This window comes from Balaenoptera musculus, chromosome 4 (genome assembly GCF_009873245.2).
Source record: "Balaenoptera musculus isolate JJ_BM4_2016_0621 chromosome 4, mBalMus1.pri.v3, whole genome shotgun sequence".
Taxonomy (NCBI): domain Eukaryota; kingdom Metazoa; phylum Chordata; class Mammalia; order Artiodactyla; family Balaenopteridae; genus Balaenoptera; species Balaenoptera musculus.
The window spans coordinates 15,131,676-15,203,764 of record NC_045788.1 but is presented as its reverse complement, the minus strand read 5'-3'; the positions used below and the strand labels follow the sequence as shown (position 1 = coordinate 15,203,764).

General features: G+C 41.2%; 2 protein-coding genes across 2 annotated transcripts in view; both read right to left on the bottom strand.

Moving 5' to 3' along the window:
• SRPRB (SRP receptor subunit beta) overlaps positions 1-29,319 on the bottom strand; it is a 31,355-nt gene extending 2,036 nt beyond the window's left edge. The window contains exons 1-6 of the mRNA XM_036849468.1: positions 29,120-29,319; positions 28,458-28,552; positions 27,535-27,612; positions 24,608-24,690; positions 15,531-15,667; positions 7,862-7,916 (exon numbers count right to left, since the gene is read on the bottom strand). Of these exons, the coding sequence (XP_036705363.1) occupies positions 7,862-7,916; positions 15,531-15,667; positions 24,608-24,690; positions 27,535-27,612; positions 28,458-28,552; positions 29,120-29,273 (602 nt within the window). The 5' untranslated portion in view covers positions 29,274-29,319. The remainder of the gene's footprint in view (positions 1-7,861; positions 7,917-15,530; positions 15,668-24,607; positions 24,691-27,534; positions 27,613-28,457; positions 28,553-29,119) is intronic.
• A 4,503-nt stretch (positions 29,320-33,822) lies between these two features.
• LOC118893859 (serotransferrin-like) lies at positions 33,823-65,208 on the bottom strand. The gene is made up of 17 exons (XM_036849466.1): positions 65,102-65,208; positions 62,967-63,136; positions 57,016-57,124; positions 56,061-56,237; positions 55,174-55,321; positions 54,320-54,375; positions 53,615-53,793; positions 52,709-52,886; positions 51,341-51,495; positions 49,291-49,381; positions 48,653-48,691; positions 47,174-47,332; positions 44,379-44,523; positions 42,806-42,870; positions 39,074-39,258; positions 37,682-37,871; positions 33,823-34,012 (listed from the first exon to the last, which is right to left on the bottom strand). The coding sequence occupies exons 1-17, from the start codon at positions 65,142-65,144 to the stop codon at positions 33,978-33,980; spliced, it is 2,124 nt and encodes a 707-aa protein (XP_036705361.1). The 5' UTR covers positions 65,145-65,208; the 3' UTR covers positions 33,823-33,977.
• Positions 65,209-72,089: the final 6,881 nt, after the last annotated feature.

Here is a 72,089-nt window from a genome sequence, read left to right as displayed (position 1 = left end):
GCCTTTAGGAAGTCATATTAATTCCTAAATATTTCAACACTCATTTAAGTACTTCATCATAAAACTGTCAATTATGCTATTAGGATTGTTGAATATTTGCATTTATAGGTCACTCTCTTGGACAGACAGGATACGGATCCAACCTAACATGGCCAGATGACAGGAGGTCAGTAATGAACCAAGGTCACACCAACCTTCTTCCAGTTCAGTGCCCCCTTCTCCTAGGATTTCCTGCATGATGCCATTTTAAGATATAGGTTTAAATTACCCGCTATAAGTATTCTAAAACCTTTCTGAAAAGTTTCTGAAAGTGAAGTGTGGGTAGATAGGGTATTTATATTTACCTTGAGTCTATCTGGATACAGAGCTTAGAAATCCACAAACTGCAGACTCTCATATCCAGTTTGGGTACAATTACTATTCTCCAATCTCTTTAACCACTAACACTTTCCCAATTTAAGTCACTTAACTGCCACCTGCTGGCCCTAATAAGAATTGCAAAAGCAAGGCTCATTTGTCTACTTCTCTCCCCCTTTCTGCTGTCCAGAAGCAGAGGAATACAGGCTGACAATCTGCTTTCTTACAGAATAAAGCATTTCTTGGTGCTGTAAGATTTCATGAAAACTAGTGAAGAATCCACAGGAAAACTAAATACCTTGTTTAGAAAGACACACATATATGGAAAATGTATTTTAAAAACAAATAATTAATACAGGGAAAAGCATTTGGGGAGGAGCACATAGGGCCTTCTAAGCAAAGTGGTGGGTCCATGGGTATTCACTTTACTATTCTTTAAACTCAATATATGTGTCACATATACTCTTTTACATGTAATATATTTTACAATTAAAAAAACAACTCAAAAGGAAAAAAAGACAAACATCATATTCAGCTCTTGCCATAAGGCCATGTAAATATAGTAAATCTTGTGATTCAGAAGACTATGAAATGCTTCAAAGCTGATAAGGCCTAATTCTCATAAACACAGGATTAAACTAAATTTAGACTCCTAATTTAACTGATATTAACCTTCATAACTTTTTTTTTTTAATGGCTGTGTTGGGTTCGTTGCTGCACATGGGCTTTCTTTAGTTGCGGTGAGTGGGGACTGCTCTTCGTTGTGGTGCACAGGCTTCTCATTGCGGTGGCTTCTTTTGTCGCGGAGCATGGGCTCTAGGTGCACGGGCTCAGTAGTTGTGGCTCGCGAGCTCTAGAGCGCAGGCTCAGTAGTTGTGGCACAGGGGCTTAGTTGCTCTGCAGCATGTTGGATCTTCCCGGACCGGGGCTCGAACCCGTGTTCCCTGCATTGGCAGGGGGATTCTTAACCACTGCGCCACCAGGGAAGCCCCCTTTATAACTTTTTAACATTTTATTTTACTGCCGTATAATACAGCATTTCTTTCTGTATTGTTTTTCTATGGCCCTTTAGAGTGAAAAACAAATGGACTAAGGAAAACGTGTTTTAAACATGGGAAGACTTGGACTATTGCTGTTTAAAAAATGGATATACAAATATTATGACTGTTTTTGTCCAAAAGATAATTCTCAACAATTGCAACAGAAATTTTAGAAAAACAAATCAGCTAATTCCAATTTTTTTAGCTTAATGACAAGCAATATGCAGTCTCAAAAGAGTGAACATCAAGAATAGGAGAAGAGGTGATGAACATGCAATTTCAGAAAGGACAGAAACCACTGAGAGTGACACCAGCAAGATGGCAGAATGGGAGTTTTCAGCTCAAGTCCTCTCACAGAAACATCAATTTGAATAACCATCCACACAGAAGAATACCTTCATGAAAGGTAAGAAATCCAGGTTAGAGATTACAGCACCTGGGTATAACACAGAAATAAGAAAAGATGCATTGAAGAGGGTAGAAAGGACAGTCCCACATTACCCATGTTACTGCTCCTGCAAGCCTGAACAATGCAGCATGGAGAGATATGATTCACACGGAGGAAGGAGAGTGAAGTGAGCGCCTACTGTGTCATGGAACCTAGCTCCTGGCCAGCCCCAGTAGACACAGGTACCTGGCCAGCCATGACAGATTCAGTTTCCAGGCCAGCTTCCATGGACCCAGGCAGTAGGCCCACGCACCCACAAACCCAGAAGTAAGGCCAACCTGCCTAGGGACTCCAGCAGCAAGCCCACCCAGAATCTCTGGCTGGACTGACTAGAAAAGTGCTTTCTCTGACAAAGTTAGTCTATAAAGACTAGAAGGAGTGATTACTTTTTCAAATGTGCAGACACCAAAATAAGGACACAGGATCATGAAAAATCAGGGACACATGACACCACCCAAAGGAACAAGATAAGCAGCAATAACTGACCCTAAGAAATGGAGATCTACAAAGTACCTGGCAAAGAATTCAAAATAATCATCTGAAAGTCCCATAAGCTACAAAAGAACACAGACAACTCAACAAAATGAGGGAAAGAATAAGTGAACAAAATCAGAAAGTCAACAAAGATATAGAAACCATGAAAAACAAAAATTCTGGAGCTGAAGAACACAATGAATGGATGTGAAAATTCAACAGCAGACTCAATCAAGCAGAACAAAGAATCAGAGAGCTTGAACACAGGTAATTTGAAATTACTCTGTGTGAAAAACAAAAAGAAAAAGCGAAAAAGAGTGAAGAAAGTCTTATGGGACATCATAAAAGGAACCGATATATGCATTATGGAAGTCTCAGAAAGAGCAGATAAAGACAAAGAATCAGAAAGCTTATTAAAAAAAATAATGATAGAAAACCCCCAAATCTGGGGAGGGGAAATGAACATCCAGATCCACTAAGCCCTAAACCCCAAATGGATTAAACATAAAGAGAGCTTTAATGAGACACATTATAATCAAACTGACAAAAGTCAAAAGACAGAGAGAATGTTGAAAGCATTAAGAGAAAGGCCAACTGTCACAAACAAGGGAAAATCCATAAGACTAAAAGTGGATCTCATAGCAGAAACCTTGCAGGCCAGTGGAGAGTGGGATGATATATTCAAAATGCTGAAAGAAAAATAACTGCCATCCAAGAATACTATACCCAGCAAAACTGTCCTTCAGATAAAAGCTTTCCCAAACACACAAAAGCTGCAGTTCATCACTACTAGTCCTGCCTTATAAGAAATGTTAAAAGGAGTTCTTCAAGGTGAAATAAAACTAATCAAGAACATGAAAACATATGAAAGTATAAAACTCACTCTAACAGTAAGAACATACTAAAATTTAGAATAGTCTAGTATTGTAATGGTGATACATAAATCATTTTTAACTCTAGCATAAAAGCTAAAGACAAAAGTAATAAAAATAATTATGACTACAATAATTTATTAATGGATACACAATATAAAAAGATGTAAATTGTGACATCAGTAACATAAAATGTGGGGGAAGGAGAAGTTAATGTATACAAATTTTTGTATACAAAGTTGTTATCAGCTTAAATTAGACTGTCAGTATTATAAGATGTTTTATATAAGCCATGACAGTCACAAAGAAAACACCTGTAGTAGACACACAAAATAAGGAGGAAAAAGTCAAAGCATAACAATACAAAAGAAATCATCAAATTACAAAGGAAGAGAGGAGACAAAGGAACTATGAAACAGTCAGAAAACAATCGACAAAACAGAGTAAGTTCTTACCTATCAATAATTACTTTAAATGTAAATGGTTTAAATTACCAATCAAAACAGAGTGGATGAATGGATAAAAAAACAAGCTTGAACTACATGCTATCTCTAAGAGATGCACTCTCGATTTAAGGTTCAAAGTAAAGGGACAGAAAAACATATTCTATACAAATGATAAACAAAAGAGAGTAGGGCTGAATACATAAATATCAACAAAATAGACCAAGTCAAAAATTGTCACAAGAGACAAAGAAGGTTATCATATAATAATAAAGGGGCCAATTCATCAAGAGGATAAAATAATTGTGTATATATACATATATATATGCACCCAACATCAGAGAACCTAAATAAATAAAGGGGATACATCACATTAACAGGATGAAGGATAAAAATCTTATGATCATCTCAATAGATTCAGAAAAAGCATATGACAAAATTCAACATCCTTTCATGATAAAAACTCAACAAAATAGTTGTATGTACCTCAAAATAACAAGTGTCATATATGACAAGCCCACAGATAACATCATACTCAATGGTGAAAGCTAAAAGCTTTTCCTCTAAGATTAGGAACAAGATAAGGATGCCTACTCTTGCCAATTCTATTCAACATAGTACTGGAAGTCCTAGACAGAGCAATTAGGCAAAAAAGAAACAAAAGGCATCAAAATCAGAAAGGAAGAAGTAAAATTATCTCTGATTTCAGATCATTTGATCTTAAATATAGAAAACCATAAAAGACCCCCCAAAAACCAGAACTAATAGACTCAGTAAAATTGCAGGATACAAAATCAACACACAAAAACAAGTTCTGTTTCTATGCACTACTAATGAACTATCAGGAAAATAAATTAACAAAACAATTCCATTTATAATAGCATCAAAAACAATAAATTACTTAGGCATAAATTTAACAAAGTAGGTGAAAGATCTGTACACTGAAAACTATAAAACAGTGATGAAAGAAACTGAAGACACAAACAAATGGAAAAATACCCCTTGTTCATATATTGGAATAATTTACATTGTTAAAATGTCCATCTATAGGGGACTTCCCTGCTGTTCTAGTGGTTAAGAATCCGCCTTCCAATGCAGGGGATGTGGATTCAATCTCTGGTCAGGGAACTAAGATCCTACATGCCGCGGGGCAACTAAGCCCGCACACCACAACTACTGAGCCCACGTGCTGCAAACTACAGAGCCCACACTCTCTGCAGCCTGCGCGCCACAACTAGAGAGAAGCCCGCAGGCTGCAACAAAAGATCCCACATGCCGCAACAAAGATCCCACCTGCCGCAACTAAGACCCGATGCAAACAAAAAAATGTCCATCTATAAATTTAATGGAATCTCAATCAATATTCCAATGGAATTTTTCACAGAAATAGAAGAAACAATGCTAGAATTCATATGGAACCACAAAAGAACTATAATACTCAAAGTAATCCTGAGTAAGAACAATAGCATCACACTTCCAGATTTCAAATTATATTGCAAACCTATAGTAATCAAAACAATATGGTACTATAAAGACATATAGATCAATGGAATAGAATAGAGAGCCCAGCACAAACCCATGCATATACAGTCAACTAATCTTCAACAAGGATGACAAGAGTATACAATAGGAAAAGGATAGTCTCTTCAATAAACGGTGCTGGGAAAACTGGATATCTACGTGCAAAAGAATGAAACTGTGTATGTTATACTGTACACAAAATCAACTCAAAGTGGATTAAAGACTTAAATATAAGACATGAAACCATAAAAATCCAAGAAGAAAATGCTCACTGACATTGGTGTTGTGGAAATTAGTTTTAAGATATGAGACCAAAAGCAAGTAACAAAGCAAACATAAACAAGTGTGATTATATCAAACTAAAAAGCTTGTGCACGGCAAAGGAAAGAATCAACAAAATGAAAAGATAACCTATGGAATGGGGGAAAATATTTGCAAACCATATATCTGATAAGGGTTACTATCCAAAATATGGGATTTAGCAATATGTTTTTGGATCTGTCCACAAACATACAACCCAGTAACAAAAAACCCAAATAATCCAATTTAAAAAATGGGCAAAGGACCTGAACAGACATAGAGGACATACAAATAGTCAACAAGTACATGAAAAGATGCTAAACATCACTATTCATCAGGGAAATGCAAATCAAAACCACAATGAGATGTCACTTCACACCTGACAGAATTACTAACATTAGAAAAAAAAAGGTAAGTGTTGGTAAAGATATGGAGAAAAGGGAACCTTGGTACATTGTTGGTGGGTATGTAAATTGGTATAGCTATTACAGAAAACAGCACTGAGATTCCTCAAAAAATTACAAACAGAACTACTACCATATGAATCAGCAATTCCACTTCTGGGTAGTTATCCGAAGGAATTGAAATCAGGATCTCGGAGAGGTACATGCCTTCCATGTTCATTGCAGCATTATTAACAATAGCCAATACATGGAAGCAACCTAAATGTCCCTCGAAGGATGAACAGATAAAGAAAATGTGGAACGTATATACAATGGAATATTATTTAGCCCTGCAGAAGAAATTCCTACCATTTGCAACAACATGGATGGACCTAGAGAACATTATGCTAAGTGAAATAACATAAACAGACAGAGTTAAGACAACTACCATTATGATTAATTACACTTATATGTGGAATCTAAAACAGTCAAACATATGGAAGCAAAGAGTAGAATGCTGGTCTCCAAGGTGGGGGGCAGGGGGAAATGGAGAGATGATGGTCAAAGGGTATAAAGTTTCAGTTATGCAAATAAGTAAGTGCTAGAGATCTACTATATAGCATAGTATTCACTGTACACTTAAAATTTGCTAATAGGGTAGATCTTATGTTAAGTGTTCTCATGAAATACATACACACACAAATAATAAAGTACGTAGGAAGAAACTCTGGGAAGTAATGGATATTTTTATGGCCTGGATGGTGATGATGGTTTCACAGGTGTATGCTTATCCCCAAATTGAGTTGTATACATTAAATATGCACAGCTTTTTACATATCAATTATACCTCAATAAAGGGGTTAAAATTTTCTTTTGATATTCAATTTGAACGCATGATGTCTTTGATAAATCTGACTGAATGGCTAACTTTTCTTCTATTATACATTAAAAAGTTTAAAGCACATGGGATTGAATATATCATTCTCAATTGAAAAAAAATAAACAAAAAAACAAAGAAATCACAGAAAATGACAGACCAGGGCTGGTAAAATTTTTCTGTAAAGAGCCATAAATTAGATATTTTGGGCTTGTGGGTGATATTTAGTCTCTGCCACATATTTTTCTACTTTTCTTACCTGTCCTATAAAAATGCAAAACCACTCTTTGCTCTCCTTTGCTGGCAGGAGTTTGTCAACCCCTGAAGCAAACCATATTCTACTAGACTCTAAGCTCCTGAGTACAGGAACAACATCATACTTCTTATAGCCACATCCTAGAGCAGGTCATGGCATATGTTAGACAAATTATAGGTGCTTGTTAAATGAGCAAAGGAGTATGTAAATGGTAATGGGAAAACATTTACTAAAAGTTGAATTTGTACAATTTTTCCTCATCAGATTCTTTTATTAAAAATATCCTTACATAACAGCAATATGAAAACATAACTTGCTCTATTATAATGTTGATTGTATCTCTTATGTAAGCAACCTGTTAGCTAACTCTTACAAATCAGCAGAACACAGAGACATGCTAGATTCCTTAAAATTCAAAAGCTTATAGCTCAATTCACAAATTTTTAAACACTAAAATCAAGCTAAATGATATCGCCACATAGCTTGAAAACAAAAAACAAACTACAAAATAGTATCATAGATTTTTATATTCTTCTGAAGTGTTCCTTTCTTGTTCTGTCAACAAAAATTTCCATGGCTTTCAAATTTAGTTTTTAAATCCTTTCATATCTACTATAAACTAGGTCTAGAAACAGTGGGAAAACAAATTGAGCTGTAGTCTCAATAAACCTGAGATTTTCTTTCCACGAAAATTTTAAATATCTAAAAACATCCCATTAATACTTTTTACAGTTCCATTAATTCTGTTGTCAATTATTTAACAAGTATATTTCACACCAATCTTCAGGCTAATTGTGATAACCATACAAAACCAAAGACCTTAAGCAATATATACATATTTCCTAAGTGTTAAGAAATACAGTTAACCAATACGACTTATTCTTACTTACATTTCTTTTTCAAGCTGCTGCTGAATTAACTTTGCTGATTTTGCCATTGTAATGTCTGTAAAGAAATAAAGACACCGCTGTTGTTTAAAGCAGAAGGGGTCTTTTCCCAAGACTTCTTGCACATATGGAAAATTCCTATTTAAACCAGTACGTTTCTTTGCCCCACCATTTTAAAAAAATTTTTATGTTACATTGGATTATAGTTGATTTACAATGTTGTGTTAGTTTCAGGTGTACAGCAAAGTAATCCAGTTACACATACACATATACCTATTCTTTTTCAAATTCTTTTCCCATTTAGGTTATTCCAGAATATTGAGCAGAGTTCCCTGTGCGATACAGTAGGTCCTTGTTGGTTATCTATTTTAAATATAGTAATGAGTATATGTCAGTCCCAAACTCCCAATTTATCCCTCCCACCAACCCCACCATTTTTTTAAAGAGTTTTTTTTTTAAATTTATTTTTATTCGTATTTTATTTATTTATTTTTGGCTGTGTTGGGTTTTGTTGCTGCACGCGGGCTTTCTCTACCTGCAGCGAGCAGGGGCTACTCTTTGTTGCAGGGTGTGGGCTTCTCATTGCGGTGGCTTCTCTTTGTTGCGGGGCATGGCCTTCTCATTGTGGTGGCTTCTCTTGTTGCAGAGCACAGGCTCTAGGCCGCGGGCTTCAGTAGTTGTGGCACACAGGCTCAGCAGTTGTGGCTTGCAGGCTCTAGAGCGCAGGCTCAGTAGTTGTGGCACACGGGCTTCGTTGCTCCGCAGCATGTGGGACCTTCCTGAACCAGGGATCAAACCTGTGTCCCCTGCATTGGCAGGCAGATTCGTATCCACTCCGCCGCCAGGGAAGCCCGCTTAAAGAGGTTTTTATCACTAGTAGTTCTATTATCAAAGTAAGCTTTATATTTGCACGAATATTTATATTACAATAATGCTTACAATTAAGCTGGTGACCCTAAAATTGAGAAGCTCTTTCACAAAAGTTTTCCACATCTTACAGACATTTGAAATCAACACATATATTGTATACATAAGTCCAGCCAATGTAACAAGAAGAGAAGCTACCAGCTTTGTGATTTTAACAAGACCCTTCACTCCAATAGAAGTACCCTACCTGTCATATAAAACTAAACCAAGAACATTTCCAGCTGATACTAAGATGGTATGTTATGGCATCAAGTGCACTTTGGTAATAAAAAAGCACTGGTTTGGCACCAGCAGAAGCCAAATAAATATAGAAGAAATAAAGATGTCAGGTAATGACCCTAAGACTGATTCCCGATAAGGCATTATTAGGGTTACTACTAGCTCACCTTTGAGAAATGCACTAAGCTTTTCATAGAATGAGAATATTAGGTCTGAAAGAGAACTAAAGATCAACTAGTCTATCTTATGTTTAGTTTTTTAGAAAAGAGAGATTATTTTATTATTGAGGTAACACTGGTTTATAACATATGTTTCATGTGTACAACATTATGATTCAATTTGTGTATACACTACACCGTGCTTACTACCAAAAATTTAGTTTCCATCCATCACCATACAGTAGTGGGTGCAAATATCTTTCTGAGTTAGTGTTTCCGTTATCTTTGGATAAATACCCAGAAGTGGAATAGCTGGATCCCATGGTAGTTCTATTCTCAATTTTTTGAGGACTATCCGTACTGTTTCCCACAGTGGCTGCATTTACATTCCCATCAACAGTGCACAAGGGTTCCATTTTCTCCACATCCTCGCCCACACGTTATTTCTTCTCTTTTTGACAAGTCACTCTAATGGGTGTGAGGTAATGTCTAATTGTGGCTTTGATTTGCATTTCCCTAATAATTAATGATGTTCATCTTCACTAGTGATGAACATCTTCATATGTGCCCGCTGACCATTTGTATATCTTTTCTGGAAAAACATCTATTCAGGTTATCTGCCCATTTTTAAATCAGGTTTTTGGTTGTTGTTGAGTTGTATGGGTTCTTTATATATTTTGGATATTAACCCCTTATCAGATAATATGATTTGACAATATCTTCTCCCAGTCAGTAGGATGTCTTTTCATTTTGTTGATGGTTTCCTTTGCTGTGCAGAGCTTTTTAGTTTGATGTAGTACCACCTGTTTATTTTTGTTTTTGTTTGCCTTGCCTGAGGAGACAGATCCAAAAACATATTGCTAAATCCCATGTCAAGTCCGAACTCCCTGTTTTCTTCTAGGAGTTTTATGGTTTCAGGTCTTCTGCTCAAGTCTTTAATCTACTTTTGAGTTCATTTTTTGTGTATGGTATAAGAATATAGTCTACTTTCATTCTTTTGCATGTGGCTGTACAGTTTTCCCAACACTATTTACTGAAGAGACTGTTCTTTCTCCATTGCATGTTCTTTGCACCTTTGTTGTAAATTAACTGTCCATATGTTTATTTCTGGGCTCTCAGTTCTGTTTCATTGACCTGTATGTCTGTTTTTCTGCCAAATACCATGCTGCTTTGATTACTGTAGCTTTGTAATAATATTTTGAAAGCAGGGCATGTGATACCTCCAGCTTTGTTCCTTTTTCTCAGAATTGCTTTGGCTATTCATAGTCTTTTATGGTTCCATACCAATATAAGGAATTTTTGTTCTGTTTCTGCAAAAAATGTCATTAGGATTTTGACAGGGATTGTTGCAATGAATCTGCACATTGCTTTAGATAAAATGGACATTTTAACAATGTTAATTCTTACAGTCTATGAGCATGAAATATCTTGCCATTTCTTTGTGTCTTCCATTTCTCTCAACAATGTTTTATAGTTTTTAATGTATTGTGGGATCTTAGTTCCCTGACCAGGGATTGAACCCACGCCCTCAGCAGTGAAAGTGTGGAGTCCTAACCACTGGACCGCCAGGGAATTCCCATCCTTGGTTAAATTTATTCCTGGGTATTTTATTGTTTTTGCTGCAATTTTAAATGGGACTGTTTTCTTAATTTCTCATTCTGCTTGTTTGTTGTTGGTGTACAGAAACACAACAGATTTTTGTATATTGATTTTGCACCCTGCAACTTTACTGTATTCATTTATTATTTCTAATAGGTTTTTGGTGGAGTCTTTAGGTATGTTGAATGAGAGTGGCAAGAGTGGGCATCCTTGTCTTGTTCCTGATCTTAGAGGGATAGCTTTCAGTTTTTCACAGTTGAGTATGATGTCAGCTGTGGGTTTGACATGCATAGCCTTTATTATGTTGAGGTACATTCTTTCTATACCCATCTTATTGAGTCTTTATCATAAGTGGATGTTGAACTCTGTCAAATGTTTTTTCTGCATTTATTGAGATGATCATGACTTTTAAAATGTTTTATCATGTTGATTGACTTGTAGATGTTGAATCATCCTTGCAACCCTGAAACAAATCCCCCTTGATCACAGTGTATGATCCTTTTAATGTATTGTTCTATTTGGTTTGCTAATATTTTGTTGAAGATTTCTGTATCTATGTTCATCAGAAATACTGGCTTGTAATTTTCTTTGTGTTACTCTTGTCTGGCTTTGATATCAGGGTAATGTTGACCTCATAAAATGAGTTAGGAAGTGTTCCCTCCTCTTCAACTTTTTTGGAAGAGTTTAAGAAGAATGGGTATTAAATCTTCTTTGAACATTTGGTAGAATTTACCAGTGAAGCTGTCTGGTCCTGGACTTTTGGTTTTTTTGGAAGGTTTTTGATTACTGTTTTAATCTCCTTACTAGTGATCAGTCTATTCAGATTTTCTATTTCTTCAAGATTCAGTCTTGGAAGGTTGTTTGATTGTTAAGAATGTATTCATTTCTTCTAGGCTGTCCAATTTGTTGGTGTAGTTATTCACAGTATTCTCTTATAACCCTTTGTATTTCTGTGGGATCTGTTGTAATTTCTCCTCTTTCGTTTCTGATTTTATTTATCTGAGCCTTCTCTCTTTTTTCTTAGTGAGTCTAGCTAAGGTTTGTCAATTTTGTTTATCTTGTCAAAGAACAAGCTCTTAGTTTCATTGATCTCTTCTGTTATCTTTTAGTCTCTATTTCATTTATTTCTGCTGCCTTTAGTAGTTTCATTCCTTCTACTGACTTTGGGCTTAGTTTATTCTTTTTCTAGTTCCTTTAGGTGTAAGGACTGTTGGAGATTTTTCTTGTTTCTTGAGGTAGGCAAGTACTGCTATTATAAACCTATACTGCTTTGATGCATCCTATTGATCTGGTATGCCATGTTTTCATTTATCTTCAGGTATTTTTATTTCCTCCTTTCCTCCTCATTGACCTAATAGTTGTTCAGGAGCATGTTGTTTAGTCTCCACATATTTGGTGATTTTTTCAGCTTTCTTCTTGCAGTTGATTTCTAGTTTCAAATCTTTGTGGTAGGAAAAGATGCTCGATATGATTCAGTCTTAAATTATTGAAACTTGTTTTGTGTCCCAGCATATGGCCTATCCTTGAGAATGTTCCATTGTGCACTTGAGAGAATGTGTATTCTGCTGCTTTGGGATGGAATGTTTTATTTATATATATGTATATGATGTGATGTATGTATGTATATGTGTGTGTGTGTGTGTTTGTGTGTGTGTGTATATATATATATTCCACCAGATGTAATGCTTCATTTAAGGCCAATGGTTCCTTGTTAACTTTCTGTCTAGATAATCAATTCATTAATGTAAGCGGGATGTTAATTCCCCTACTATTATTGCTGTCAATTTTTTCATTTAGGTCTGTTAATAATTCCTTTCATGTTTTAGTGCTCCTATGTTAGATGCTTATATATTAATAAATGTTACATCTTCTTGATGGATTGTCCCCTTTATCATTATATAAGTCCATCTTGTTCTCTTGTTTGGCTTGAAGTCTATTTGATCTGATCTGCGATGGCTACACCTGCTTTCTTTTGGCTGCCAGCTGCTTGGAGTATCATTTTCCATCCCTTCACTTTGAGCCTATGTTTGTCTTTAGAGCTGAGATGAGTCTCTGGGAGGCAGGACATAGTTGGTCTTGTTTTTTAATACATCCAGCCACTCTGTCTTTTGATTGGTGAATTCAATCCACTTATATTTAGGGTGATTATTGATAAATGAGGACTAGTACTGCCATTTTATCTTTTGTTTTCTGGTTGCTCTATATCTCCATTGTTTCTGCCTGACATCTTAGTTGGTGGTTTACTAGTTTCCTCCTAGTTTCATGTCTCTGCTCTAGACTTATATTTTGTGGTTACCATCAGGTTTGTATAAGACATCTCATAGATAAAATAGTCCTTTTTCCGCTGATAAGATCTTATCTTCAATTGCCATTATATGGGTTCTGTTCTTTTCCTCTTCCCCTTTTACATTTTTGTCATCTCAAATTATCCCTTTTTACATTGTGAGTTCATTACCAAACTGCAGTAGCTATAATTATTTTACTGCTTTTTCCCCTTTAACCTTATGGTGCAATTGTTTAACAACCTATTCTGATGTAAGTTGCATTTTCTGATTCTATCTATTTATCACCTTACTCAAAGTTTTGTGTATTTTTGCCTCTTCATTTCAGGTAGGAGAGCTCCTTCCAACATTTCTTGTAAGGCAGGTCTACTGGTAATGAACTCCCTCAGCTTTTGTCTGGGAAAGTCTTTATTTCTCCTTTGTATCTCAAGGATAACTTTGCTGGAAGGATTCTTGGCAGAGTTTTTGTCTTATAATATTTTGAGTAGGCCATCCCATCCTCTCCTGGCCTATAGAGTTTCTGCTGAGAAATCTGCTGATAGCTTAATAGGGGTTCCTTTGTAGGCTACTGTCTTTTTTCCTCCGGATGCCTTTAAAATTCTTTATCATTGAATTTTGACAATTTTAACATAATGTGTCCTGGAAAACGTCTTTTAGCATTGAGATAATTAAATGTTCTCTTAGCTTTATGGACTTGTACATCCAGTTCCTTCCCTGGGTTTGTGAAATTCTCAGCTATTATTTCTTTAAATAAACTCTCTGCTCCCTTCTCCCTCTCTTCTTCCTCTGGGATAAACATCTTTATGAAGGATAATGAAGTTGGATAGTTCTCATAAAATTTTATTTTTTTAAAAAATCTTAGTTCTCTCTCCACTCCTACTTGAATCATTTCTAGATCTCTATTTCCAAGCTCACTAATTCTCTCTTCCATATGGTCTGCTCTATTTCCACTGCTTTCTAATGCATTCTTCACCTCATTTATTGACATCTTCAGCTCCAGAACTTCTGTTTGGTTCTCTTTTAGACTTTTAATATCTTTGGTAAAGTATTTCTTCTGTTCATTAATTTTATTCCTGAGCTCACTGAACTGCCCTCCTGAGTTCTCATGTAGCTTGTTTAGTTTCTTCATAACAGCTATTTTGAATTCTCTATCAGTTAGATTGCAATCTTCCATGACTTAAGTTTGGTTGCTGGAGAACTCTCATTTTCTTTTTGTGACACCGTGTACTGTGGTTTTACATGGTACTTGACAAACTGTTCCTCTGCCAGTGCATATGAAGTAGCAAATACCTTTCTTATGTAGGTAAAGCTTTTTTTTTCTCCTTGCTTCTTCCAGTTCAACAAGTTGGAAAATAAAGGCCTTTCTTTTCTTTTTCTTGCTATAGCACAAGTTTTTGGTTTTTCTTACCTGAACTGCCTCTGACTATATTTGAGAATTGGCACTTTCCACCCTCTACTACCTCTGCCAGATGTGTCACTGGTACCCTCACTGTCACTGCTTGAGCTCCACGGTGGCCTGGGTGGCCACTGCTGCTGGAGGGGGGTGTGGGGAGAAGTGAAGGAGACAGAGTCATGGGCACCTTCGCCACATCTGGGGTTGTCGGGTTTGCGTGCAGCACTGCCGTGAGCCAGGGGACTGGGGTCACAGGCCCCACCACCGTTGCTGCTGCGGGGTTCCCTGTGGCCAAAGGAGCTACTGCAGCCAGGAGGCTGGAGCCATGTGTGCTGTCTTCCCTGCTGCTACAGGGTTCTCTGGGGCTTCAGGCTCAGCCACTGTGGCCAGAGGCTAAGACTGCAGACATTCTTCCACTGTCCCCCAGTTCTACCTCCTCTATGTGTTCCAGTCCACCCACCTTCAGAAGTAGACTTGTGGATCTCTCCAGCATCCTAGTGTGTTGGGCAGAGGAACCTTTGTTGAGTTTTGGATGTTTTACTAGTTGTAGAATGAAGGGGAGAGACAAAGAAGGTGTCTTACGCCTCATGATGCTGACATCACTCCTAATCTAATTTTAAAGGTAATAAAACTGAAGCCTAGTTTTACTGGCTGAGACTAAAATGTTTTTCATTCTTATGAAGTTAAAGAAAAACACTTCAGCAAACTCTCCTTGATGAAATGTGCTAGATGGCAAACTTGTTTAAAAGGAGAGACTCCATCCTGTCCTTCCTCAACTGTGTATCTGATATGACATACTGCCGATCTGATGAACGTACTGGTAAATTAAAATGATTTTACGATTAAAAGTAAAACACTCTATCAAAGAATAAATGATAATAATCACTCCTTTGTCACTCCTTAGAACAGCCTGGTAAGGGAGACTAATGAAAATGCTGGAGTATAAATAAATTTTAAGATTTAAAATCCTTAATTTATAGTTCATTAGCAATTGTCTCTCATCCTCAGTAATAACAATTGCAGATAACTGTATTAATTCTTAGTAGCAATCCCAGAAAAATCTCAACTATTATTGCCAGAAAACATGATAGTACCTTGCTTATTGCAAGCGATTAAGAATGACGGTGTGTTCTTCAGACCAATACTGTCAAGGAGGACTTGATACAGAAACTCTGCCACATCTTTCACCTCTCGCTGGAAGGCTGCACTATCCACAACAAACACAATAGCCCTGGAGGGGGAAAAAAAGAAAAACTGCCATGTGAGCGTGCAATAGTGCAGCATTATATTAAAAAACGATATCCTTAATTTTGCCCAATTCAATCCTAATGAATAAAACAAAACAAACTCACATACAGGTGTCTGCCCAAGTAATCATACAACACAAATACTTAACAAAGGACTACTTAGTGCTACTATGTTTCAATGACTGTATCTAAAAAGACAATAGAAAATGATGCCTCCCCTCAAGTCCAGGAAATTGTCATATACAAAACCATGTGATAAAACACTATGACAGACCTTGTACCTGCTATAATAGAAATAAAGAGGAAGATAATTTACATGAAACCAGGTCAAGAAGACTTAAAGGAGGATGTAATAGTTGAGTGAATTTTAGCCAGACAAAATACTACTGTGGCAAAGACTGTCTGGAAAGTAGTATGTGCAGGGCACAAAGTGGTGGAACAACATGCCTTGGAGAACTCAAGGTAAGCTAATACACAGGTAGGTGGGGAAATGAAGGAAAACCAGGTCAGATGGCAAAGGGGTGCAACACACTGACCTAAAGAGTTTATGCTTTTCTGTCTTACAAAGAATATTAGTGCCTAAATGAAAGACAGATACAACTAAGAGGATAATCAAACTAGAAGCACAGTGACCAGGTAGGGCCCAACCTAAGGCAGCACCAGTGAGAATCCTCATGTGCCAGAAATAAAGAGATATCAAAACTAAAGCAAAGTAGTCCAGGAAAACAGCAGATAATAGGCTTTAGGAATGAGGATTTGAAAGCCCAGGAGATGTGCAACAGCCAACATGGAGTTGGAAAGCTGGAACTGAACACTCTGTGCAAAGCCTATTACTTAAATGCAGTCTAACAGACAGCGATGTGGGAAAATAATCCAAGAAGAATTGAATCACCAGGCCTCCTGTGCCACACACAGAAACAGGGTATGAACTTACACTATCTCATGGTGTAAGATCCCCACGCAGGAAGATATATAAAAATTGGGCCAGACTCAGTGAACTCCTATGGCCCCCAACAGAAGGAAATATGAACCCCTTCTGGAGAGAGGCTTTCATAACCTAAAGCAATTTAAAAAAAAAAACACAAAACAGCAACCACAACATCAACAGCAAAATCTAATCCCCTTCAACAGGGGTTCTGGATCAAAATTACAAAGCACAGTAAATAAACCATTATGAGGGAGAACCACAAAGACAGATTAATCAGCAGTCAAAACTAAAAATAATAAAGCAATCAGTAAAATATTTTAAATTATTTAAAAGAATACTAGACACCATAATAAAAGAATAAAGATAGTACTAAAAAAAAGGCTGATTTTGAAAGATATGTTTTTACAAGTAAAGAACAAAATTAGTAACAACCCAATGGAAAAGTTAAGCAGAGAATACTACAGCTGAAAAGGATATAATAAACTACAAAATAAAGACGAAAATATCAACTATATGCAAGGTAAAAAGACTTGGAAGATATGACAGAGAAGAGACAAGAAGAGCAGAAACGATAAGTTTCAATGATGTTATTAATAAGAGTTCCAGGAGGTGAAAGTGAGAATTTGGAAATAGAACTACCTAAAAAGATACAGTTGAGAATTTTCCAGAACTGAAGATACAAATCTTTCAACTGAAATAGTACACTTGAATCCCAACCATGATAAAGCTAAATCACCCCTGAACAGAAGCATAATCTACCCCTGAATACAAGATTAAAAAAATAGGTTCTGTATCATGAAATGACAATTAGATTGAGCACTGCTTTCTCATCTACAACAACAGATACCTGAAGTCAGGAGTAATGCCTTCAATTTGAAAACAGAAATAACTGCCACCCAAGATTTTATACTCAGCTAAAATAGTTATTCAAAAATGAAGGCCAATGAAAAAAGTTTCAAATGAACAAAAGATGAGAAACTTTTATCTCTTATTCACCATTTCTGGAAACATATCCAAAAGATATACATGAAAGAAAATTGAATCAAAAGGAAAGAGTAAGAGGCAAGAAGCGATGGAGAAAAAAGAAATCCATAAACATCCTGGTAATTCTAGGTGATCACTGAATGATGGAGAAAAAAATTAGTAACTGTTGGGTGTTAAAAAAGAAGAAAGAAAAATAAAATGAAAGGAAGATGTGAGGAAGATCAAAGTAAGGTATTTTAAGTTTCAGTGAAAGAATACTAATATTATTGATTTTAAACTTTTGTTAAGTAATCAAAGTTTAAAAAAAAAAGAGTAGAGGGTAACGATGAAAAAAGAAAAAATAGCATACTTTCAAACCAGCAGAGGGGGAAAAATGAGATTAGGGAAACTTGATTAACCAAAAAAGGTAGGATTAAAAAACTATAAGTCTCAGATCAATATACTATAAGTTGACCCTTGAACAATGTGGGGATTAGAGGCCTGACCCTCCAGTCAAAAATCTGCGTATAACTTCATGGTCAGCCCTCTGTATCTGAGATTTGGCATTGCCAGATTCAACCACCCACAGATTGTGCAGTACATATTAAATGAAAAAATCCCTCCTATAAGTGGACCCACACAGTTCAAACCCATGCTGTTCAAGGGTCCACTGTAGTAAATATCTTTTGAATTTGCATTTATTGTGATTATGATTTGAGTTCATTTGTATCTTACATACTTTGAACGTTTTAGCTACCCAAAATACTTGGATCAAAGAGTAATTACACTGTGAATTGTAAAAAATTTATAATTGAAAGTGGAAAAAAAATTTTTAATTAGAAATTAAAACCCAATTATAGCAAAATTTGCCAGTTCTAGATTTGTATCAATTGTTTGAGGAATAAAAAAATCGCACAACTCCCAGTTTCCAGTCCAGCATGAAAGAAGCTGGAAGTCACCACTGCATTCTAACAAGTAAAAAGCTAACCAGACTGAAAAATCAACAGCACTTAGATTCATCAGAGAAGTGAGGTTATTCAGCAAATCACTCCCCCCCCAAATTGGAGAGAACAACACATATATACAGAAAAATACAACTTACTGAGGAATCAGTTGAGAATCAAGTATGAAGCTCACAGTCCAGAGACACAGGTTCACTAAGACTGAGACCTAATCACAGGACACTTCCCTTCCCCTCACACTTCATCACGTTACTAAGGGCAGTTCTTACCCAGTATATTGTGTCTGGCTATCAAGAAAAAATTACAAGACATACTAAAAAGTAAAAAAGAGTTTGAAGAGAAGGGGCAAGTAACAGAACTAGACTCAGATATGGAAGAGATGTTGGAATGATCAGACCAAGAATTTAAAACTGTGACTGTGGTGCTAAGGGCTCTAAAAGATAAAGTGGACAACATGCAAAAACAGATGGGCAATGTAAGGAGAGAGATGGAAGTTCTAAGAATTAACTAAAAACAAAGCTACAGATCAAAAATAACCTAACAGAAATGGAGAAAGCCTTTGATGGAATTATTAGTAGACTGGACATGACTGAAGGAAAGAATCTCTGGCTTGAGGTATCTCAATAGAAGCCTCCAAAACTGAAAAGCAAAGAGAACAAAGACTTAAAAAAACGTAACAGAATATCTGAGAACTGCGGGACAACTACAAAAGGTGTAACATATATGTAATGGGAATTCCAGAAGGAGAGGAAAGAGAGAAAAGAACAGAAGAAATATTTAAACAATAATGACTGAAAATTTCCCCAAATTAATGTCAGACACCAAACCACAGATCCACAGAAACCACAGGAAGCTCAGAAAACACCAAGCAGGATTAATGCTAAAAGAACTATACCTAGCCATATCATTTTTAAATTATAGAAAATCAAAGATAAAGAAAAAATCCCAAAACAAGCCAGAAGGAAAAAGACCTTACTTATAGAGGAGCAACATAAGAATTATATCCAACTTCTCAGACACCATGCACGCAAGAAGAGATCAAGTGAAATATTTAAGCTGTTAAGAGAAAAATCCCTAAAACCTAGAATTCTATACCCTGTGAAGTTTATAGCATTGAATGCATTTATTAGAAAAGAAGAAAGACCTAAAATCAATCATCTAAGCTTCCACCTTAGGAAGCTAGAAAAATCAGAGTAATTTAAATCTAAAGTAAACGCAAGAAATAATAAAAGAGCAGAAATCAACGAAATAGAAAATATGAAATCAATGGAGAACATCAACAAAACCAAAAACTGGTTCTTTGAAAAGATCAATAAAATTTACAAATTTCTAGCCAGTCTAAGAAAAATAGAGGACACAAATTACAAATATCAGAAATGAAAGGGGATATCACTAAAGATTCATGGACATTAAAAGGACAATCAAGGGATACTATAAATAACTCTATGCCCAAAAATGTAATAACCTAGATGAAATGGTCCAATTCCTTGAAAGACGCAATCTGCCAAAACTCACCTAAGAAACGGACAATCTGAATAGCCCTGTATCTATTAAAGAAACTGAATCAATAATTAAAAACCTTCCAAAACAGAGAGCACTAGGCACAGGTGGGATCACTGGTGAATTCTATCAAATGTTTAAGGACATTTATACAATGTTATATGTCAAATATATTCAATTTAAAAAAATTTAAGGAAGAAAATATACAAATTCTCTACAATTTCCTTCAAAAAATAGAAAGAGGGAATATTTTCTTACTCATTCTATGAGGCCAGCATTACTTTAAAACACAAACCAAGACATTACAAGAAAACTACAGATAAATATCTCATGAACACAGATGTAAAAATCCTCAAGAAAATATTGGCGAATCGAATCCAACAATGTATGAAAAGACTTATACACCATGATTGGTTCTGGACCCAATTCCAATGTGGGGGATGGGGGTTTCCCCCACCACCAAGCAATGCTCCTGACACCAGCTGGGTGCCCTACAATTCAGCTCAATTCTGACGCTATCTACTTGGAGATAGCATCAGATTTCGCAGGTTAAGGGCTCAGTGCCACAAGACTGCCCTCTACTTCAGATGCCAATTACAAGCCCAGACTGTCACCTGTGCTTCTGACCAACAGGCTACGGACTCGAAGGTCTCACAACTCCTTCCTTCGGTTTGATTAATTTGGTAGTGGGGACCTCAGACAGCAGTCAGAAGTCCAGGTTGTTAACTGTACTTCTGACTGACTGGCTATAAATCAGAGGTTCCCATGACCCCCCCTTTCTTGGATTCAATTAATTTGTGAGAGCAGCTCACAGAACTCAGGAAACTCATTTAACTCACTAAATTATCAGTTTATTGCAAAAGATATTAAAGGATATGAATCAACAGCCAGATGAAGGGACGCATATGGTGAGGTCCTGAACAAAGGAGCTTCTGTCCCCGTGGAGTTTGGGCCCTGCAGGGTGGCACGTGGAAGCATTCTGGTTCCCCAACCTGGAAGCCCTATGAACCTCATCCTTTTGGGGTTTTATGGAGGCATAATTATATAGGTGTGATTGACTGAACAATTGACCGCTGGTGACTGATTCAACCTCCAGCCTCTCTCCTCTCCCTTCCCTGGATGGGAATGAAAAGTTCCAACTCTCTAATCACATGGTTGGTTCTCCTGGCACCCAGCCCCCATCCTTAGGTGCTTTCCAAAACTCACCTCAAAAACATAACAAAAGACACCTTTATCACTCTCATCACTTAGGAAATTTTAAGGGTTTTATGAGCTCTGTGCCAGAAACAGGGATGAAGACCAAATATGCATTTCTCATTATAAATCACAGTATCACAACAACCAAGTGGTATGAAAGGCTGGTTCAACGTTCAAACATCAATTAACATAATCATTTCATTGATGTATAAACTAAAAAAGAAAAATCACACAAATCGTATCAATAGATCCAAAAAAGCATTTGACAAAATCAAACAACCATTCATGATAAAAACTCCTAGTAAACTAAGAATAGAGGGGAACTTCCTCAACTTGATAAAGAATATCTACAAAAATCATATGGCTAACATCATACTTAATGGTGAAAAAAATCAAAGATTTCCTGCTAAGACCAGGAACACAGCAAGGATGTCCCATCTCACCAATGTTTTTGCAACATCGTACTGTAATTTCAAGCTAATGCATTAGGACAACAAAAGGAAATAAAAGGTATATAGATTAGGAAGGAAGAAATAAAAATGTCTGTATTCGCACATGAAATGACTGTAGACAATCTGAAAAAATCAACCAAAAAGCTCAGGAACTAATAAGCAATTATAGCAGAGTTGCAGGATACAAGGTTGATACACAAGTGAATTGCTTACCCAAATATCAGGAATGAACAAATGGAATTTGATATTAAAAACACAATACCATTTACATTAGCATCCCACAATATGAAACTTAGGTACAAATCATACGAGATCTATAAGAGGAAAACTATGAAACTCTGATCAACAAAATTGAAGTAGAACTAGAAAAATGGAGAGATATTCCACGTTCATGGATAGGAAGACTAAATAGAGTCAAGATGTCAGTTCTTCCCAACTTCATTTATAGACTCGATGCAATCCCAATCAAAATCTTGGCAACTTATTTGTGGATATTGACAAACTGATTCTGAAGTTTATACAGAGGCAAAAGACCCAGAATAGTCAACACAATACTGAAGAAGAACAAAGTTGGAGAACTGATGTTACCAACTTACTATGAAACTATAGTAACAAAGATAGCATGGTATTGGTGAGAGAACAGATCAATAGAACAGAGTCCAGAAAGAGACCCTCATATATACAGTCAAGTGATCTTTGATGGAGGAGCAAAGGCAACAAATGAAGCAAAGATAGTCTTTTCAACAAATAGTGCTGGAACAGCTAGACATCCACATGCAAAAAAATGAATCTAGATACAGAACTTACACCTTTCACAAAAATTAACTTAAAATGGATCACACACCTAAACATAAACCAAAACCACAAAACTCCTAGGAGATAACACTGGAGAAAACCTAGATGATCTTGGGTTTGACAATGACTTTTTAGATACAATACAATCCATGAAAAGAATCCATGGTAAACTGGACTTCAGTAAAGATAAAAATTTCTGCTCTACAAAAATCAACATCAAGAGAATGAGAAAACAAGCCACAGACTGGGAGAAAATATCTGCAAAAGATATATCTGATAAGGACTGTTACCCAAAATATATAAAAGAACTCTTGAAACTCAACAGTAAGAAAACAAACAACCTAATTAAAAAATGGGTCAAAGATCTTTACAGACACCTCATCAAACAAGATTTAAATAACTTATAAATAGAAAATATAAAAAGATGCTCCGCATCATATGTCATCAGGGAAATGCAAATTAAAACAACAGTTAGCTACCACTACATACCCATTAGAATGGCAAAACCCAGAACACTGACAACACTAAATGCTGGTCAGGATGCAGAGTGACTGAACTCTCATTCATCGCTGGTGGGAATGCAAAATGGTACAGCCACTTTGGAAGAGAGTTTGGCAACTTCTCACAAAACTAAACATACTCTTACTATATGATTCTGCTATTGTGCTCCTTGATATTTACCCCAAAACTTATGGGTACACAAAAACCAGCTTTATTCAGAACTGCCAAAATTTGGAGGCAACCGAGATGTCCTTCAATAGGTAAATGGATAAATAAACTGTGGTACATCTAAACAATGGCATATTATTCAGCACTACAAAGAAATAAGCTATCAAACAATGAAAACACATGGAAGAAACTTAAATGCATATTACTAAGTGAAAGAAGCCAACATGAAAAGGCTACATACTGTATGTTTCCAACTATATGAAATTCTGAAAAAGGCAAAACTATGGAGACAATAAAAAGATGAGTGGTTGTGAGGGGTTAGAGGAGAGAAGGATGAACTGGCAGAGAATTTTTAGGGCAGTGAAACTACTCTCTAAGATACTATAATGGTGAATACATATCATTGTACATTTCTTCAGATTCCTAGAATGTACAACACCAAGAGTGAATCTTAATGTAAAATACAGACTGAGCAATTATGATGTGTTAATTTAGGTACATCAGTTGTAACAAATGAACCACTGGGGTGAAGGATGCTGATAGTAGGGGAGGTTAGACATGTGTAGGGGCAGGGTTATATGGGAAATCTCTGTACCTTCTGTTCAATTTTGCTGTGAACCTAAAACTCTCTAAAAATAGTCTTTTTTTTTTTTTAAATCAAGTAACAGTCTCAACTACGACAGATTGCTCATCACCACCACCTTGTGGGCCAAGAAGCAACAACAAAATACAAAACAAGATACCTTCAAAAGTAAGGAAAGAAACAACTACCTCATTCCATCAACCCAGATTCCATCAATTAAAACACACATTATTTCAGGTTCAACTAAGAAAGAAAATACTGCCAATTAAACTATGACACTATTAACTATAAGTGGCATTCCAACTTCATAGATACTAAAATGTGTCTTAAAATAAATGAAATGTGGTATTTTGATTTTCCTCAAGTTCCTACCAGTGTTAGAGACTAAACAAGAATAAAGCATCTTAAGCTGAAGCACAAGAAATTTAGGAAATAAGAGTCAGTAATACTAGGACAATACTAAAAGAAATATGAAAATATTCTTCTGTAGTTTTCAGGAGTCAATTTTAGATAATTTAAGGATAGAAATATATAATGTTGGATTTTAATATCTTCTCAGATGCCACCTAGCTTTAAAATTCTTTTTTCAGATTTTAATAGTTCTACACATTATTAAATTTGTCCTCAGAGTAAATGAAAAATTTACTGACATCATAATAAGGGTAAACACTTTCTGAACACTCTGAGAAATATTTTCAAATATTATCTCATATAATCCAAGTGAAGGTGGGCTTGCAACCCAGAAATGCTGACCCCAGGGTCCATGCTCTTTCCACTCCAGGATATCAGGCTGCCTCCAGAATACCACGAGAGCAAACAACATGGTTGGCCTTGATATACAGATTTCAGACAAGCCCTTCCCACTTCCTACTTACCTGGCTGAAGCCTTAAACCGCTCTAAGAACTGAAGTCTCAAGCTCTCATGGCCAGGGAGGTCAATCAAGGTCAGGCTAGTGCCCTAAGGATGCCAGCAATAATATTAATGTTTCAGCCCAGATTCATATTTACAACATAAATCTTTCATATCAGATCGCAGATATCAGAATGGTACCCAATTAATGAATCAAAAAAGGTCACTGTAACTGATTAATGAATCAAACAAATGTTCACAGAGCATCCTCTATTTATAAATCATGGAGTGAAGGCTCTGGAGATTTAACAATGGACAAAAACATGGTCCTGCCCTAACAGAGCTTATAATATAATCAGAAAGGTCAATACAATGTAAAATTACATGTAAATGTAAAATTACAACTTTGATCAATGTTCTGAGGGTACGTGAGGAACCTGACCCTGTATGGGGAAGTCAGGAAAGTCCACCTGAGGCTGGGAAATATACCAGTATGAATAAAAGCAAAAACATGTGAAAAACAGTAATAAATATTCACAAACTAAATAATATAAGAACCTACATTTTATCATATAACATGTTACCACTGCAGGGATCCCTAACCTTTATAAAAACAAAACATTCTTTTATATTTCTACTGCAATCTAACTTTAAAATATACGTCCACTAGACACACCATTTATTTGTTCCAACTCTGTCAATATTTTTTGTCAATTCTTGATCCAGGTGACAATCACTGAACAGGGCGGGGTTGTGCCGCTACGGAGCAGACTGATTAAGTGCCCACTTACATGCTATTCACGCCAGGCCTTCATTCTTGAGCTCATGTTCAATGCAGATGTGGCTATGCTCAATCCTAAGACTCTTGGGTATAGCCCCAGTACATTTATCAGACCCATGGATCATTTCTCATATGTTCTACCTTCTCCACAGCCAGCCTCAACCACTATTCAGCAGGAGGGGGTCAGCATCATGCACAGATCTGACATAATTACAGCTGGATACACTGTGACCCGTCACTTAGTCTGTTTAATCTTTTATAGGTAATATACAAAGTATATTAGCCTTTTTTCTATTTTTATACTGGTAGTGTAGGGACCTCAGGTTGGGACCCCCTATCACATTTCATAATCAGCACCACAACACATACTATAAACAATCCATAAGGTACATTACTAAATACGTTACTATTTTGAGAGACTAAATCTAAAACATAAGGAGGGTGGGAAAAGAAGTAAAAAAGAAGGGAGGGATGTTTTACATATTCAATAGAAACATGCAAGTCTTATTTGTAATGTTAAGTTTTCTGATAGCTGTATTAAAAAAGTAAAAAGAAATAGGTAAAATTTTAAAAATATGTATTACATAACCCAATATATCTAAATTAGCTTTTTAACATATAAAAAAAATTGAAGAAATTGATATTTTACATTCTTTTTTTCATCCCAAGTCTTCAAGATCTGATGTATATTTTATACTTATAGCATCCCTCAATTTGGACTGGTCACATTTCAGGTGCTCAACAGTCACACACGATCAGTGGCTACTCTGTTGGAAAGTACAGGTCTAAAGCATACCCTGGAATACCCCACTTAAAATATCTAGTACAAGTGCCCCAAGAATTAAAGATCTCCCAAATCTGAAATTTCAAAATCTGAATCCTTGGGAGTTTAAAAAGGTCTGAGTCAGAAACAGTGCCATTATTGAAAAAAGAAAAAAAATACCTCTAAGACATTTAAAAGGATGTCTCTTTATCTTTGCTTACAATGTTTAATAATGGAGGTACCAGAAAAGGGCAGGGCGGGGGTGGAGAAGACCCAAGGAGAAGGAGAAAAAGTCTCTAAAATCACCATTCTAATTCATCCATCTATACATCTAACGCCTCCAACCAGTCACCCACCCACCTTCCTTCCACTCACTCACTCACTAAATACTTATTAAGCATTATAATTGGCTTGGCAGTCACTATCTACATTCTGGGGCCATACAGGTACATAAAAAGTCCTTCTCACGATTCCTTATTGGTGTTTAAATATACTCATGTATACTCCATAAGATATCCACTGCAACAGTTTGTAAAAGCAAGATTGTAACAACCAAAAAACTAAATGTCTGTTAATAGGGCTCTTATTAAATAAAAACTCAACATTAGTTGACAGGAGTAAAAGCCTTCTGATTATACTGTCTTCACATTCAACTGTGATCATGTACTACTTTTCCATGTGTACCTTTAAGATTTTTCTGTCATGTCTCAAAAGTAAAGGCTTTAAGAAAGGAAAAAAAAAAATTGTATGGTACAGCCACATAATGGAATACTATGCAGGTCATAAATCAACCTGGTAGTACTATGTATACAAATGAGGAAGAAAAAATGAAAACAAATCCAAGCTGTATCAGTTATATTGTTAAATTAAAACAAAAACAAAAACAAAAACAAACGGGAGGGGGGAGAACACAGTGTTAAAAAAGAAAAAAGTAAAGATATACAGATATGTTTGTATAGCATAGACAATCTGGAAGGCTATACAGGAAAATGGTAAGTTACTACCTCCAAGGAAAAGACTTGTAAGGAGGGATAGGAAAGGCAAAATTACTTTTCACCAAATATCCTTTTTAACCTTTTGAATTTTTGCCCCATATACATGTACTAAAGAAAAAGGCTTAATGCTCACTCTTAAGAACTCATGGTAAAGTTGGAATGAAGACACAGAAACAAAAACTAATAAATAATCAATCAGTGTGCATAAGGTACAACAAAGCAGGGGAGGGCATGATTAAGTCCACTGCTTGGATGGCCAAAAGAAGAATTTGTCACATGCACAATATTTATCCATAAAAATAAGCTATGAATGTACCTATGCCCTCAGACTCATTTATCCTAGAAATGTCTTTTCCTGACACACCAAAGTAAAGTAAAACTGTCAGACTCCCCACATTCTAGGAACCTCTTACCCTGTTATTGTTGACTCTGTAGACAGCAGAGCTGTCAGTGATGGAAGTCTGAGTGTCTCTGTAAAGGCCTGTTAACAACTGTAAAACAAAACAAAACACAATATGGGGGAGATCAGAGTAAACATATAAATAGCAAACCTAAAGAAAGTAACTTTGCTCTAACTCTCCTAGGTGTAAGGTCAAATAAACGAATGTTGCTTGCAATAGCTGAAAAGGACCATATTATTTTTTTTTTCTTTCTTTGCCTGTAGAAAAATCTTATTAATTGCAAACTTCATTCCCCTCTCCTTAACGAGAGGAGGGGGTAACTATTATTTTTAAACTATTATTTTCAAATAATAGTTTCAAATGGTTAGTGGCCAAATTTACTGACCTTTCATAAACATTTACAATCATCAAAGTGGAAGGGAAATAATTTATACTCTCAAAAAGAAGAGTCATAAGAAGAAAACCTCTGCTACTCTCTGTAGCAAAAACCAAACATTTAAAAATACTACAGGGACTCAAAATAAATATTAGTGAAAAGAAGCCTAAGTAGCCAATAGGCAGAAGAAGAATCACCCTTTAAAAAAAGTTTCTTTGACAAAGTCTCAGAAGAATTATACACTGTATACAGATTACTGCCCTCTATCTCTTCAGCTGTTCTGGCATCCTTAGCCATGACATGAAAGCAGTTAGTATATAAGACCCTTAAATGGGATAAGGGTTAAATGTCAGTATCTGGCAAGTACAAGAGAATAGAAATGGTCAAGAAATTCCAGTTTAAGAGTTTTTCAAGAGTCTTTTCGTCCTACCAAGTGATTCAAGAATTAACTCCCCCATTTGTCAGCACAGCTTCTTTTGCAAAGTACACCTCACAGGAATAATGGGGTGCCCTAAAATTTCCTATCAAGTTTAAGAGAGGTGTAAATCAAAGCATTTACTCTGACAAAAAGCAATGTTTTCCCGGAGTCACAAAGGCCAACAAGAAGAACAGCTCTTTGACTGCTTCTTCTGCTCCGGATGAACTTCCAGAACACTGTGGAATAGAGAAAAACAACCAAAATTATGCCTTGATTATCAACAATATGCATGTATGGTTGGGCTGTGGGAAATTAAGTCTACCACAGAACACTTCATTCACCTGGAACTTACTTCCATTGTTATTACCACCATTATAATCACTATTGTTTTAGGGACTCCGCTGAGTGCCAGCCACTATCAACTGTCAATTTTTCGGCAGCTGCACCCCCTACACCGACGGTGTACTCCTCAAGCGCAATCTTGCTTATTAGCTTTGTATCCCCAGCGCCCAGCTCGCAAACATAGGATGCTCAAACTTGGAGCGACGACCATTTGAGTCTTGGTAGCAAGAGCAATGGAAGGGAGAGAACGGCGCGCTCAGGCAGAACAGGGGCTAGTAACGCTGCGCTGCTCCTGCTGCTTCAGGCAGGAGGGCAGGTTGGTATAAGGGGTGAGTCCCCCTCTCTAGACGTCCCCCCCCCGGTGCCATGTCCGTTCCGCGTCCGCGGTCTGCACAAGCCCAGTCCAAGCTCAGATCCCCGGCCAGCCCTGCACCCGCCATATCTACTGGCCGCCTCTTTACCCAGCGTCAGCAGCACCGCGACGAGCGCCACCACGACTGACAGCAGCGTCGGGTCCCTCTGCCGCAGTTCCTGCCGCAAGGAGTCCAGATAGAGCTGGAAGGCGCCCCCGACACTGCCGCCATTCCCCAACCGCCGGGAGTCCGCGGAAGCCATGGCTGAAATCTTGCTACCCGGCACCGCAAAAGCAACGTGGCCCTCGGCTCTGCGCAAGCGTGCGAAGCGGAGCATCACGGGAGTGGTAGTTCCTAAGTTATATTTCCTCCTTCGGAGGCCGGGATCCCGAAGGTCCTGATGGTAGTTGTAGTTCTCTTGGACACTGCGCTCCCGCCGGAAGACTGAGCTGCTAGACACAGGTATGAGTGACATGCTCATCCTTTAAGATATGAGTCAGATGTCGCCGCTCTTTTCATGGTTGTTGAAAAAATGATGGATGAATAAAATGAATGGCTCAAGAAATCTCTGCTGAGGATTTCTAGTCGCTCCCTTCGTGAGGTGAGGTGTCTTGTGAGGAACTCAAGCATTACACAAACATTTCATCGGAAAATCACGTGGCACGAGGTGTGACAGAAGATGTAAGGTGCGGTATGGGAATGCAGAAAACGACAGGAACTGAGCCATGAAGGATGAGTTAGCCTCTGCAGGCGGAACAGGACAAAGGGTGCTCTGTGCAGAAGAAAAGAGCAATTCAGTGTCCCTACACTGTAAATTGAGGGCTGCAACTGAGATACCTACGTTAAGGGAAGCAGCCAGGAAAGTCAATGGGACGGGCAGGGCCTGTTGAAAACTGTCACTCCTGCCCTAAGGGGGCAGCCACCACTCTGCCGGGCAGGTATGTGGGAGCAAGGTGGCCAGTTCTTCAGTTTTTCAAGAGAAGCCAGAAAGAAAGGTTTTTAAGGGAAGTTTTCCACGTTTTAAATTTCAGCAAATAATGAAAACTTGTAGCCCAAATAAAACACCTCATCGGGTCAGAAGTAGCCGGCCTAGGGGCTGCCAGTTTGCAGTCTCTGTCATTAAGCAGGTGTCATTTCAGCAGAGGTGGCAGTAGATGAAGCAGGAAATGTTGGCAAAAACCAGACATGTAGGGACTGTGTGCTATGCTGAGGAACCTAGACTTTACCTAGCGTGCAATAAGAAGTTTCAGTTGGGAGTGAAATAGATGACTGGCAGATCAGTGGAGAACTATGGTTTGAGAGAGAAAAGACTGGAGGCAGGGAGACCAGCCGGGGCTGTTGCAGTGTTTTGGCAAATGATGCACAGGGTCTGAACCAGGGAAATGTGGAAAGTGGAAAGGAGGGCACAGACATGAGAGATATTTAGAAGGAAAATATATAGGATTTAGTGATTAAGTGGATAAGCTGAGTTAAGGAGAAGGAGAGCTATCAAGACTGCATCTGAAGCACTTGGTGTGTGTTGCTGGGAAGATCAAAGTGCTTAACGTGAATTAGAGAACTCAGTTGAAGGGTCTTTGGAGCTGGGGACATAGCCAGGATGAAAACTGCCTCTCTTTTGTGTATATGGAGTTTCCAGTGCCTCTGGGAGGTCTGAAATCGTATATCAAGCAGGTGATACAGTAAACAAATGTGAAGTCAGCAATAAGTGCTAGATTTTCATTTGGAAGTCATATGTAAACAAGCGGTCATTAAATTGTGGAGAGCATGAGGAGTGAGGAGGAGAGGGAACCCCACAAAGAAGCCTGAGAAGGGAGGGTCAGCGACACAGGAGTAAAACATGTCCTGGAAGTGGTCAGCAGCATCTCCGCAGCAGAGGTTGAAGGGTTGAGTGAAAAGTGAGCTCAGGAGGAACAGCGGGGAGGGGCGGGGGGAGACGAGGTAATGAGGCTAATTGCTCACATTAATGAGTGGTTGCTAGAGCCAGGCATTGTTCTAAATACTTTAAATTTATTAATTTGTTTAATCCTCACAATGACCCACTATCCCAATTTTACAGAGGGCAAACTGAGACCGGGGTTGAGTAACCTACCCACTGATTCCAGGCAGTTGGGCTCCTTTATGCTTGACTATATGCTCTAACACAGTAAAATTCATTTTCCAGGCATTTCATTGATAAAGGTAGGCAACAGGGACTCCAGATTAAGGAAGGATGTTTAGGATGGGAGGTTAAAGTTAGTAAACCAACTACTATATTTTAAATTAGCATTATGAATTAAAACTGTCAGAACTGACAGTAATCTTACCACATTCTATTTCTTTTCTTTCTTATGCTCCTGATCCCTGCTCTGTATCCAGCACCCAACACACACACACGCACACGCACACAAACACACACACACACAGTTCCTTTATAATAACTTCTGTTGGGGACTTAAAATGCAGGGAAGGAGGAAGGGCCAGGCACGGAGAACACCTACCAGAAATGTCCTCAGTGTATAGGGATTTTTAGTCAGAGCTATGTGAGTGAACAAGTGCCGTGTTGGTGGTGAAATTTGGGAATGAGGAAGCAGGGGTTTGATAAGACATGGTCATACTGTTTTTCAGTTTGTCTCCTGGGTATTATGAAGCCAGAAGAAATGTGCACACCTTCCACCCTCGTGTTAGAAGGTGGTGCTGCCATTCTCAGTAACGAGAGCAGGAGAGAATGGCGTCGGAGGCTTCCTGTCCTCTCACGTCTCCACCTCAGGGACTCCGAAGGCTCCCAGGAGCTCTGTGGGGATGGACGTCAAGGAAGGACGTGCAGATACTGACTGCTGCTGGCTGAAAGTGCTCTGCTCCCTGATTCTAACAGCAGATGGAGAGTTACAACAAAACCAACATAGACAATTTTTTCTTCTCTTCCATTAACTAAAATGTCTCATTCACTGGACACATTTTTCTCTCCTGTTCCCAGCAGCTCCAAATCACAATGGAACCTATCTCAGACTCAAGGACACCAATCATGTGATTCCCTACTCTGGCTTATCTCTGTAACTCTGTTTCTTTGAAAAAATGGAGGATTTTTTTAAAAAGAATTAAAATGAGACATTTATTATATTAAAAACTCAATATAATAATGAAACAATGAAAGATCAAAGAAGAAAGACACAAATCACCTTAGTTTTTATACAAATAGTATCTGGTGAACATGATTTCAGGCATTTCTCTGTACAGATATACTGACAAGAAGGCAGTCTAGAGGGAGGAATAAATAAAAATAGACAGAAATTATTTTTGTTGGCTCATTGCAATAAGACAGACCACACACCAGAGGAATGGTGGGGCATCTCACCAAACAAAGGAAAAGAAAGAATTATTATAGGATTTGAGGTCAGGGTGGAGTTTAGGTGGATATTACATAAAGCAGAGTGTTGCTAGACTCAAAGCAAAGCAGGGCTGTATGTAAAAAGGTGAACATCAGGTCTGGTCTGCAAAGTGGACCCAGGGTCTGTTTCCTTGGTTACTAGAAAGTTGAGAGATGTGGAGTGTTGTGTTCAGAACCCCCTACCTGCAGCTGTTCCCCAGAGTGAAAATAGAGGAGTTAGGAAACAAAGGGGCAAACTGGAGAGTTGTTTAGAAGGCAAAATCAGCAGAACTTGCTGACATTGGATGTGGAATGAGGGGAAAGAGTGAATTGAAATTTGACTCCTCAGTTTATGACTCCTGTGAGTGGGTAGCAGACCATGTCTTTACCCAGTATGAAATATATGGAAACAGTAGTTGGATTAGGGAAGCAGGAGAGGGAAGGAGTAAGATGATCACCTCACTTTTCTGTCTGTTGGGCTTCCAATTGCTGTGCGAACTTGACCGTATAGATGCACAGGCAGGAGGAGGTGTGAGTGTGGGATGCTGGAAGCAGGGGTGAGCACAATAGATGTAGATGCCCAGGAGTCATTCTCATTGCTTACGGAGCGCCTGGAAAAGCACTGGATCAAGAGAAGAACCCCGGGAAGATTACCTTACTTTTCAGAACTGGTAGGAGGAGCCCACAGTAAGACCACAAGAGGACAGAGAGGTAGGAAGCAAAGCGAAGAGCTGCTGTGTCAGAGAAGCTGGGAGAGGGTTCCAAGGAAGGGTGAGTGGTCAGCCATATCAAGTTAGTAAACAGACTCAAGGATGAAAGAACAAATTGGTTTTCACCAATTTGGTGGCTGGCAGGTGGGTGGTAACCTTGACCCGAGTAGCTGCAGGGATGTGAGTGGAGCAGAAGACTGATTTCTCTGTGTTCAGCCATTAATAATCAGTGAGGGGTGGGAAGAATAAGGCTCCACCTTTCAGGAGCTCCACTAAGAATGGGAGGAGACAGGGCAGTGACTGCCATGGGAGGCGGGGTCAAGCGATGATTTTTAGCAAGAAGAGTTTCCAGTGATTCACTTTTCCAAGCAGTAAGAGTCAGGACTTCACGTTTACCTGATGAAATTTATGAAAAATATTTTAAATGTGTAAATCGTCTATATTCTTTTTCTGTACTGCCTTGAATGCTCCATCTCAATACTTACTCTGCATCCTCCTTCCTTCCCCTTCCCCAGCAACACACACACACACACACACACGCACACACACGCACACAACACACACACAGCCTTATACACTTGATTATATTATAATGACCATGCAGACCCCTTTTAGAAAGAATTCCTACTTGGACTGTACCCAGGAGGTATGGCTATGGGAAAGAGCAAATGAATCTTGAGCTCTGAAGGAAGGGCTAGTTGCACATGTATTTAGTCCTTCCAGACCAAACATTTAGGGAAAAAATGAAGTTTTTAAAAGATAAAACCAATAATAGCTTTTATTTTTATTTTGTCCCGCAGAGGTGCCACCACCAAACTGAAGGCAACCAAACCACTCAGACCAGCAAAACCAGGGGAAGCTATGGGTCCGGTGAGCTCCCATCTCCATCAGGTGGTGGCCCCACTCTTGGATTTTAAACTTTGTGGAAATTGCAGACTTCCAGGAGTTCTGTGGGGACAGAGCAGAGGGGTAGGACAGTTAATATCTACCTATATTTATTTTCTGTTAAGTGAATCAGCAGTTAAGCCTGATACAAAAGTGCTCAGACCCGTTGCCCTGCTCTTCTGATGGAGGGGCCTGGCCGTCCTCCTAGTGGCCTCCTGCTCCTGCCTGCACAGCTCCTGTGCCTACAGCGGGCAGTGTCTCACACCAAGGATGGTAACAGGACTTCCCTGCCCTACATCATCCCCCATCTTGTGTCCTACGGGCAGGGCTCACACGCCTGAGTCCATGTGGCTGGAACGAGCCTGGGAGGACTGTCCTCTCTGATCCAAGTGAGGAACTAACATAACGAGATGCACTAAGCACCCAGCACGTGCCAGTTTCCATCCTGGGAGCTGGGGATGGAGAAGGGTACAGCAGGGCCAGAGTCTCCGCCCCCTCACAGACTATGTAGGTTAGGTAAATACAACCTGGGTACTCAGAACAGTGGCCATGGATCCTTCCTTATACCAGAATTATGTGGGCAGCTGTTAAAATGCAGAAACCCTGAACCTGGCACAGACTTGCTGAATCAGTATCCCCAGGGCCTGGGAATCAGTATCTTCAGGACTGTGGCTTATGGACCTGCACTCTGCAGTTGAAGAATAACCTCCCTATAGCTACGTGGTATTCTCCCACATCTTCCAAATGATTCCAAGTCATTAAATGATGTCCAACATAGCTATAGTACAAAGGTGTGTTTTACTGTATTCTAATTCTTAGAAAACTGGTGTTCTAGATAAGTACAGGCATACCTCATTTTATCGTGCTTCGCTTTATTGCACTTCACAGATGTTGTGTTTTTTACAAATTGAAGGTTTGTGGTAACCCTGCATCAAGCAAGTCTACTGGCGCCATTTTCCCAATAACATTTGCTAACTTCATGTCTCTGTGTCACATTTTGGTAATTCTTGAAATATTTCAGACTTTTTCATTATTATTATATATTTGTTATGGTGATCTGTGGTCAGTAATCTTTGGTGTTACTATTGTTAATTGTTTTGGGGCACCACAAGCCATGCCCATTAAGATGGCAAACTTAATCGATAAATGTTGTGTGTGTTCTGACTGCTCCACCAGCACAACAATATTGAAATTAGGCCAGTTAATAACCCTACACTGGCCTCTAAATGTTCAAGTGAAAGGAAGAGTTGCACATCTCTCACTTTAAATCAAAAGCTAGATGTGATTAAGCTTAGTGAGGAAGGCCTCTCCAAAGCCAAGCTGGGCGTCTTGTGCCAAACACTTAGCCAAGTTGTGGACACAAAGGAAAAGTTCTTGAAGGAAGTTAAAATGCTGCTCCAGTGGACACAGAAATGATAAGAAACAGCCTTATTCCTGATATGGAGAAAGTTTTAGTGGCCTAGATAAAGGATCAAACCAGCCACAACATTCCCTTAAGCTAAAGCCTAATCCAGAGCAAGGCCCTAACTCTCTTCAGTTCTGTGAAGGCTGAGAGAGGTGAGGAAGTTGCAGGAGAAATGTCTGAAGCCAGCAGAGGTTGGTTCATGAGGTTTAAGGAAAGAAGCCATCTCCATAACATAAAAGTGCAAAGTGAAGCAGCAAGTGCTGATGTTGAAGCTACAGCAGGTTACACAGAAGACCTACCTAAGATAGTTAATGAAGATAGCTACACTAAACAACAGATTTTCCATGTAGACAAAACAGCCTTCTATTGGAAGAAGATGCCATCTAGGACTTTCATAGCTAGAGAGGAGAAGTCAATGCCTGGCTTCAAAGGTTCAAAGGACAGGCTGACTCTCTTGTTAGGGGCTAATGACTTGAAGTTGAAGCCAATGCTCATTTACCATTTCAAAAATCCTAGGGCCCTTGAGAATTATGCTCAGTCTCCTCTCATGTGCTCTATAAAGGGAACAACAAAGCCTGGATGACAGCACATCTGTTTACAATATGGTTTACTGAATATTTTAAGCCCACTATTGAGACCTACTGCTCAGAAAAAAAGATTCCTTTCAAAATAGGACTGCTCACTGACAATGTACCTGGTAACCCAAGAGCTCTGATGGAGATGTACAAGATTAGTGTTGTTTTCATGCCTGCTAACACAACATCCATTCTGCAGCCCATGGATCAAGGAGTCATTCTGACTCTCAAGTCTCATTATGAAAGAAATATATTCCATAAGGCTATAGCTGCCATAGATAGTGATTCCTCTGATGGGTCTGGGCAAAGTCAAATGAAAACCTTCTGGAAAGGATTCCCCATTCTAGATGCCATTAAGAACATTTGTGATTCATGGAGAAAGGTCAAAATATCATCATGAACAGGAGTTTGAAAGAAGTTGATTCCAGCCCTCATAGGTGACTATAAGGGGTTCAAAACTTCAGTGGAGGAAGTAACTGCAGATGTGGTGGAAATAGCAAGAGACCTAGAATTAGAAGAGGAGCCTGAAGATGTGACTGACTTGCTGCAATCTCATGATAAAACTTTAATGAATAAGGAGTTGCTTCTCATGGATGAGCAAAGAGAGTGGTTTCTTGGGATGAAGTCTACTCATGGTGAAGATGCTGTGAAGATTGTTGAAATGACAACAAAGGATTTAGAATAAACTTAGTTGACAAACTAATGGCAGGGCTTGAGAGGATGGAACTCCAATTTTGAAAGAAGTTCTGCTGTGGGTAAAATGCTATCAAACAGCATTGCATGCTACAGAGAAATTGTTCATAAAAGAAGAGTCAATTGATGGGGCAAACTTAATTGTCATCTTATTTTAAGAAATTGCCAGAGTCACCTCAGCCTTCAGCAACCACCACCCTGATCAGTCAGCAGCCATCACCATCGAGGTAAGACCCTCCACCAGCAAAGAGATTATGACTTGCTGAAGGCTCAGATGATGGTTAGCATTTTTTAGCAATAAAGTATTTTTTAACAAAGGTACGTACATTGTTAGACACTTTTTAGACATAATGCTATTGCACACTTTATACTGTAGTATAAACATAACTTTTATATGCACTGGAAAACCAAAACCTTCATATGTCTTGCTTTATTGCAATATTCCTTTATTGCAATAGTCTGAAACTGAACCTGCAATCTCTCTGAGGTATGCCTGTGGTGTGCATGGCAAGTTGAGAGTTACTGGAACTTACCGTCGTTCAAGCTCTCAAGAGCAGCACCATGTAAAAGAACTCTCTGCGATGCTGGAAATGTTCTCTTTGCTCATCTATGTGGAGACACGTGTATCTATTGCGTGCTTGAATTATGGCTGGTATGACTGAGGAACTAAATTTAAAATTTTGTTTAATACTAATACAAATTTAAATACCCACATGTAGCTACAGGCTACCATTTTGAGCAAGGCAACACTGTATAAAAAGGTGTTTAGAGCAGAGCAATTGGCATGGGCACATAACTCTCTTCCTCTTCTTAGTAATAGCATGGAATTCTACATGTCCAGGCAGTTACTACCTCAGTGCCTTCAGCCCGTGTCCCCTTACGATCTGCCCATGCAAGTTAGCCTTTCATTCATGCTGGGGTTGCATTGTTCCCTCAGCATTTCATCTGTCCGTTGGTCATCTCCTGGGGACTGCAGCCCGCTCCTCCTTTTGTATCCAGCACCCAGAACCCTGCACATGTTCGCTTTGCAGATTCCCCAATGCTGTTCCTCTTACTCACTTGAGGTTGAGCATTGTCTCAGGTTAGCCACAGCTGTGACATACTCATTTCCTAAGTAGGATTCATACGTTATTGCGTTCTGAAGTGGAGCCAAACATTTAGTGTCACTCCTGAACAGAAGGTCCTTGGTTTCTGAGTGGAACAAACAAAAACTGCTCGAGCAGTCACTTCCATGTTTTCCAAATTCATCCTGTCAAATGGACAGAAAGTGCATGAGGACCTGTGGCAAAGAGCTGCTGGGAACACATGGATGGGATGGAGGAGACTGGAAGCTGGGAACCAGCCCTGGGAAGAAAGGGAAGCTGCAGAGGATGCCTCAGGATCTTTCCACATCCATCACCTGGCATTCATACAATTATGGACCACAAATCTATGCTTCCATGAGGCCTCAAAGTCCTCTGTAAGGTCCATCCTGTTCCCATCTCCTTGGGGAAGTCCCTGCCTCCCGCCCACTGCTGAATTCTCTGATCTCTCTTCCTCACTTCATCGGCCATGGTCTTGGGGGTGGCTTCCAGGAAATGAGAGGGCAGAAGCATGTCCCTTTTAAATATTATTGTCAAAGAAAATATTAAATATGAGCAACCCAGTGAGGAGTGGTACAGGTAGCTGTTAAAAGTTCATATTTGACTGCATCTTTGATCCTATCTTGATAAGAGGCTCGACTCCTCCAGGCCTTCTAAGATTATAAGTGAAATAATGATTACAGAAAGTTTAGCATTTCATCCAGCACTTAGGAAATGTTCATTAAATACTAATTATTAGTACCATTTACCTTCAGAGGACTCACAAAGGTATGCTATCTTAATTTTTAAAAGAAGAAAACCAATGGTGGATCAACAGACAGGAAGCTGTCCCTGAGGGGAGGGTGGTGTTTGTGGGTGGAGGGGTCTTTAGGATTAAAATACTCAGGCAGTCTCTCTCCCCACAAGGCCAGCCCTGGGTTGGTTATTTTCCGCAGAGGACAAGTTCCCTCAGGGTAGGTTCCTGGGTTCTTCTGCCTGTTGGAATGGTTCTTAGTCTGCCTAAGCAAGAGAAACACAGTCCACATTTCATGACTTGTATCTAGAACGGCTGGGAAATAGGATCAGTCACCTTCATTTTAAAAAAGGCAGAAGTGGGGAAAATGAGGGTACCACAGAGCAAGGTCAGAGTCGAGCTGGAAGGCAGGTACTTGGACCCTGGGACATGTGCATCAGATGGGGTCTGATCTCTAGTGAGCAGAAGATATAAGCAGAGCGAGGCCTGGGAGATCCAGTTCCGCAATCCATGCCCTCCCAGTTCTAAGTTCTAGGAAAAGAATGCTGGGGTACAGGCTGGGACTCAGCTGGGAAATCCCCAAATAATCCACACACACCCAAGAAGAAAGGGTTGGAGGCCCTGTCTGTGCCATACCTGCTGTGCGTCTAATATTTCGCGAACACAGGCTGCCTTATCTTCCCGTGAGACCACAGCATGATTCGGGGCTTGGGCCAGGAAGCAATCACTAGCCTCCTCCACAGACTTCCTGGTTCCGTCGGTGCACAGCAGCTCAAAATCTTCCTCCTGCAGTGTTTTTGCCCACTCTTCAGGGTTATTTCCTGGGTACAGAAAAGGTGGGTCAGCCACAGTTTTGATCAAGGCACACCTCACTGGGGAGATGTGACCAACCCACTGGCGTGTGGAGGGCCTGGACCCAGTGGCCAGCAGGGGTTACAGTAATGTGGAGAGGAAGAGAGTTACCAGGAATTCCCAGAGACCACTCCTTTCAATCTGCCCACCCAGCCAGGGGAGGGTGAACCACATTCTATGGATGCTGTTCAAAATGATCTTCATTTCTACTAAATTCCGAAGCATTTGGATCTCCTGCTCCAGTGTAGAAAGAACGTGACCCTCTAAGCAGGTTTGTGCTATACCATCCGGCACTAGCAAGCAAAAGAACTTTCCCCAGAGGCCCTTTTGGAAGGGCCAAAGGTTTCACTTTTATGAGCGAAATCTGGCTCACTCATACAAGTTCTATGTGGAATGCACACATGCCTCTGTGCATACAGGTCCATATCCTGTTCTCAGCCCCTTGCTTCATCTTTTCTGTATTCTCTCTGAGAAAAGAACATCTCACCCATTCTCAAGGTTTAAGCTCCTTCCTCCTAAGGCAATTCTCAAATAAGTTTTCCCGGTTTTTGCTTCTCTCCTAAAATACAGGATTGCAGTCTTTTTCTTAATTTAATTTTTTCATTTAATTGAAAAAACTAATATATGAATGCAGTATTTTAAAAGTTTAAATTTATATATAGAGTAAAAATATCCCTTTTCCTACACTCTCCAAAGGTACACTTTTGGTTTTTATAGAAAACTCCAAATTGCCTGCCTTTCCTCCCACCAGTACCTGCACATATCTTTGCTCACATGTTAACATTTCTCCTTTCTTTTCTTACCCATCCCTCCAACTCAACACCTTCCAAGTGAAATCCATCCTTATTCTCTCCAAACCCATTCTGTTCTCCTTAGTACTTTAAGCATTTATTCAGTACCATGTTCTCATCCTTCTGCAAGACACAATCTTATTGGAGGGGGGAAATAGCACACATACCAAAATCAAGAATGCAGGGCACAGATAATAACATTTTGTATTTTGTGTAACACTCTCTAAACGCTGTGTGAGCTGGGGAACCAGCACAGTGAGAGCACATTAACTCAGGAAGGCTAGCTGGAGAAGGCAAGGTTTCAGGTGTGTCCTGTAACATGTGTAGGCCTGAGAGGAGGAGAGAGGAACGCTTCTCTGTGAGGGGATGGAGGGCTCCAGCAAGACTCACGGACAGGTACGTGCCCGGTGTTCCTATTGGGTGGAGGAGAACAGCCCCACTGGAACAGAGTCTTGGGCAGTCAGGCTAAACATGCTCAGATCCTCAAGGCCCTGAGTGTGGGATGGAGTGTGGTACTTAGGTAGGAAGAAAAGTGGGTCTGTGAGAACTTATGAATGGGAATCAATGCTAATGTGTGAGCCTGAAATAGGACAACTAGGAAAAATGAGATGGGAGGTGATTTGGTCTGGGTTAGGAGCAGTGGGCATCCAGAAGGGCATGATAAAAAATTTTCTTTCCACTACAAATAACGCTTGTTTACTGCAGCTAATTTGTAAAATGCTACATAGTTTAAGGAAGAAGACTTTGAAACCCAGTATAATCCCACAGCATTCACCTTCAACATTGGTGCATTACTTCTAGTCTCTTTTCTAGACTCATATGATGTGCAGACACATATCTACATAATTAGATCATACAGTCTCTATGCCTTTGTATCCTGGTTCTTCCATATCACAACATACCATAGAATTTAATGAAGACATACATATTCCGAAGAAACAAAAAACATACTGACTGAGAAATTAATCTAGGCTTGACTGGCAGGGCATATAATAAAGACCTCCATGGGGACAGAGGCTGTGTGAAGAGGACTGCGTTTTGAGAGAAGGATGAGGAGTTTGGGTTTATACAGGTTGAGGTTGCAGTGCCAGTGTACTTTGTACATAAAAATGACCACAGGGCAAACAGAGATCCTGGGATGTTATTTAGATGGGAGGTGGGCCTCCTCTATAAATTCCCCTCAGGAGGTAAGGCTTTTGGAGTCTTTGCAAAGAGAGTTGTGGCCTCGAGAGGGGAGCCCTACTTGGAAGGGTACAAAGAGAAATCAAGGGATGACAAAGAACCAGCCTAGGGTAACACTCAGGTAGCAGGAAAAAGGACAGCCCTTAAAGGAAAAAGCAAAAGTAACAGGAGGGAAGAAAGAAAAATTAGCCAAACCAATTATTCCTTCAAGTAAGTACTTAGCAACTTCTGTGTGCCATGTACTATGGTTGGTGTTGGGATGTAAGAAGAGGAAAAAAGAGCTCCCTGTGGCCACAGTTTATTACAGAATGTGATGAATTCAATAATAAGAGCAATATGGACAGAGGATTCTGTTGTGGGATGGAGGTGTGCCATTGGGGAAGGCGTCTTAGAGGAGTTGGTCCTGCACTAGTTCATTCTAAATGAGTTGTTGGAAAAATTTGAGATTGGGTAAAGGGACATGACGGAGGGAGGGAAATAATAGCTGCCTGGACTCTAGGTGGGGATTATAAGCAGTTAGTTATAGAGAGTGGGCAGGTGGAATACCCATTCTTACTGACATTTTTAAAATTTTTGTCTTGTTTGTTAATGTCATGGCCATCTAATATTCACCCACTAGTTTTAGTACCCATTGATGATCCTTGCTTGAATCAATTATTACTATCTTGGTTGCCAAATGATAGTTTTTTAACTTCATAATTATTTCTGCATCTGTAATTAGCATTCTACAATAAGGAAGATGTTTCCCTTATACTCATTTGTTTAATCAGGATGGACTTATGCGTTCCTATTTTATTCAATGGGTTATTATTTCTTACTACTATTATTATTTCTTTTAAAGCTCAAAATGTCCCAGATTTGGCCAGTGGAGGGCTTTCACAATGGCTCCTATGTGCTTTGATACGTCCCATCTCTCTGAGCTCTTCAGCATGATGTTCCAGGTTCACCTTATACCTTTCCTGCCCCAGCCACAGAATCAGCTATTTTTCCAAGGGGCCTTGGTTCCTTCTATTGGGGAATGGTTCTAGAAGCCAAGGTCTTGGTGCTCATTCCTACAGGGGTGCCACTGTCTGTATGTTTTTCCCAGTGGACCTATAATATATTTAAATATATATTGGACCTAGAAATATGAGAAATAGTTATAAAGGACCTTTTGGGGATAACTCACAGAATTTGAATAGGGACTGTGGACGTGATGTGTATTAAATCCATGTTAGTATAAATTTCCTGTTCTTGCTAATTGTAATGTAGGTATGTGAGAGAAAGTCCTGGTTCTTAGGAAATGTGCACTGAAGTATTTAGGGGAAAGGAGGCACAATGCCTGCACCTGTAGGAAGGTTCCTGGGAGAGACTCAGGGCCACTGGGAAGCCCATGGTCCTTACCATTCTGCCTATCCAAGCGAACACTTCTCTCTTCACCGAACAAACAGGTTGAGAATCAGAGCTCTGGACCCTGACAGAGTCCATAACACTTCCACAAAGACATCTTGAACACAAGTGAACCAGCGACCCTGATTTATGGGGACAAAGGTTATGCACGTACCACCAGTGTTCTCTTTGACAGTCTGGTCCTTCACAAAGGCCACGTCTCCCTTCTCAACCAGACACCTGCAGAGTCCCAGACAGGGAGAGAGAAGAAAAGAGGTCAGAGACACATCTGTCATTCAGAAAGGCCACCTTATAGATCCAGGGCTGGCCATCTGATATCAGCAATTGTGATTCCCATTTGATCACTAATCTATTGTCACTGATCTTACATATTACTAATGTAAGTAATAAAAAGAAAACAAAACCTCTGATACGCTTTGTAGTTATACAATCTCACTTCTACACACTAAATTCTAAATTCTGGCCCAGTTTCTCCAACAGAGCTACGTCCGTTTCCTAGCTTCAACACAGATATTAGAGGGGCAGTTTTCCCGCAGGGTGATTCCTTACTCACAGTCTCCTTGTAAAACTGGAAACTTGTGGGCTGTGAATTGTTCTTACTCTAACTCACAAGCTGGTTATACCTGGAAAATTGGCATAATCTTTGTTTTTTCTTCCCTAGTGAGAATTTTTTTTTAATAATTTTATTTATTATTTTTGGCTGCATTGGGTCTTTGTTGCTGCGTGTGGGCTTTCTCTAGTTGTGGCGAGTGGGGGCCGCTGTTCGCTGCGACGTGCGGGCTTCTCATTGCAGTGGCCTCTCTTGTTGAGGAGCACGGGCTCTCGGCTCGCGGGCTCAGTAGTTGTGGCTCGTGGACTCCAGAGCGCAGGCTCAGTAGTTATGGCACACGGGCTTAGTTGCTCCGCGGCATGTGGGATCTTCCCGGACCAGGGCTCGAACCTGTGTCTCCTGCACTGGCAGGCGGATTCTTAACCACTGCGCCACCAGGGAAGTCCCCCTAGTGAGAATTTTAGTTACAATACCACCATCATTGTGAAGTTGATGGATTCATGAACTACTAAGTGACACAGGCCCAAGTCAGACAGGATAGTTAAAAACTAATAAGGTCGTAAAGTGCACAGGTGTCTCTTTAAAAATGATAAAGACTCCATGAGCTAGAAATATAACCAAAGATGTAGAAATCATGTACTTTACTTTTGTATTGATATATTTCCATGGTTGTAGGTTCCCCCAGAGGTGAATGGAAGAGCGTGAGCCAGATGCTTGACTCCTGTGTTTATTCAATTATGGTAGGGTTTCCTCACCTGGCACTAGTGACATTAGGGGCCAGATAATTCTTTGTTGTAGGGTGCTGTCCTACGCATGTAGGATGTTTAGCAGCCTCTCCCAGTTAGATGCCAGTAGCACTCTCCAACTCCACTGATAATCAAAAACATCTCCAGACACTGCCAAATGTCCCCTGAGGGGCAAATCACCCCCCGCTGAGAACTTCTGACCTGTACCATACTGCCAGTCTTTGCTGTCTATGACAGCCAGGTCTGGAGACCATGTCCTGGAGGGACCTGGATACCTCTTCTCACAGGTTTCTACTTATGTTTGTAAATGTGACACCCTAACATGCAGGACTAATGGGATAGGAATGTAAGAATCTCACCTGCGTTCCTAAAAAGGAATCTCGTCAGGGCTGGAATTACTATTATTTTTGTATCAGGATTATAATACTCACCTGAAAGCCCCTGAATAGCCATAGTATCTCTCATAGTTATTGGGAAGACACTCCCTTCCCGGAAAACCTTCTGAGCCAATGCACAGAGCACAGAGACTGGAATTTCGTGGAGACCCAGGGGCACAGCCTTCACTGAAAAATTTATCTGTGCAGAAGGATAAAAGAAAGTCAACTCTTCCTGAGTCAATGTCAGTGGCCTTTACCTAACACATCACAGGTGTGTATGGCCCAGGATAGGTAGAACATACTCGTTATGTGACCTGCCATCAACTCAGGACCTGCCAGGGTATAGGCTTTGAAAGGAAACTTAATTGAGGCTGGGAACCATTACAAGTCAGGTGGAGGGGATTCCATCAGCATCCCAATAGTGTCTCACTCACCTAAAGAGAGAGATGGGATGGAGATGATATGAAAGTTGACTAAAGGGGGTAAAATTGAAGGTCTCACTCCCTGAGTTGTGCCACTTGTTTTTGGTGTTTCTTTTCTCTGATATTTATTAGAAGAGCCTTTAACAGAACTTAGAACTCCAAGCTTGAGAAAGTGCTGGGGAATTTCACACACAGTTCAGCTGCTCTCCCATAGCTGTAAAACTGCCAGGAGCCTCAGGAGAGCAGAAGTGCTGCCCTTGCTGGTGGGCAACAGGACTCCTGAATGTCACCCCAGCCACACCTTGCTTCCTGTCAAACTGGTGGCGCAGAACATGGCAGTGCAGAAATGTGATTGCATCTCCAAATCCGCCCCCCTCACACACACACACACACACACACACACACACACACACAGGACTTGCCTGGTTCATAACTGTCTTTAGAGGCCCTCCTAGAAGTAGCTACACATATTTGGAGGTGGCACGGAGGAAGTACTCAGGAAGTTAAAGAAAATAAGAACCATGGGAAAACATGTCCATGGTGAAATTACACACAGATTTTAGGAGGTAGAAATAAGCTCATACCTGAAGATATTCAGAGGACACAGAGAATAAACTGATTTCCACCCCTTTGAAGGGGCCTAGGAGCTGAGCAGTCACTTGGTGAGACTGCCAAGATCTTAAAGAGACCCGAGGACCCCTCATACCACGTTGCCTAGAAAGCCCCATGGCAGGGCTTGTAGCTATCCACCCAATGGCCATTTCCCCTTGCTTCTTCACAACAAAGATCAAGTTTTTTTTTCTTTTAATTTTTTCTTCATTAATTTTTTATTGAGATATAATTGACATTAACATTATATTAATTTCAGGAGTACAACATGTTTCGCTACTGTGACTATATTGTGAAATGATCACCACAATAGGTCTAGTTAACATCCATCACCATACAGGGTTAAAATAATTTTTTTCTTTTGGCTAGGACTTCCAAACTATGTTGCATAAAAGTGGCAACAGTGGGAGTCCTTGTCTTGTGCCTGACCTTAGAGGGAATGCTTTCAGCTTTCCACTGGTGCGTATGATGTTAGCTGTGGGTTTGTCATATGCGGCCTTTATTATGTTGAGGTATATTCCCTCTATGCCTACTTTCTGGAGAGTTTTTCTCATAAATGGGCGATGAATTTTATCAAAAGCTTTTTCTGTATCTATTGAGATGATCATATGATCTTTTTCTTCGATTTGTTAATGTGGTGTATCACATTAAGAATTTTTTTTCTTGTGATGAGAACTTTTAAGAGCTACTCTCTTAGCAACTTTGAAATGTGCAATACAGTATTAACTATAGTCACCATGATGTACATTACATCCCCATGACTTTTATTTATTTTATAACCAAAGTTCATACCTTTTGACTACATTCACCCAATTTGCCCACCCCCAACCCCTGCCTCTGGCAACCGCCAATCTGCTCTCTGTGTCTATGAGCTCGGGTTGTTTTGTTTTATTTTTGTTTAGATCCCACATATAAATGAGAACATACGGTATTTGTCTTTCTCTGCCTGACTTATTTCACATAGTGCCCTCAGGGTCCATCCATGGTGTTGCAAGTGGCAAGATTTCTTTCTTTTTTATGACTGAATGATATCCTATTGTATATATATAAACCACAATTTCTTTATCCATTCATTCATGATGGACACTTAGGTTCTTTCCGTGTCATGGCTGTTGTAAATAATGCTGCAGTGAACGTGTGGGTGCATATCTTTTCGAGTTAGTATTTTTGTTTTCTTCCAGTAAATACCCAGAAGTGAAATTGTTGGATCATATGGTAGTTCTATTTTTAATTTTTTGAACAAAAATCTAGTTTTATTTGGGACAGAAACATGCCCAAATAAACGATGACATTTTTCAGCCTCTCTTATAGCTAAATGTGACTATGTATCTAAGTTCAGGGCAATGAGAAGTTAGCTGAAGTAATTGGGCTAGAGTTCCTGAATAGCTCCTTTAACAAGGTGGCACATACTTCAAGTGCCCTTTCTCCTTATTCCTTGAGGTTGCCTGGATCGTGGATATAATGGCAACCATGAGTGACCTTGAAGATGGAGGCCTCATGCTGAGAATGGTGCAGCAGGAAGAGAGAGGAGCCTGGGTTTCTCATGACAGTACCAGCCATGGACTGCTGTCTCTGGTCTTTTTCATGAGAGAGAAAAGTAAACGCATATTCACGTAAGCCATTATGTGCAACTGAAAAGAACCATTCTGATCCACCTCCCAGCCCTACCATTCCTTTTAGATATTTCCTTGAAGTTCACTAAACCAAATTGTATTACCATAGAGCCAGGGCCACAGCATCTTGTACAATACCACACTCTTCCCGGTACACCTCTTCCCACCTGGCCCTGACAACAGCACCCTCCCAGAGCTCACTCACCAAATTCACAGTGGTTAATCTTCTCGTAGAGCAGACCCATGGGGATGTTCCAGCCAGCGGTTCTGTCTACTGCAGTGTGGCAGGACTTCCTGTCTTTCAGATTGTTCCAGTTGAGATCAGGATCTGACGATTTCTTAACCACAGCCACAGCATAGTACCCTGCAAGAAAGACACCCCAAAAGGGAGTATTAACACCCCTGGGCTCTCCAGAGTGTCTAAACCTGCCATCTCCCTAAGGAGTACAATTATCCCAAACCATTCCTTCTCTCTTTGAAAAGGTCTTCCCAATAACTGACTGAGGGGGGATACAAGTCATTCCAGGAGGTGGAGATTAATCTGAACTTAAAAAACAAAATAATAAGAATACATAACCATCAGAGCAATGGCTGGTGTATAACCCTTCCCCAAATGCATGAAGCTACTGACATAAACCAGCAACTCACCCTCCACTGTGGAATAGTAGAGGAATGGATACTGAAGGGTACATTAGGAAAGAGTAGTAAATGAGCAATAAACCACAGGGATATTCTGGCCAGATAATTTGTAATAAGGAGAATACAGGTTTGCACCACAATAAATATGCAAAGTGGAAACTGTCAAAATCAAGTTAGCTGCCATGATTAGCAGCAAATACATGCTGATCTTTAAAACTGGTAATAGAAAGAATATCAACTCATGATTTCAGTTTTCCAATTTAATTAATTCAGGAAATTGTTTCCAACAGAAAAGACACAAATCTTATTGTTCATGGAATAAGAATGGTTCTATTTTCGGCTGAAGAGCTTGGTTCCTAGTGTGATGGGGAGAGGCTGAAGGTTGTAACTGGGAAAAGTGATGAGGACAGACTTGCACACTAATGGCTGGAAATGACCTGCAGGGACTTGAGTGTGGGCCCCAGAGCCCACTTTGATAAGATTTCCTGTCTTGCTCCTGCCACATCTTTCCAGATCCACCCCAAGCCAGAGCCCTGGGTGAGAGCCAGGTTGGCCTGGGTGCCTGGGCCTAGCCCTGGCTGGGAGGCTGGGCAATCACATGCCCCTAGACATCTGCCGGTATGAGCCTCTCCCTTCAGCCCTGCCAGGCACGTATCAGCAAGGCTCCTGGGCTGGTGCTAACTCTCATCTAAAACTTTGCTGGCCTCATGCAATGTGAGGCAGTCAGGAGTGTTGGGGAGGGCCTGTATTTGCTTGCTGGATGTCGGAGTCTAGACAACTTGTAATCTCTCTGAGCTGTTGGTCCTCTTATGCATCCTTAGAGGACAAGACATACCTTATAGGATTAAATGAAAATTCCCAGGTGCAAGTCATAGCAAGTGTAAAAAAGTAATCATCATTGCCAGTTACTCTACTTCCATGATTCCTTTGCATTCCAAAAATTGGTCTCTTATCTACATTTGATTTGAATTTAAACTTACCTTACCCTTTCCCAAAAGCAATGGGAATTTATCTTAAACTCATGAGGTTACCAATCTCAACTCACCACTCTCTGGTGTGAATTTACAATCTTCGCCCTCATTTTCTGTAGAGGAGAAAACGAAGAAGTCATTAAATACTCATTTATAGATTGGAAATCGTCTTTACCATGTGCAACTCAGAATTAAAAGAGCCAGGAAAACTATCTACATATCACCAGTTCCCAAAAGGTCCAGGCTGTCTGGATTATGCAAGTTCACTTTAGCTCCCTGGCCTCTGGAATTTAGTCCAAAATTGTACATTTCAAGTTTCCCACTCTATCTATCCTGTGGCCACGGTGGTCTCTGCCAACTGTACTTGAATCCCTGCACCAGGGCAACAGGAGAAGTGTGAGCTTTGGAAGCAAGAAGACCTGCCAGGAATCCCAACTGAGAATCTAGATGTCCTCTGCAGAGGGGTCACTTTTAGCTAGAACTTCCCAGTGCAAAGCCTCCAACTCCCTTGTGGAAGGTATGATAGAAGATCCCATCCTTCAAGATAACTGTTGGGGACTAGAGATGAGGGAGCCCAGAGCCTAGGAAGTAGGAGGTGCTCAGTAAGCAAGAGCTTTATGGCCCATGTGGCATAAATCAGGCTGTGATTTCCCATTTCCTTTCTCCATGGCCCAGGGGAAATGAAACACTGAGAGAAGCCCCTTCCACTTACTGTAGTTCTCTGCTAGGACAGGTACCAGACCACATTTGCCTGCTATGTAGATGTGGCCTCCATCCAAGCTCATGGCATCAGCTTCTCCTTTCTGCAAAGACAGAGCACATCACAGCAGGTGAAAAGAGACCATCTTCTGTCCCACATGCCCTTCAAGCTGTTTCCTTGAAGCAACCTTGCCAGCACAGGTCATGAAGGCCCAGGGAGACAGAAGGTGCTGGTACTGGACTCCCAGAGGATCAGTCAGGCACACCCAACATAGAAAATAAAATGTACTCCCATTTTCACCCAAACCATGATGAACTGATGATCAACTCTGGGTGCTTTGCTTTGTTTCTTCAGGAGGAAAGACCCACATTCAGTCCGGCTGTCCTCTCATAGGGCACACTGTCCCAGAGACACTCTCACAACACCTTTCTGACACCAAGAATTCTCATTTGTAAGACAAATGAGTGGAGTCAGAGACTCAGGGCTGTGTCTGTGGCATAGAGTGCCTCCTGATGGGGACCCCAGACCTGAATCTCGGCCACATTGTCTGGGTGCTACTTTGGTGCTTGGTCAATACAAGATCTTTAATGAATAAGTCAAATAAACTCAAATGCTCTGTTAGATATAATGATCTAATAGAGCTAATAAGCCCCAAATTTCAGAAATGCTTAAATTCAACAAGACTGCCAAGCTTCCCATTGGGCTTAGAAATATACTTTTGAGGAACATTCCCTAAAGGAATAATCAGATATGTGGGAAAGTATTTGGGCAAAATGTGTAAGTGGGCAAAAGCATGCAAGTGTGATTCATAATATCAATAAGATAGGACCAAACTTAATGCTCAATAGCAAGGAAATGGCTCAACAAATTGTAGCACATCCACACTCTGGAATAGCTATCAACATTAAGCTATCAACATGTTTTCATGGAAACAACCTAAATGTCCATCGACAGATGAGTGGATAAAGAAGATGTGGTACATATATACAATGGAATAATACTCAGCCATAAAAGAGAATGAAATAATGCCATTTGCAGCAACATGGATTGACCTAGAGATTATCATACTAAGTGAAGTGAGTCAGAAAGAGAAAGACAGATACCATATGATATCACTTATGTGTGGAATCTAAAATATGACGCAAATGAATTTATCTACGAAACAGAAGCAGACTCACAGACATAGAGAACAGACTTGTGGTTGCCAAGGTGGAGGGGGCTGGGGAAGGAATGGGTTGGGAGTTTGGGGTTAGCAGATGCAAACTATTATACATAGAATAGATAAACAACAAGGTCCCACTGTATAGCACAGGCAACTATATTCAACATCCTATAATAAACCATAAGGGAAAAGAAACATAAAAATTTAAATTTAAAAAAAAGAAAAAAGAAAAGAAAGAAATGAAAGAGAAAGTCCCCCATAAACTTGGTCCCCAGACATACCACTGTAAACAGAATAGGGTATATTCTTTCAAAAATAAGCTAAAATATATTTTAAAATATATTTTTAAAAATCATGTTTTCAGAGAATGACTTGTGACAAGGGAAAAGCTCCCTAGATAAGATTAGGTGAGAAAAGAGAGTAAATTGTCTGTATGATATGAGCCCAGTTAACAGGATTTTCTCTGAGTTATAAGGTTACAATTAGTTTTTATGTATTTTCTTCTTTATATCTTCCAGTTTTTCAACATTATCTAAAAGCAAATATGGAATGCTCTTGTGATCAACAAGGCTAAACTTCTACCTGCTTGCACAATAACATGACCCTGTCACACTTGTCTCACTTGCCATGGCACACCGTGGGTTTCAGGCACACCCACACTCAGGTCCAGCCTCCCCAAGCAGACACGGCTCAGATTGCCCTCCACCGGGTGCTAACACTAGGAGGAAACAAGCCCTAAGGAGCCCTTCAGCTCCAGAAGCTCAAAGGTCCTGAGGCTCCGGTGGGGCTGGTCTCCCACAGTGAGGGCAAGGTTCCTTGGAACCCGGCTTTTTGTGTCATTCCCAGGAACACTCACTCACCCTTGGGGACGGGTGGGCAACAGTGGCAGGAGTGACATACCATTATCTTGGCGATGCATTCTTCAGTGCTCTCCGCTGATTCACACTCTATTTTCCCGTCACTGTTCACACTCCACATATCACACTTGACCCTCTCCAGGTGGTGCACTGCACACCACTTCACCTTCTTGCATTCACCCTTTGAGGTGCTCGGGCCTAGGACATAAGGAAGAGAACCAGAGATTAGAAGAGGCCCAGATGTTGCCTGATGGTTATGCTGCTGTCTTCATGAAAATGCTGGGATTTTTCAGCAATACACAAACAGATCCCATTCAAGGAATTAATCTCTTAGAAATCAAAGGTAATAACAGTCTCTTAGTTGGCTTCTTATCATTTAGATTTAACTTAAAATTGTTTCTTATGAGAAGTCAACTTTCCTCCCAGTCCCAAGGCACTCTATCACTTCAGGCTGGGGGTTTTTTTTTTGTCCCTCTTTGTTTAGAAATAGCACTTAACCATCTGAGCTGTTGTTATATATTTATTCATTATTTATTGTCTGCTCCCTGCAGGAGAACATAAGCTTGGCCAGGGCAAGGGTCATGCCTGTCTTGTTCTCCATGGCACCCTTAGTGCCTGCCTCATGGTCAGCGCAATAAATGTTGGCTGAATAAATGGACACCTACCCAACTTTCAGACCCAGCTCAAGAGGCACTTCCTCAGGGAAGCCTTACCTCAATTCCGGGACCTGTCTTTCTTTGTTTTGCACTCTTCTAGAGCCATGATATTTTGTTCTGGGTTTTTGGTTTTGTTTTCCTTCTTCTGAGGAAATCTCTCATTTTTAATTGATCATTCAATAGAGTGACTATTCCTTCAACATTTGTCTTCCCCACTGGGCTGAAGGTTCCATGACAGCAGAATTTAATATATCTTTGACTCACCATTGTATGCCCAGCACGTTGCACAGTTTATAGATAGGTGGTCAATACATGTCTGTTGAATGAATGAATGTTCAAACACATCCCCAAAGACCCAAGGAAATTCAGAAGCAGGATCGACCTGTCTAAAGCTCCAGCTTCACCATGGCACATGTTGACCATAGCATTGGCTTCAGATGTGCACGTTTGTAGCAATTTCATTCTATTTGACTTACTTCGTGCCAGGCTAACTGGCTTCACAAAGTGGGTAGGGTAGCCTTGATTTATACAAGGGAAACAGTGCTGGTATCAATACAAATCATTTTAAGCATGAATTTCCTTTAATGCCCTTTGGCAATGCCATTTAGCATCCATCTGACACTGGGCTGCACAGGCAGGGCAGATAAAGGATTGTTGGGACAGGTGTTCAATACCTGGAAAGACTCTATTGCTGGTGCCCACCCTCACCAGTTTTCCAAGCTCCTAGAGCCACACAATCCTTCCTAAACACTTACGTGTATCTTCTCTTAGATTCCGAAGAGCAGTGACATACTCATATCCCAGGTACAGCCAGGAGTCCATCTTTGGAGGAATCTTTAAAAACCCATTGGCAGAGTCCTTAAACAGCAGGTCCTTCCCATGAGGGGAGCTGAAGAGCTGGAAGTCTTCAGAGGTACCTTTGCCAAAATGTTCCTGTTTGTGGTAAAAACACAGATCTGAATGGCTACCGCAACAAGGGATGCTGCAAAATGGGACCGAAGAAAATTTTAAAACTCAGGAAACTAAATTAAAAAGTGAAATTTGCAAGATGCCAGGAGAGAGGGCAGTCGGACCTGTTCTTTCCCACCCAGCACCTTCTCCATTCACAGCCCTCTTGGGCCATATAACAAACGCCCAATTTCACTGAACGTGTTTCTGTGCCTGTCTCCCTGGCTGGATGACAGCTCACTGAGCGCAAGAAACACATCTCCTTCAGAGGCTGACACTGTGTGGTTGCCTTGATGGACAGATGGACAGATGGGAGGGCCGGATAAGAGAAAGTTGGCTCAGTTCTGGCGTTCTGCTGCTCTAGGGCAGGAAAGCTGGCTGTGTGTGCAGCTCCCTTGCAGTCAGGCTGAAGGACCTTGGAAGAGAGATCATTTCCTTTCCAACGGGAGAGATATGGAATAGAGCAAGAAGGAGCAGCTTCATGTCATTGGTCCAGAATGTAAGGGTCTGACAGATGATAACGCAGGACTAGGCTCTGTGCAACTCCAAGAAGGCTTTGCTGGGTGCTTTCATACAAGTGGATGGTGTGTGGCATGGTCCCCACTGTATCCTGAACACAGAAGGGCTTCTACAGTGGCAAGAAGGGAGTGCAGGAAAATGCCCCAAATCCAAGCAGGAACTGCTAAGCAGGAAAGAGGACGGGGATTCGATACCTGGGCCAGGTTAAGAAGCTCCCAGATCAAGTCCTCCTTGCCTCCCATGCTTCGGGCCACGACAGCATGGGAAGGGACCCGGGCCAGGTGGCACCTCTCGAACTCGTCCACAGACCCCCGGGTGTTGTCCCTGCAGAGCAGCTCATACTCGTCCTTGTCAGCCTCGTCAGGCAGGTTCTCTGGGGGAGGGAAGCCCGCATGAGCTGACGGCAGGCAGAGCATGAGGTGTGGTGCCCCTTCCGCTCCCTTGCAACCCCACTGAATCATAAACTGTGTGAGCTGAGAAGCCTAGAGTAAACATTGAGAGCCAGAAGAAAACTGACTTGCTCAAGATCCCACAGCCAGTTTACAGGTAAAGCTTCTGATGTCCAGTGCAGGGGTGACTGCCCACACCCCACAAGAGGTCTCATCTCAGCAGGCTGACTACAGGCCAAGGTCAGCCAGACCTGCTCCCAATCCTTTGCTATTGCAACACTGACCAGGAGGACGGGTCCCAGTGTCTAGGAAGTTGAACGATAGGATGAGGCCCAGGAGTCCAGGTGGGGACCCCACAGGCACACGCCTCTGCGCAGGTAAACACCCCAGCAGTGAGAAAGGAAGAACACACTATGCTCACGTCTGACTACTGAGCATGAAGAAGAAGGCAGGAAGAAAAGGAAGGCCTTCTGCTTGAAGGGACCTGCAGATTCTTCTCCTACCACCTACCCAGTGCTGTGGTGTGCTTGACAAAGGCCACGTCCCCAACGTCATCCATCAGACACCTGTGGGGAGGAGACACATTAGGAGGGTTCCTGCAGGGCTGGCCCTTCTCCTCAGGTTGAGGGTCTGACCACACTGTCCAGCCTTGGGGAAAGGGCAGGGCCTGAGGGAGGCCTCTACAAAGACCCACAGCTGAGGGAGCACCATGGGGCGCTGATACCCAGGGTACCATGGACATGGGGGGGTGAGCTCACAGGAGCTGGGGGACCCTCACCGTGTGCCCCAAAGCATCAAAAAGGCACTAAAGATATTTCAATGAGAAAAGCATTTTCAAACTTCTGGTGGAGGATAAAGGCATAGTGTCTCTTGAGGGAGGAAAGGTGCCCTTGGCTGGCTCTAAAACTTTAGAGTATAACCAAGGGAGAAGAGGGAGCAAGAAATCAGCCACATGAGCTGCCTGCACAGGGACGGTGAGAGGAGACAAGAGAGAGGCCAGCGCATTGAACGGCTGACGCTGCTGCAATGGAGAGCAGAGGGCCCGTCACTGAAGAGCAGCTTGGACACTAGGGCCGTGCCTGTCATTTCAGGCTCTGCCTAGTCCTGTGAGAGAACTCTGGGGAAACAGAAGGAGGAGCCCCAGGAGAGGGGCTTCCTTGTCAATGTCACGTGAAGAGAGTACGCACTGGCCTGGCCTGGCCTGGGGAGTCCCAGCTGTGTCACTGAGTCCCTGTGTCACTGAGGCAATTAGGCCCCCTGATGCCCCTTTGCAGACTGGGCTCTGCTGTGGGCCAGGGAAGATTTCCAGCCAAGGACACTGGACACTTAGGAGCCCGGATGGAGCAGGAGCCGGTCTCACTCACTTGAAGGCCCCTGAGTAGCCGAAGTACGGTTCATGGTTGGAGCAGGCGCACTTGTCCGACCCTTTCCCCGCGCACAGTTGGCACAGTTTGGGGAAGGACGACTGATCCACACAGGGGACGCAGCTGCCCGCGAAGAAACTGGCCGCTGCTGCTCAACACGGAGACACAGAAGCACAGGGCGTGAGCCAGCCTGGCCAGAGGCAATTACAGCTCCCAGCCTAGGCTCATGATGGGACAGAGAGACCCAGACAAAACCAGCACCCCCAGACCCAGTTTGCCTTTACAAGTGTTCACTCTTCAAGATTAAGGGTTTCCAAAAAGGGGTGAGTTTAACCCCTTTCCTCCCTCCTCCCTCCCCAAGAACCAGGCTTGTGCCAGCCACCCTCCAAGGCCAGGTCACCGTCAGTCCCCCTCCCTGCCTTGTCAGACTGGAACAGCTCAGAGAGAGGTCTCTGGGATCCATGCCTGAGAGATGGAGGACCCGCCTGGAGAGGTGCATGCCAAGTTCATGGCCAGCAGATGGCCACCAGGGAAAGCTCCAGCAGAATGGGAAAAGCATCAGCCACAGACAGGAAAGCACCCCAGGGAAGTGAACAATGGGGCCCAGCAACCTTGGCCCTGACTGAAGCCCTCTGTTCCCTTCCCCCCACTCCTCAGGACAGCCTCTGGTGGGGTGTCAGGAGCTCAGAGATAAAAGGACTTGTGACAGCCCCTAATGGCTGCTGGTGCAGCAGACCTGCCAGTTTAAAGCTGTTTAACCTCCCACCTCCACTCCCAGAGTCATCACACATCATCACCTGATCATGTCTGAGTGACGCCAGTGTGGCCCATGTGGGCATCTGACGAAGAGATGCCTCCTGAGGGCACTCACCCTCCTGCCTGCTTACCTCTCTGAAGAGATTCCTGTGGCTCAGGCAAGTCCCAGTAAAGTAAGCCCATGGGGATGTTCCACCCAGCAGATCTGCCAAGGCCTGTGTGGCAGGACTTCTTGCCTTTGAGGTCTTTCAGATTGAAGTCAGTGCCCTTCTTCACCACGGCCACAGCGTAATAGTGAGTTTTCGGATCTGCAAAGGGACAGCGTGGATGAAAGACTCTCAAACTGGGCCCCAGGGAAGCACTGTTCATCACTACTGGGCTCCTGAGTAGGGAAGGGGAATCCAGAGGTAACATTTATGTTGGGTTGGCTTCTAAAGAGGGAAGGATCAGAAAAACCTTCCTAGGCTTACAGGAGAAAGAAAGGACCACAGAGGAGACATTTGTAATAACCCTCCAGGCAAACCCAGGAGCAAGAAGCCATGTGCACACATGCACCAATGCTCTCGCCTACCCAGGCCTTGTAGGGAGTATCTGCCTACAACTACCAAGACAAGCTCCCCTGGAAACTGGAACTGTGGCAACAGAGGCCACATTCCTGACTTTCTCTAAGTATTTTTGTCCCTCACACAGGCCCAGGGACAGTGGAGTTGCTCTCAGAAGAGATGCAAAGCTGTCAGGGCTCCAAGTTCGTGCTCCTGTGTGGTCTCTCCCCTGCGTGTGGCACCTGTGGTTCTTGGAGAACTTCTCTTTACAGATTTAAACCCCAGTGGTTCAGCTCAGATTGCACATAGCCTGCCCAGGAGGTCAGTGTCCTGAGCACCAGTCCCCAACCAGCCCAAAGCTCCCAGAGGCCTTGAGTTGCAGCTATGGTGGTTGATAGGGCCCCTCATTCCCCACTCACTGCCCCCTGGGGAAAGCTCATCAGTAGCTAATCTCCATTACCTGCCTGAATGAGACAAGACTCAGCGTCTACCAGGAGAGAACAAGGGCCACAAACACCTTCCTGGGTCCCCGGGGAGAACTTACTATCCTTTGTGCCATAGAACTCTGCCACTACAGGCTTCAGGTTGTAGGGCTTCAGGCCTGCCTCAAATACCAAACCACCATCCAGCGTCACAGCATCTGCTTCATTATCCTGAAAGAGAGCAGACCAGAGTCTGATGAAGCCCTTATTCTGAGCAAGGCTGGGTGGTGCTCCTTGGATCTGGGGCCAGAAGAAGCCTCAGTTTGGCCAATAGCTAACTGCACAACACCACAAGCTTCAGTGAACTCTACCTCCCTGGTGAGGGGATTTGGCCACCATATTCCTTAACTCCTGCAAAGAGAAAGAATGGATCATTTTTCTCTTTTCCCTGGTGAGGCGTCCAGCTGCTTGCCCAGAAAACTGTCGTGATTTTTCAAGACTGATCTAAATTACAGAGGCTTTACCAGCAGGCCTCTTGGGGGAAAGCTGCCCCCCCAACACCGGACTGGGTGCACAGCCCATGCACCACAGGCTCTGAAGGGGCTGCAGTCAAGGACTCAGGTCCCTCTGCCTGGCCGTGCTGTTACACATATTTACATTTCAAGTTCAGGTCCTTTCATTTGGTGACCTCTTTATTTTGGGCCTTCTGCTGAGATCTTCCTCAGATGCCTCTGTGGAGAATTCTCTATGGGGAAGGGGAGCCTTGACGACATCCTTCTCCACTCTGATTCAGTACTCACTACTTTTCCTTCCTGTCCTGGGTCCATATAACTGCAGGAGTCTTTTGTTCAGGGACCGGTGCTTTCTCTGGCTTTAACTTCTAGCTTATACTCTGAACTGAGTGTTAAATGCTAATTATTACTTCCATTATGGCTGATTGTTCATTTAATCAACTACGCAGACACCATTGTCCAACTCAGCTCCATTTTACACATTAAAAAATAGAGGCCCGGAAAGTTTAAGTCATCTCCCCAGGCCACATAGCTAGTAAGTCATGGAGCTAGGATTTGAATCCACGTAGTGTGGGTGTATTTCTCCCATTTACTGTTACTTGCTGGGTTTTTTGTTTTCATTTTTAGTTTTTGCTTCCACTAATTCTCATCTTTCACTTGGTTCACTATAACCAATATTATAGATACCTTCCCACTAGGTCTAGAATTTATTTTCTCTTGAAGTGAGAAGCACCATCTTTTATATACACACTTCATAACATACTTTTATTGCTTCTTTTCTTGCTTCAAATATCTTTAATCAAAATGATTTTTCTTGAAGCCCTTGCTAGTACTCCATAAATAGTTCTTACGGATTAAATTACAAGGCAGGAACTATAGCTCTATGATCTGTGTCATGTTATAGATAAATAATAAGGTAATAGTATTTCTAAATGAGATAAAATAATAATGTAAGCCAAACCATATATTTATCTAGCTGAAACTTTTCTTTCAATAGTTGGAATTGTTTTTGTTGTTTTATTGTAATTAAATAACAACATAAATTTTATCATTTAACCATTTTTAAGAGTACATTTCGGTGCCATTAAATACATTCACAATGGTGAAGGACTCTTTTATTCCACAACTAGACTCCATATATGAAACAATCTTTATGGCTTTCTTGGTATCTCAAAAGGTAGGTGACACCTCCAGAGACTGTCCCCACCCGCCCCACACACCACAGAATAAAAATAAATGAGTAAACAAATAAGAGCTTATCCTAGAGCAGTGAGGTTGGGGCTTTCTTGGCCCAGACACCAGGATCCTGGGCAGGAATCATTGGGGCCTCAGGGACTCAGGAACCAAGGAGCCAAGGCCTAACTCATGGAGTCCACGAGAGCAACAGGGATTCTGAAGGGAAACTGAACCAGCAGGGAGGGGCAGGATTAAAGTCAAGCATGACTTCCCAGGTGCAGATAACCAAACCCAAAAGAAGGTAAGCCACAATGCATAGGCATCAGCAGGAACAGCAGACTTGGGCTCTCAAGGGTTGTGGATGTTGGAATGGTCAGAAACAATGGAGAAGAGCTATATATGTGCTTTGTGCACAAAGTGAAGGCTACAATCACAGAGATAAGCATAGAAAGGAAATTATCAGGAATAAAAAAGAAAAACGGTTTAAACTGGTACTTCTAGAAGCAAAAAATATAACTGTTGAAATAAAAAAAAGTGAATGAATGGGCAACAAGTTGATTAGACGTGTTTAACTTGAGAATTAGGAAACTGGAGGCTATATCTGAAGAATTCAGCCCGGATGCTGCCAAAAAGAGGTGCAGAGACTGAAACTATGAAAGAGAGATTAAAAGATATGGATGCTAGAATAAAGAAGGCCTAACGTGTTTTCTTGGAATCCTAGAATTAAAAAAAAAAAAAAAAAGGAACTAAAGAAAAGGCAGTATTTAAAGAGATAATGGCAGCAAATTTTCCAGAACTGGTGAAAAGCATGATTCCACAGATCCAACATACTCTAAGCAAGATAAGTAACAAGATTTCTACAACTGGAAATATCATAGCAAATCTATGGAACATCATCAACCAAGGACATGAAATCTCAAAGTTTTCCAGAGAGATGATTGAAGGAATAATAGGATGATATCAGACTTCTCAACGACTACAGTGGAAGTCAGGAGACAGTGGAATAGTATTTTTAAATAGTGTAAAAATATCGAACTAGAATTATACATTCAGCAAAATTACCATTCAAGAATAAGGGGGAGATTAAAGCATTTTCAGAGAAAACAAACAAGCAAGCAATGGAGAGAGTTTAACACCAAGATACTGACTCTAAAGTATCACCAAAAGAACACATTTCAAGAGGAAAACATGTCCCAGAAGGATGGTCTGAAATATAAGAAGGAGTAGTAGGGAGTTCCCTGGTGGTCTAGTGGTTAGGATTCAGTGTTTTCACTGCCGCAGCCTGGATTCGATCCCTGGTTGGGGAACTGAGATCCTGCAAGCCACGTAGCTCAGCCAAAAATTTTTTTAAAACTTAAAAAAAAAAAAGGAAGGGTAAACAGATCAAATGGCAAAAATGTAGACAAATCCAAACTTCTCTCTCTGCCTCTCTCTCTCTCTCTCTCTGTCTCCTTCCCTCTTTCTGAAATTTTGGGTGCATACACAAACTTACACATGCACACACTCACACACACACACACTTATATAAATATATATTTATATAGTATTTATATATACTGTCAACAAATACGTGAAGTATCTACATTCCAGGGTTAAGAAAAGACAGACATAAAATATCAAATAGTAATATCTACACAGGGAAGAGCGAAGTCTGAGCTACTATATTCCAGAGTTCTTTTGCTGTTTCAGAAGGACGTGAGGGTCAAGATTATTTTACTATTAACATTTTGTTAAGCTAAAATTGTACAGTAAAAATTTAAGGGAACTCATTAAAATATATAAATTGTTTAAATTTACTTTCAGTAGGGGGAAAGGTGGAATAAAGGGAAAACAATCCAAATGAACACACACATGAACAAACTCAATTTTTAAAAATCAGAAAAGGAAAAATCAGAAATCAGGGGGAAAGCAGGACTAAGAGAAATCAAAAAGTAAAATGGCAGAAATAATTACAAATTTATCAATAATAAAAATAATAATTTGGGCTTCCCTGGTGGCTCAGTGGTTAAGAAACCGCCTGCCAATGAAGGGGACATGGGTTCGAGCCCTGGTCCGGGAAGATCCCACATGCCGTGGAGCAACTAAGCCCACGCGCCACAACTACTGAGCCTGCACTCTAGAGCCTGCGAGCCACAACTACTGAGCCCGCGTGCCACAACTACTGAAGCCCACATACCTAGAGTCTGTGCTCCGCAACAAGAGAAGCCACCTCAGTGAGAAGCCCACGCACCACAATGAAGAGTAACCCCTGCTCACCAAAACTAGAGAGAGCCGGTGCGCAGCAATGAAGACCCAACGCGGCCAACAAAGGAAATAAATAAATAAATAAATTTATTTAAAAACAATAATTTATTAATGGTCTAAATTTACCACATAAAATAAATAAGATTGTCAGATTTCATTAATAAACAAAATCCAGCAATATACAGTTTTCAAAAGACACACCTGAAAGATAAGCACACAGAAAGTTGAAAATAAAGGAATGGAAAGAGATATAGGAAGAGGATACTAACCAAAAGAAAGTTGATGTAGTATGCTAATATCAGAAAAATAGAGTTTAGTTAAGAAGCACTGCCAGAGATAGTGATTTTTTTCATAATAATAAAATATCAAATTCACCAAGAATGATATGGGTTATGCTCTCATACACTGCTGGTGAGAGTGGAAATTGGAATAACCACATTGGATTTGTTTAAAAACCAAATACATTTGGCATTGTCTTCAAAGTCAAATAATCACATATCCCATGGCACAGAAACTCTGCTCCAAAATATATATTAAAGAGAAACTAGTAATTCTTGTGTCCCAGGAGATTTGTATAAAAATATTCCACAAACACTGATTAGAATAACAAAAAACTGGGAAAATTCCAAATGCCTTGTGACCAGAAAAGAAAACATAAATTGTGGTATACTAACACAATGGACTTTTGTAGCGCTCTGAAAATGAATGAACAATAGCTATATTCAACAACGTGCATGAAAACTTAGCATAATATTGAGGAGGGAAAAGCAAGTATGAGAAGACAACACATAGCGATGGCATGTTTATAAAATATTTTAAGAAGCAAAACTATACAATCATCCACACATACCTATATGTCTTAAATTAAAATAAAAGGCAAGAAAGTTTTAGGATTCTGTTTGCACTGGATGGGGAAACACACAGTAGTTGTAAGTAGGGCCAGTGGCTTACACTACCCCAAGTGGTGTTGTTCCCATAGACTCCAATGCTGCCACACAGTAGCCCTAGAAATAAGCTATTGGCAATGATGAAGTTTTGAGAACCTCTGGTGGGTTTGTGGATAATATTACTTTATATTATTAACATATTTTAAAACAAAGAGGGGTATGCATACACCAAAGCTGAAATTATGTCATAAATCAAGAGTTATAATTAAGCAATGGTAGTAACTGAGGTTCAGTAAACACACACACACACACACACACACAACAGACCAGTTGTTTATACCAAATCACTGATTCCTTGAGTTAATCATGCTCCATCTGGCTGCGTCTACCTCTCCCACCTCATTCCTCCTTCCAGTCTCCTGCTTGCTCTGCTCCAGTCACCCTAGCTTCCCTACAGAAACTCAAACAAGCCCAGCTCTCCCCTGTCTCAGGCCCTTTGCATATGCTATGGTTCACTACCTGGAGTATTCTACCATAGCCTTTGTCAGGCTTACCCATGCTTATCACTGGGGTCTCAGGTTCATTGCTTCCTCTCAGGGAGATTGTCCCTGACACCCAGGCCAAAGCAAGTTTCCTCTGAAAGTTCTGTTTCTTTCCCTCCATTGTACATGACACAATTTGAAATTTCATGTCCACTTGTTGGCATGTTTTTCTTCTCTCCTGACTAGACTGTAAACTCCTCAAAAGTAAGGAGCACGTGTGTTTAAATTCACTACTGCAGCTCCATTGCCCAGCACAGGGTCTGACACACGTTCAAATGTGCAGGAACAATGTTAAAGGAGTGAAGAGTATTTTGGAAAACGTAGAAGTCAAAAGGATCAGCTATCAACTGCAATCATGACTATGTATTCCTCTTCCCTGTGTGTACCATTCATCTACTTCTTGTGATGCATCAGGAACCTCCAAGATAGTGTTACATGGTCATTTTGATAGCATGTATTCTTGTTTTCTTCTCTGAGTTCAGAGAATTTAGTGGCTCAAAATAGTCCCCTTTCAGAGCATGTTAGATTTTGCTTTAAGACTCATTAAAGGTGACTGCTCCTATTTCCATTTCTAAAGTGATTTTACTAGCACTAGGGGCTGACTGCCCCACACAGCAGCCTCCTACCTGTGAGTACAGAATGATTCCAAAACGACAGGAGAAAGAGAAAGTATGGATTTTCTTCCGCTCTCCTTTAGGCAGCCACGACTTACCATGATGGCCTTGATGCAATCGATGTAGGAGGTCTTCTTCACACAGGAGACAAAAGGACCAGTATCAAAGACTTTATTCATATTTTCGCGGAAACTGGAGCACTTACTGGCCTCATGACTTGAAACGGTGCACCATCTCACAGTTTTCTCAGGGGTAGCCAGACACAGCCCTAGGGGAGAGAGGCCAGAGGTCCCTGTACCAGCGGGAGAGACAGCAGCACCCTCTGGAGGGTCGTGAAGTCTACTTCCCTCCATCCTGTCCACTCCCACTCCTGTCCGTGAACAACAAGGGACACAGTTTCCACTGCATTCTGAGTCTTGGGATGAGCGACAGGCACCCTAATGGCCTCTTAGTTTCCCACTGACCAGCCTGTGCTGGCCAGAGGGATGCCGACTTGACTATCAGCTCTCAGTTGGAGACAATAAGCTGCTCCTCTGTGTTCTCTGAGCCTCCTTCATTCACCTCATGACCCGTGGCCTGCCATGGAATACAAGCTTCAGGATACACAGGGGATTTTTAGCTACGTCAAGGTGTTGGCTCAATGCTACAACTCTGGGAAGCCACCGGGGTAGGAATTACATCATCCAGTAATTAGTATCTTTTAGAGATGAGGGAACTGGGCTCAGAGAGTGATGCTTTACCCTAGGTTACCCAGCCTGTTAGTAGCTGAGACTGGCCTAGAAATCAGGTCTCCAGACTTTGGTCTCTGCCCAGGGAACAAAAGAAGATAACATTCTGAGTTGTTTTCCATGTGCTTGGCCAGTACATAGGGGTACATGATTGATGAGGCAATAAGTTTGCCTGTGATGCTCATCTGTCATCCTCTGTTCCAAGAATAACTAGAAACTCCACATATTCAATGTTTCTCTCTGTTTCCAATGACCCCTCCCTCAATTTTACCATTAGGATTTTTGGCTGCCACTACGAGAAGTTAAAGCCAGCCATGTCTGTAGCAATTAATCCATGGGGTTGCAGATGTGTTGTCCCCATGATATGAACTTTTGGCACTGTCCCCAAAGCCCTCTGTCATCTCCACTCTGTGGATCAACAGCACAGGGCTGGCTCAAGGAAGTGGATGAATATTCACAATGCACAAAGCAAGAGAGGGGGAGGGAACAGTTCTCCAGGAGAGAAAAAGAGGGGCCACAGGACACCTATCCCCCAGCCACCTTTTATCCCACCTCTGCCCATGGGATATCAAGGGAGGCAACAAGGAGTCAGTGGCAGACTCTCCCCAAAACCACTCCTCCAGGCCCTCCCCAAACTGCCCCTCCTAAGATCCCAAAGGCAGGAATTTGTCCTCAGTCATGCATTTACCTTTCATAGCCCTGTGAGATTCTCTGAGGTTAGGGTGGGGGGCTGGGTGGGTAGGCAAAGGCAAGTAAGGTGGGTTGACTCTCAAGGGTTAACTTTTTCAGGAACGACAAGTAACTAAACACAGAAGGCTCCAAAGGTAATATAAATGTACCACGAGTGGCCAGCAAAAGTTAGAGGACAAAGGGGGCCTAACAGTGACAGGCCCCGAAGCACAGATGTGTGCAGCAAAGTCCACTGCACTAGTGCCTGGATCCGCGGCCTCACTTACTCTCACGGGACCTTCCCAGGCCAGGCTGTAATACCCTCCTCACTGCTGGGGACCCAAAAAGTTTGGCTTCAAATCCCATGCTCCGAACCCTTCGACTGCCCTGCCTCATTAGTGGGACATGGTCAGCACCAAGGGCACCCATGGGACATCAGACTATCAGTGGAGGTGGGACCAGATCTGGGGAGGCCTTGAATGCCGTCCTAAGCAGTTTGGACTTGATTGAGACCGCAGCAGAGGGATTTGATAAACCGTGATGGAAGTGCTCTAGTTTATTGTGTTCCGCTACTACAAGGTTTTCTAGACACGAGGAGGAAGCAAGGAGGGGGTGAAAAGGTGGCAGAGGCACAGGCAGGACCAGAAGGTGCGCGCAAGCGCAGAGCTGTCCCTGAGGCAGTGCTGAAGCAGGTGCAAGGGTGCGGCGGGGAGAAGCGAAGGAAAGGTCCGGGCTTCCAGCTCCAGCGCGGAGCCCAGGGATGGTGTGGCGGGCTCCGGTATGCAGGGGGCGCCCGGGCCGGCGACTCTGCGGGCCTTCCCAGCGGCTGCACTCACCCAGGACCGCGCAGGCTAGCAGAGCGCGGACGGCGAGCCTCATCCTCCCGGGTCTGCGAAGCGGAGTGCCGAGCACAGACGGACCGGCTTCTGGACCACCTCCCTGCGCCCTGCGCCCCTTTATCCCCCGCGGGGCTGGCCAAGCACAATCTTTGACCCCCTTTGTTTGTGCAGCCCGCTTGCCCAATCGCCCCTCAGCCCTCCCCCTTCATTCCTCGCTCAGGCTGATCACCTCATTTCCTGACCTCTGGGACAGACCATGGATGGAATCCAACACAAAAATGCTGATTGGAAGGGAATTAAAGAAAAATCACCCCGTTGTTAACGCGCGCTTGCTCTGTGCCAGGAGCAGAGCTGCAGCGGAAAGAGGCGGGGGTGGCTCTGCTTCTGAATCCCAGGGTGCCACAGCTGGTCCTGAACCAACCTATGTGCTCATTCTACAGATGGAAGAAGGAAGGGAACTGCCCCAAACGCACACCAGAACAGGAGAATGACAGGTAGAGACCTTCCTGGGAGAGGGTGTGAGAGAAGAATAAGGCTGACCACAAATCAAAGACAACAGGCTCAACCTCTTTCACTTGTTCCCAGGTGTATCCAGAAGTCCTGCTCCTTCTTGGGCCCTTAAAGCCCCACGGAGGATCTGTCCCTCCCCATATGTCCTCCTGAGCACAGGATCCTGGACTGGTATCCTTCCTTCCCTTCATGCAGCCTGCTGGACACCTAGGCTAGGGACAGAGTCACAGGAGAGACAATGTCTCTCCCACGAGAAGCTGCCCTGGAATGTGATCAAGACTCTGTGACACTCAGGACAAGTGACACATGAACACAAAGAAAGGGACCCAGGAGAGGATGTGGCCTGATCTCAATGCCCTGGGTCATCCCTGGCTCCCTCCAGAAAAGTGGTCTCCAAACCATTTTGATTGCCCATCCTTATCCGGAAAAATAGTGAGGCTGTACATTGTGTATATATATATATATATGTATATACACTTTTAAAACTAATATTGTGTATATTTCAATCATGAAATGGATAGAAAATTTGTAAACAATGAGACAAAGATGAAACACTCATTTTTAAATGTCTCTCTATATACTCTGCCTTATACACAATGAAAAATATCTCAAGGCAAAATGTACACTTAGGGAAGGGGCAAGGTTCCTGATAGTAGATGTAAATCCATATTCCAGAGAGTCATCAAGATAATTGTAGGGTTTTCTTAAGTTACTTATCCAACCCAATCAGATTATCATTGTTTTTGGTTTTATTTACACTAATTTACACCAGACTTAGAAGATATCTCAGTAGTGCCATTTTATTTTAGTTCACCTGTGTTTGTGATATCAGAATCATCTTCTAGGTCTAGTTTCTTTGCAGGAATCTTTCTAAGGCACTCATGCATTTTGTGAGATCTGATGAGTTAAATCATGTTACTCAATATGTACATCCATTTTACTGGGCATATGCAAACCACAAAATGTGGAACCACAAAAGCCAAAAGTAAAGGACAGTTCAGGGAGTCACAGCCTTCCAGCATCCCCTTCCCCACCCCACCCCTTGTGAGGCTTTCCCCATCTTGCCTCAGGAACCTCAAAGGCCCTCCTTGACGTGCGTCTGCCTGCCTTGCAAATCAGGTGGGAGGCAGTGCCAATTCTCATATGAAACAAGAGTGAGTGTTAACTTATTCATCTTTTGCATGAGGAGTAAATATAATCGGAAGCTAGCATAAACTCCCCACGCCCCAATAGATTGTCTCATGTACAAGGGGCTACACATGCCCCATTTCAGAGAGCGCTACTTTAGCAGGGACTTTCTGTTTACAGGGGGGACATAAGACAAGCCTGGCCCTCCAAATCCCTGCCTCACCGTGAAGAAAAGTAGCGGCTGCCGCCCTTGTGTCCCTGCCTTTGTGGACCCTCCGGCTCAAGCCATGGGAAACCCAGAATCTTGGCAGAAGGGGCGAATTCCTGCTGCCTACTGCAGCAGGCATTAGGGAGTGGCCTGCCCTCATGGGGCACCTTGAGGTACAGAGAGGAGGATGGAGGGGGAAAGTCAGGGGCAGGGCTGGCTGGGAGAGACTCCACAGAGCAGGATACCCACACTCAGCTCATGCCTTCTACAGGTCCTGCAGTGAGCTTGCAGAGTCTGCCCAGAAGCAGGAAGGAGAGTTGTCGAATGTTGAGCTAATCCACGAACACACAGGAGCTCAGTGGAGGGCATGCGAGGCAGATGGACCTTGATCCTCCCCCCTGGGCCCCTTCTGCACTCACACAGTGAGCCTTCCCTGAGGCAGCTCCTCCAGGGACAGACCTACAGCCTGGCCTGGGCCCTCAGAGGGAGCACTCTGGCCAGGCTGAGCCCTCTCTGGGCCAGCCAAGCCCATGCCTTGCCTCAGTGGAGCCCTCTGAGTCTGAGCCCAAGACATGCAGGGGAGGAAGTACAGAGCCCACGTGATCTGAAGAAGGGCCAGACGAGACATGGAGAACAGGATCCCACACCATCTACTCACAAGAGCCTTGGTTCTTGCTCAGGAGGACAGGATAGAGGCCTGTGTCTGCCACTCCTAGGAGGCAGGGGTGAGGCCAGCTGTGGGTGTACATGAGTGCATGACCCTGGTTGTATGGCTGTGCCCACATCTATAATGTGTATGGGGGTGTGTGGTGGTGAGAGGTGAAAGTGTCAGTGCCCTGTGTCCTTGGTGGCCCATGACACTTGTCCCTGTGCTCTCCCTTATGGTGTTTAATTCTTTACTAGAAACACTCTGGAGTCAGGAAACTCATTGTCCCTCTTTTACAGCTTAATGATGGCTAATACTTGCTGAGAGATTCACTGGGCCCTCACCACAGCCCTCTGAGATTGGTGCATTAGAATCCTCGTTTTACAGGTGAGATGAGGACACTGAGGCCCTGAAGGGCTATTAACTTGTCCAAGGTCAGCTGGCGAGCCAGGTGCAAAATCAGGTTGTCTGGTTCCAGAGCATATGTACCCATCCACCAGGGACACTGCCTCTCCCATGAAACAGGGACACACACAGAGGCCAAGAGCCTTGTCTGGGTTCACACTGAGAGAGAAACAGACCAGAGGCCTCCAGGACTGCCATTTCTCCACAGACACACAGCCCCTGTTTTCTGCTGCAGAGGGGCTTGTCTCTGGGAGAGGTGTGGGTGCCCCAACTGCAGCACCTCAGGCATGCACTGGCTTGTCATGCTCAGATGGAAGGAAAGGATCATGTTTTCAGCTGTTCCACATGCCAGGCACTGTTCTGTGGCAAGACCTTGTGATCTTGACTAACTGCCTAAGGAGATAAGATCAGTCCCCCATTTTTTAGATGTGAACATTACAGTAGAATGACAGGTCCTCATTCACAGAGCTCTGGGACCTGAACTCAAATCTGCTAAGTCCCAGTCTTCTCTACACCACAGCTGCCTTCTTGATATTGATCTTCTCTCCTTTTGTTTTTTTAATATTGATCTTGTCTCCTTTTTTTATATTGATCATCTCTCCTTTTTTTTCTATGTTGATCTTCTCTTTGTCCAGAGAGGAGGGGAGAAAGGGAGGAAGGGATGGAGGAGAGAGAGAGAGAGAGAAGAGAACTTCCAGTTACAAATGAATCTAAGTCATGATCCAAATCTTCCACCATAAGCTGAATAAAACTCTTAAATTTCAACAGGATTGGCCATCTTGTTGAAAGAGGTGGACTTGTGTGCACATGCAGGGAGGTTGGGTAGCTGACCTAAAGGAGATGGCATGAAAGCATTGGTCCTCTGAACCAATATTTATTTCTAAATGTTGCCTCATTTACAAAGAAGCAGAGCAAACAAAGGGCCTCTGTCTGCTTGAACCCGTCCCTCCTCCCCCTCTCCCTCAGTGCTCTCTGCCCAACACCAAGGCTTCTCCTCTGAAAGACCTGCCTGTGGTCATTGGGAAGGTGGGATCAGGTAGCCTGAGAACTACACTCGTAGACTCCTTATCCTGCAGACCTGCCAGCTCAGGGATGTGTGGCGTGATAGTTGGTAACAAAAAGCAGAGTCTTTGTAGGAAAATGCCAGGTAATTTGTAATGTCATACACCACCACCTCTGTCTCCCTCTTAGTTTTACCCCTCAGAAGTCCCTGAACAATGGATGGTTCTTGGGTTTCTATTCTTTCCCCAGGGGAGCTCATAAAAATATCCTTTTTATGAAGAATAGTCCAGGACCAGATAGCTTCACAGATGAATTCTACCAAACACTAAAGAAGAATTCTTCTTCTTACACACACTCTTCCAGGTAACAGAAAAAGAAGGAACACTCCTTGACTAAATTTTTAAGGCAAGTACAGCAAAAACCAAAAACTGTCAAGGATATCATGAGAAAGATACAAAAAATTCTTTTTATGAATATAGATGCAAAAATCCTAAGCAATATATTAGCAAATTGAATCCAGCAACATCTAAGAGGGATACTAAATCATTACCAAGTTGAGTTTATTCCAGGAATGCAAGTTATCTTTAAAAAAAAAAACAACAATCAGTGTAATTGATCACATTAACAGAATAAAGGAGAAAAGTTATATGACCATCAGTGGGTAGAGGAACAGCATTTGGTAAAATCCAACAACCATTCATTTTAAAACCCTCTTAGCAAACTTATTCTAGGAAGTTTGCTTAATCTGATAAAGAGTATGTACATGTGTGTGTGAAATATACATAAAAGAAATATATATGTAAATATACATAAGAAATGTATATGTGAAACCATCATATTCAGTGGTGAAATGGTGAATGAAAGTTTTCCCTTTGAGATCAAGGAAAAGATCAGAAGGTCTATTATTATCATTTCTATTCAACATTTTTACTTGCAGCCCTACCTGCTACAAGTCTGGTAGGTATACCTGCAAGTCTGCTCAGGTATGAAAAAGATATAATATATAAAAGGATGGAAAAGGAAAAAATAAAACTCTTATTTTCACTAATGATATGATTGAAAATGTATAAAATTCTAAAAAAAACTAGATTAAGTATTAGAAAAATAAATGTTAGGCAGTGTTGCTGGATACAAGATAAATTTACAAAAATCAATTATATTTCTAGATTAAAAATTTTTTTAATGAAAATGCTATTTAAAGTAGTATAAGAATCACAAATGTCCAGGAATAAGTCTATCAAAAGATGTCTAAAATTTTTACACACCAAACTGTAAAATATTGATGAGAAATATTAAAGAAACTTTAAGTTAATGAAAGGCTATACACAGAAAATGGAGTGGTGACTCAATATTATAAAGATGTTAGTTCTCCTCAAATTATAATATATAGGTTCAATGAACTCCCAATCTAACTCCTAATAAGTTTTTAATATTTTTTAGTGGGAATTGACAATATAATTCTAAAGTTTATAAGGAAATGCAAAAGACCTTAAATAGACATTTGTTTGGTTGTGTAAGTTGTAGCATTCCAAGATTAGAACAAAATGCATTTGATTTTTCTAAACTTTTCTGCCTAACTCTAAGTACTGACATCTGAAATATAATTGTCATGTCTATCCAATTCAGGTGTTCATTATCAATAAAATTACCTAAGTGCTTTCCATAACTTGATATTGGACTAGTACTATGAATAAAAATTATATACAGTCCACTAAATAAGTATTTGTAGACATACATCCACCACAGTTGGTATATAATTTAGTTCTTATGTTTATTCCAATTCTTTAACATTAAAAAACAAATTAAACTCTTCACTAGCTGTGGTTTAAGGTCTATTTCAGATTCCTCTTCTCTTCCAGATTCCTCTTCTCGTCCTCCTCCTTCTTTTACATAGATATATGAAATTTTCAAATATACACATAAGTAGAGAAAATGATGTAATACACTCCCATGTACACCTTACCCAACTTCATCAATTGTCAACATTTTGTCAATATTATTTCATCCATCCTTCCACTTCCCCATTTTTTTCTGGAATAACAGACAGTGCATTACTTCACCCACAAAAGTGTGCATCTCTAACAGCTAAGGAATTTTTAATATATAACCATAATGCATTTATCACACCTGTCAAAAATGAACAATTATTCCATATTATTATCTAATTCCCAGTTAATATGCCAGTTTACCTGGTTGTCAAAAAATTTTATTACCTTGTTCAAATTAGAACCTAAAACAAGATCCAGACATTGAATTGGTTATATATCTTAAATCTCTTCCACTCTTTTTTTTTTACCCTTTATGCTATTTACTTGTTGAAGAAACTGCATCATTTGCCCTTTGGAATTTCCAACATTCTGGATTTGGCTGGTGTGATTTAACATGTTATTTTGCATTTAACAGCATTTTACAGAAAGTCCCTCAATTTGGGTCTGTCTGAAATTGCTTCATGATTTGATTCAGGGTGTGCATTTTTGACAGTAACATCACAGAAGTGAGGCTGGGTTCTCAGAGTATTGCATTAGAAGGAACACAATAGTAATTTGTCCCATTATCACTTCTGTTACCTTTATTTGTTTGGTTAAGGTGGTGTCTGACAGGTTTCTACACTGTAAATTTTCCTTTGTAATTAATGAGTAGTCTGTGGGGAGACACTTTGAGACTACTTAATATTTTGTTCCTCATTAGACTTTCATCCTCCAGTTTTAGCATCCATTGATGATTCTTGCCTGAATCATTATTACTATATTGGTTGCCAAATAGTGATTTTTCTGATTATATCATTCCTTGTGCATTTATCAATTGCCATTCTAAAATAGACAAGTACTTCTCTTTCTCCATTTATTTATTGATTTCCTTTTATTTGTTTTTATCAGCATGGGCTTGGGGGTTTCTTTTATATTCAGTGGGTTATAATACTTTACTATTATTCTTTTTTTCCATTTTTTATTGTGGTAAAAAACACATAACATGAAATTTATCATCTTAGCCATTTTAAAGTATACAGTTCAGTGATATTAAGTACATTCATATTGCTGTGTAAATTGTCACCACCATCCATCTCCAGAACTCTTTTCATCTTGCAA

Coding starts and splice junctions, on each gene's coding strand:
- LOC118893859 (XM_036849466.1), bottom strand. CDS start 65,144: ATGAGGCTCGCCGTCCGCGCTCTGCTAGCCTGCGCGGTCCTGG. Junction 56,238..57,015: donor GTTCTATGGCACAAAGGATA/GTAAGTTCTCCC, acceptor GTCCCTTTGCAG/ATCCGAAAACTCACTATTAC. Junction 37,872..39,073: donor AAATATTAGACGCACAGCAG/GTATGGCACAGA, acceptor TCCATTTGACAG/GATGAATTTGGAAAACATGG.